This window comes from Lynx canadensis, chromosome C1 (genome assembly GCF_007474595.2).
Source record: "Lynx canadensis isolate LIC74 chromosome C1, mLynCan4.pri.v2, whole genome shotgun sequence".
NCBI lineage: Eukaryota > Metazoa > Chordata > Mammalia > Carnivora > Felidae > Lynx > Lynx canadensis.
The window spans coordinates 94213139-94279209 of record NC_044310.1 but is presented as its reverse complement, the minus strand read 5'-3'; the positions used below and the strand labels follow the sequence as shown (position 1 = coordinate 94279209).

The window sequence follows — 66071 nt, the reverse complement described above, 5'->3', positions numbered from 1 at the left end:
TCCTAGAGATAAAGCTGCCCCGGGGCAGGTATCAGCCCTTGGCCTGCCGAATACAGAAAAGCCTTTTAAAGTGACTTTCAGAAAAGGTGGTACAGCCACTTCTGTCTTTGCCCCCTGCCCCTCACTCCTGAATTTTCCTACATCTCCAGCTACATCCGGGGGTGTGGATGCCTCTCCACCCACAGGAGCATGGTGTTATGGAGGGCTGAGAGGTTGATTCATTCTGTGAAGTCATATCTCAGTACCTGCTCGGGTCGGAGAGATGTTTGTTTCAGAAGCCCAAGGAGGGGGCCGAGACTGTGTGCTGGGGTGACTCTTGATGGTGGAGTGGATTTATGCTTTGGTGCTCATTTGGGAGAGAACTTTGCTGTGTCTCAGCCTGGGAGAGGTGGCAGCTCTCAGCCCTGGGTGAAAAAGGAAGGCTGCAGAGGCCCAGGGATTGTCACCCCTCACTGCCAATGTCTGCAGAGCCAGAACTGGGCTCCTACTGGGGGAGAAGGAGAGTTGATAGACAGTTGTGTGGTAGCTTGGTGGGGGGCTTTCTGCTCTCAGATTCCAGGTGATAAGGTCGATGTACCACTGGGCATCCTTGAGGGTCCCTTGCCGGCAAGTTTTGGCTGGTCACAGACTGTTTCAGTGTGGAATCTCTCTGCGCATGAGAAGAAACTCTCATGCCTCTCCAACTCGCAGTTAGCACAATACCAGGGGCTCCTCTGCGAGAATCCACTGGTCACTCTTAAAACAGTGCACACGCTGAACCCTGCAGCTTTCCTACCTTCTGAGGAAGGGAAACCAGACCATGACTGTTATGAGGTGACCTATAAAGTATTCGCAAGCTGCCCAGATCTGCATGACCAGGCTGGACAGAACCCAGACCTCACCTTGTTCAGTGATGGTAGCAGTTTCATCACAGAGGACGTTCAAAAGGCAGGGCATGCAATGACGTGCCCTCACTGAGCCCTCACCATTCAAAAGGACAAGCGAGTCAACCGACTCCCAGTTTTCTTTTGCTACTGTACATATACATGGGGCAATCTACAAAGAGAGGGGCCTCACCATGGCGGGGAAGAAAGCTCCTCGAGGCCGTCTGGCTTCCAAAAGAAGTTACGGTTTCACACTGCAAAGGACACCAGAATGGAGACAACCCTACAGCACGAGGAAATCGTCTAGCAGACAAAGCAGCCAAGAAAGCAGCTAATAAGGAGGTGCTGGACATGATGATTGGGGCTGGAGTCGCGGTGCTGGTCACGGCCGTATTCCTCCTGCCGCTGGTATGCAGACTTCGAGTGAGTGCAGAAAACCCCAGCCCCGGATGGCCCTAGGTGTTGAAGATCCTGCGCATCCAGAAAAAGGCACCAACACCGCAACAGAAGGAGCCCCCACCTGCGATGTTTGAAGCTGACTTGATGAGGGTGACCTGGGTAACTCCCATCTGCCCCCCAAGGTGTTCTATATGCTCAAGAATGTCCGGGTGCTGGGCCACTTTGAGAAGCTGCTCTTCCCGGAGCTCTGCTGACTCATGTTCTCCCAGTGGCCCAGCCAGGGTGACCTCGTCTTCTGGCCAGGCCAGCCGGATGCCAGTATCTATGTGGTGCAGGATGGGCTGCTGGAGATCTGTCTGCCAGGGCCTGATGGGAAGGAGTGTGTGGTGAAGGAAGCGGTCCCTGGGGACAGTGTCAACAGCCTCCTGAGCATCTTGGATGTCATCACTGGCCACCAGCACCCCCAGGGCACCGTGTCTGCCCAGGTGGCCCAAGATTCCATGGTGCTGCAGCTGCCAATGGAGGCCTTTCCTGCCGTGTTCACCAAGTACCTCGAGAGCTTGGTGGGGGTGGGGAGGGGGCAGATCAAGATGGTGCGGCTGCAGTGGGACACCTTTCTGGCACTTCACAACTACCTGGGTCTGGCCAATGAGCTCTTCAGCCATGGGATCCAGCCCCTGCGCCTCTTCCCCAGCCCCAGCCTCCCGGACCGCAGCAGCCCCGTACGTGGCTCCAAGAGGGTGGTCAGCGCCTCAGCTACCGAGGAGCCAAGGGAGGCTCTTGGCCAGCCACCTGACCACACTGGGGCCCCACTACCTGGACTTGCAGGAGACCCAGTGACCACTCCCTCCTGAACAGCCGGATCTTGCCCCATCATGCCAAAGCTGGCCCCATCATCACCCACCCAGGTGACCAGGATGTAAGCCTGCACCTTGTGCCGTGGGGCTGCCTGCACATCTACACTCCTTCTCACCAGGGGACTTGGTCGAGGTCAAAAACTGGAAAAAGACCCTCTCAAACCACAGTGGACTGGGCCTCATAGAGGTCTCACTCCAGGGGTCCACCACTCCAGAGTCAAGAGGGCCAGGCCTGAGGAGCCCCAGACATGGAAGACTGACCCAGATCCTATCTTCAGCTCTGCTCCAGCCACACCCCAGAAGCTGGCTGGTCTACGCATGGCAGAAGCTTGAGGAATCACCCGTCCGATAAAGTAGACTGTCTTTACTCCTTGCTATCGGGTTGACAGAGGTTACCCCAGGAAGCTGAGGAAATAGGGAGAGGTTCCTGGTGGAACTCCTCTTCCTCTTATGGATAGGATATTTTGTTGGTATTGATTTCCTCTAATCTGGGCCCCATTTGTAAGTGTGGGGCACATTGAATGGAAGACTCTGGGGGGTTTAAAAGCTTAAATGTGTTGTAACCTCTTTCGGTCTGTTGGTTTGCCTGCCAGTAAGGAGGTTGCCAGTGCCATTTTGGGGAAGTGTTTACACTGATGTATGTGCCTCAAGCTTTAGGAAAAAGAGGTTAAATGATTCTCAGGATAAAAGTTGATGCTTAAAATTGTTACGGAACCAGGCTGGAACACTGGTGGAAAAACCAAGCAGCACTCGGAGATCTTGGTGGATCGGAGATTTATTTAACACCGACGGGCTCAGAGGAGACCATTTCTCCAAAGATCTGAGCGCCGAATGCAAGGGGGGAGGGTAGTTTATAGTCGTCAGCTTCCATATCTGTGGGGTTTTTGAGCGTGCAGCAAACAAAGGAAGAAGAACCCAGAGGAGGGGGCTCTGAGCCAGAGACCAAAGTCTGTTTTAGCCCCGTCTCCCATCTTTGTCATACTTTATTCACTTCTCCAACATTCCCCCCTTTGATGCCTTTTAAAAAAACTTTTATTAGACATCACCTTTCAGTTTTACAGGTTGGTACTTTCGAAAGGCTAAGATACGTGCAGTAGTTTGGTGAACAACAGTGTTTTCAATAAAATGTATCATGGCATTCAGTATACGGGTGCCGATGGATACAAGTAAAATTATGGAGAGGAGGGGCCCCACCAGAGCAAGATGCCCAATCTGTGAGATCCCATCCTTTTCACTGATTGATACTTTCCTGTTGTCTATGTTGAATTCTTTCCCTGAATTCCTTAACATTAGTTGTAACTATTCCTGACTGGTTTACGAAATAGCAACATTCGTCCCCCAGAAAGATTCAAGTCCCTCCTTTTTCTGAAGTGAGGACGTCAAGAGCTCGCTTATTTTGGAGGGTCACTGCTGCCAGGGAGTTTATTTGGTTTTGTAAGGTTACCAGAGAATCTGCCACCCATTCCATGTCTTCACTTATCTCTTGAGCTAGTCTGTGGTATAGTCCTACAGATGAACCTATGCCCCCTATTCCGGTTCCTACTCCTGTCACAATTCCTGCTCCTATCAGAACAGGTAGCAAGACTGCCTGTTTAGCCCAGGACTTAGGGCTAATGGCTGTTAGGAGCTGATCTTCAGTGTAAACATATATCTCTGGGGTTAGGAAAACGGAATAACATATCTGAGTCCAGTTGACCTCTAAGCATCAGTCGGCCAAATTAGAACACAGGTAGAATACCCCAGGGGTTGAACATAGGGTTGAATTCCTCTTTAAGGTTATATTTCTTCTGCTTGGAGAGGTACTGTTCATGCCTTCAGGGACTGTACAGATTAGATTGTCAGCATTTGTGAGATGGACCCCAGTGGCCAGGCATCCAATTAAGACAGAGGTGTTGTCCCGAAAAACAAATAACCCAGTGAAGAAATGGGCAGAAAACATGAATAGACACTTCTCTAAAGAAGACATCCGAATGGCCAACAGGCACATGAAAAGATGTTCAGCGTCACTCCTTATCAGGGAAATACAAATCAAAACCACACTCAGGTATCACCTCACGCCAGTCAGAGTGGCCAAAATGAACAAATCAGGAGACTATAGATGCTGGAGAGGATGTGGAGAAACGGGAACCCTCTTGCACTGTTGGTGGGAATGCAAATTGGTGCAGCCGCTCTGGAAAGCAGTGTGGAGGTTCCTCAGAAAATTAAAAATAGACCTACCCTATGACCCAGCAATAGCACTGCTAGGAATTTATCCAAGGGATACAGGAGTACTGATGCATAGGGGCACCTGTACCCCAATGTTCATAGCAGCACTCTCAACGATAGCCAAATTATGGAAAGAGCCTAAATGTCCATCAACTGATGAATGGATTAAGAAATTGTGGTTTATATACACAATGGAATACTACGTGGCAATGAGAAAAAATGAAATATGGCCTTTTGTAGCAACGTGGATGGAACTGGAGAGTGTGATGATAAGTGAAATAACCCATACAGAGAAAGACAGATACCATATGGTTTCACTTTTATGTGGATCCTGAGAAACTTAACAGGAACCCATGGGGGAGGGGAAGGAAAAAAAAAAAAAGAGGTTAGAGTGGGAGAGAGCCAAAGCATAAGAGACTATTAAAAACTGAGAACAAACTGAGGGTTGATGGGGGGTGGGAGGGAGGAGAGGGTGGGTGATGGGTATTGAAGAGGGCACCTTTTGGGATGAACACTGGGTGTTGTATGGAAACCATTTTGACAATAAATTTCATATATAAAATAAAAATACAAAAAAAAATAATAAAAAAATAAATTAAAAAAAAAAAAAGACAGAGGTGTTGGTTTTGAGATTTTCAGGAGCTTCCCAGGTCAAAGGGATGGGAGTGGCTAAGTAAGCCCTCTGGCCGAGGGGCAAGCACATCCAGCAGGTTTGGGTGTGATTATCTATTTTATGGAGGACTTGTAGAGTAGCGTTGGCCCAACGCTGGAGTGGGGAATTGGTAAGCATCTGGTTGAGGGCTGAAAGGTTCAGACCCTGGTAGGCTGCCAGGGGAGTGGTCGCCTTTATGGCTTGTATTACCCTATCGTGGGTATCCTTTATAACTTTTTGAAGGGCCCTGTCTTGCACCCCTCCCCCATCCGAGATCCCCCATTGAGGAAGGTAAGTGTAACAAGCTCACATCCCTCTCTGGAGGCCCTTGTTATGACATAGGTTTCTGACATTCTAGTTTATCTCTACAGTCTAATACTTAGTCCTTGGGGCACCGGATGACTGACAGAGAATGGGTGTTTTTCCCTTGTAGCAATCTTTGTGGAGGGAGGTGAAGGCACTGAACACCCTTGACCCCCTTATTGTCATATAACAATCCTGGGGGCAAAGTGGGTAAATGGCAGTTGTGAGAGTGAGAGAGGTTATCATAATATACAGGCAATACTTAATAATCATCCCATCCAGAGGAGGTATGTGAGACCCAGCATGCATCTTTTGTCCCATGTCCAGCTTCTCTATCAGCCCAATAGTAAGAAGTAAGATCAGGGCTATGACACCAGTAAGGGATAAGGACTGGCAGAGTTGCATCCATACCCCTGGGCTAGGTTCACTCGTTGGTTCCTCAAGCTTCTGCCATGCGCAGGCCAGCCAGCTTCCAAGGCGTGGCTGGAACAGGGCTGGAGGTCTCAGGGGCCAGTTTCCCTTTTGAGGGTCAGTTTAAGTGGGTTGACTAGATCTGGATCACTTTGCCCGTTTGTGGGTTCTCCTGAGTTGGCCTTCTTAACTCTGGAGTGATGGACCCATGGGGTTATACCTGAAACTTTAAGGGCTTGTTAGAGTTGTTAGAATAACAGTATGAGTCCCAAGTCCACCATGGTCTAAGAGGTTCCCTCTTCCAATCTTTGACCCACACAGAATCTCCTGGCTGAAAGGGGTGAATGGGGGTCCCTAAGGAAATTGGGGCCCTCTCTGTGGTGTATCTTTGTAACTTGTTTAGGACTGCCCCCAAGGTCTGGAGCTGTTCTCTTATTCCCTTGTCTCCAATCTGGTGTAGGTCTCCTGGGAGTTTTCCTAAACATGGGGGGGGTCTCCCATATAATAACTCAAAAGGGGAGAATCCTAGTGTTCCAGGCATGCATCAGGCACACAGGAGGGCCAGCAGGAGTAAATATGGCCATGGGAGATTAGTCTCTTGGTGGAACTTAGCCAGGGTTTCCTTGAGGGTGCGATTCATCCGCTCTACTTTCCCTGAGCTCTGGGGTCAGTAAGCAGTGTGCAGTTTCCAGGTAATGTCGAGGGACTTTGTTAGGGTTTGTATCATGTCTGCCACAAATGCAGGTCCGTTATCACCGTGTATGGTTAAGGGTAGACCAAACCGAGGCACAATCTCCCGTAGAAGAGCTTTGGCCACCTCGCGACTTCGTTCCGTTCTTGTTGGGAATGCTTCGACCCATCCCAAATATGTGCAGATTATCACAAGAAGGTACCTGAATCCTTTATTTGGTTGTATGTCAGTAAAGTCTGCCTCTAAGTCTTCGAAAGGGGCGGCCTCCGTCCTTTGTGTGCCGGGCAGGGGCCGTGGGGCAGACCAAGCATTGTTTTTGGCACACGTTATACACGGCTCATTGACAGCTTGGCATAATGCCGGCAGCTGGCAGATATAGTAGTTCTTTTTGAGGAGGGCTCCAGTGCAGTTTTCCCTAGGTGAGTGAGTTAGTGATATTCCTTCACTAGGAGTCACTAGGAGACAAAGATGTGTCCATTTGGCATGACCCACCATCCCTCTTTGCTTAGTGTGTCCCTTTCTGTCGAGGCCCATCTTCTTTCTTCATTTGTGTACAGAAGTGGAGAGGCTTGGGGCGCCTGGGTGGCGCAGTCGGTTAAGCGTCCGACTTCAGCCAGGTCATGATCTCGCAGTCCGTGAGTTCGAGCCCCGCGTCGGGCTCTGGGCTGATGGCTCAGAGCCTGGAGCCTGTTTCCGATTCTGTGTCTCCCTCTCTCTCTGCCCCTCGCCCGTTCATGCTCTGTCTCTCTCTGTCCCAAAAATAATAAAAAAACAAAAAACAAAAAACAAAAAAAAAACGTTGAAAAAAAGAAGTGGAGAGGCTTCCCTCTGGGGCACAACAGTCATAGCGTAGGTAGGAGCTTCGCCTGGGTCACCAGAGGTGACCGCTCTGGCTGTTTTGTCGGCCAGGCGATTTCCTTGAGTTACGGGGTCATCTCCTTTCTGATGTCCCTTACAGTGTAGAATAGCTACCTTGTCTGGCAGCCATATGGCCTCAAGAAGCTTTAGTATTTCTTCCTTATTTTTGATAGTTTTCCCTGCAGCAGTGAGGAGGTCTCTTTGCTTATAGATAGCCCCGTGTACATGCACAATAGTGAAGGCATACCGGGAATCAGTGTAGATGTTAACTCATTTACCTTTGCTCAGGATGAGGGCTCGGGTTAAGGCGTATAGCTCACCTCATTGTGCTGACCATCCTTCCAGCAAGGCCTTGGCTTCCAGAACTTCGGTGGTTGTGGTTACCGCATATCTTGCTCTTTGGCTGCCCTCTTGTAAATAGCTGCTCCCATCGCTGAACAGGGTGATCTCTGGGCTTGTTATAGCCTGGTCTTGGAGGTCTGGGTGGCTGGTGTGGACTGCATCCACTACTTTGGAACAGCCGTGGTTGGGTTCTCCCTCCTCCGTGGGAAGGAAGGTGGCTGGGTTTAGTGTTCTTACTGTCTTGAGAGTGACCCTTGGGTTTTCATAGAGAAGGCCTTGGTATTGTGTCAGCCAAGAATTGGAGAGGAAACGATGTCCTTGGCTGCCCACGAGGGACATGATCGTGTGTAGGACCTTAAGTGCTAGTCCCAGTGTGTTTGTCTGCCTCCTTGATGAGCAGGACTGTGGCTGCCAGTGCTCTGAGGCAGGGTGGCCATCCTGCAGCCACAGGATCAAGTTTTTTTGACAGGTAGGCTACTGGCCATTGCCAAGGCCCCATGCTCTGAGTGAGCACTCCAAGGGCTATTTTGTACTTTTCATGTACGAAGAGGTTAAAGGGCTTTTCTATGTCAGGCAAACCTAGGGCTGGGGCTTGTCCCAGAGCCAACTTTATTTCTGTGAAGGCGGCTCTTGCCTCCTCAGTCCATGCAAGGGGCTCCCGGGCTGGCCCTCCCAACAGGTCATAGAGAGGCCTTGCTGTGGCTGAGAATCCCGGAATCCAAATGCGACAGAACCCGGTGGCCCCTAAAAATTCACACAAGCCTCATTTTGTTTGGGGCTGTGGCAGTGTGGTGATAACTTTCTTCCTTTCCAGTCCTAGTTCTCTTTTTCCTTTTGTGAGGAGGAAGCCTAAGTATCAGACCTGCTGCTGACAAATCTGTGCCTTTTTCCAAGAGGCCCGGTACCCCGAGGAGGACAGGAGCTGCAGGAGGGCCTTGGTACCTTTCGTACAGTCTTCTTGGGTGTCGCTGGCAAGGAGGAGGTCGTCTACATATTGGAGGAGGACACACCCTGTGGTTTTCGTCAGAAAGTCGGGGAGGTCTGCAGGTAGGGCTTCCCCCCAAAAGAGTGGGCGAGTTCTTGAAACCTTGGGGAAGTTGTGTCCAGGTCAGCTGCATCTGGTGCCCTGTAGTGGGCTCAGTCCATTCAAAGGCAAACAGTGGTTGACTTTGAGGAGCCAGGTGGAGGCAGAAGAAAGCATCCTTTAGGTCGAGGCACATAAACCATCTGGCTGACCCAAGAATTTGGCTGAGGAGAGTCTATGGGTTCGGAACCACTGGGTGTAAAGAAACAGCCATTTTGTTAATGGCCCTCAAATTCTGTACTGATCTGTATCATCCTCCTGGCTTCTTGACTGGCAAGAGCGGGGCATTCCAAGCCGATTGGCACTCAGTTAGAATACCTGCTTCTCTGAGTTTGGTCAGGTGCTCTTGTGTACCCATTCTAACCTCGAGTGGCAGGGGGTACTGCCTTTGTCTCTGAGGTTGGGCTCCAGGGATCAGGTCAACAATGATGGGGGCCCAACTCAAGCTAGTCCAGGTGGGTTATCTTGGGGCTGAATTCTGAGGGGCTACAGGGTAGGGCCTGGGCACAGAATAGTCTCCATTCTTCTTCCCTTGACAGGGTAATCGCCAAGATCAGGGTTTCCTTCTGCCGTGGGTTTAATTGGAGGCTAGTGTGTCCAGTGGGTTCAAAAGTTATTTGGGCCCCAAGTTTGGAGAGCAGATCCCGCCCCAGGAGAGGAATCAGGCAGTCGGGTAAGTAAAGGAACTCATGCTGGACCTCGTGACCCCCAAGTTCACATTGTCAAGCTTGACAGAAGGGCTGCTGCATCGCCTGTGTCCCAGTAGCCCCAAGTATGGTTGCCATCTTTTGGTTGTAGTAACCGGGGAAGTTACAATGGAAATAAAATTAAAAATGTGGTGCCTGGGTGGCTGAGTCAGTTAAGTAAGTGTCCAACTCATGATTCTCCCTCTCTCTCCCTCTCTCTCTCCCTTTCTTCTCTCTGTCTCTCTCTCCCACTCCCCCCTCTACCCTTGTCCGGCTTATGCTGTCTCTTACTCTTTAAAATGAAAAACAGTCTCCCATATTCAAAATTTATTACATGCCATACTTTTGTCAGCTGCTTTGGCTATTAAGGTTCCTAGGCATTCCAGTCTCAGTTCCCTGGAGGCCAAAGTAGTCTATCCCACTGGTATTTCCACCAAAATTACTACCTTCAAGGAAACCAATAGCCAAACCTCTGTCATGGCCCAAAGGGATATTCTCTCGAATGATAAATTTCAGAAACATTGACAAGAGATACCCAACAGTTGGCCCCAGGGAGGGGGAAACAATATGGAAAATCTAGTAATTGTTAGCTTGATTAAAAGAGAACTCTGGTTTGGACCAAACAACAATCTGGCCCAACTAGAAATTCTAAAACTCCCGCTATTTACCACTGTATATACATTAAACCATTGGTCTCCTGAACATGATAGCATTCATGAACCAGTATTGGTGAGAAACAGTTGATAAGGCTGTTAATAAGGCTGTAAAAAGTGCCCAGCTGTCCAAAGTAAATTTCAGGGAAACCTGTTCACACAAATGGATTTCATACAACTCCCTCCCTTTGTGGATATTTTTTAGTCCTGGTTTGTATGTTTTCCCACTGGACCAAAGCTTTCTGTTATAGACATGCCAATGCTTCTTCTGGTAGAAAAGATGATCCTTATTTGAAGCACCTCTCTCAAACCTCAGTGATCAGGGAACCCATTTTACTCGTCAGGTGCTTTGACAATTCTGTTGTTGCTTGGTCGGTTTTACATTTTCCTTGTGCATATCATCCTCAATCCTCAGAGTTAGTCACACATGCACTAAATCAAGCACTAAGACTTAATTGGCAAAATTTATAGAGACCCTCCAAATACCTTGGCTGGAAGCTTTGCCACTGGACATTTTAAGTCTCAGATCCATCCCCTTGGGAACTCATAGACTCCTCCTTTGAGAGAGTCACAGAATGTCCAATGTACCTGCCCCCTGCCTTCTTTGACCCACAGTTGATAAAAGGAGATAGAGATACTTCAACCGTGTGACAGCCTAATTGCTTCTATTAAAAATAGCCATGCTTGGTGGAGTAATCTTTCCATAGTGCACTCCTAGGAGACAATGACCTTAAGTACCTTGCAACCTATAGATTTCATCTGTTGGAAAAGACACCTCCAGAAAGACTCTTGAACCTCACTGGAGAGGTCCTTATCAGAAACTGCTAGCCAACCCATGTGTGACCAAACTCCAGGGAATAGATTCTTGGATTCATATCTAAGAAAGCACCAAAGTCTGACTGGAACTGCGCGCTATCTGGTGATCTGAAAGTAAAGACTTCCAGTAATAGAAGAAGACATATAATGAGAGCTTTGCCAAGGTGTCCTGACCAGGCTTGTATATCTTTTTCTCACTGTTGTTTCTTCTCTCTCTTTTATGGGAAGACAATACTCTGTCTACATTTCCCAAGCCCTTGCAAAAGGGGGAAACCTCTTCTTTTGATTATGGCCTTTTGGAAACAGCTTCATGATCTTGGTACACATTAATTTTTCACTTGATTTTTCTGAAGGATTAGAAAGTTCAGAATTCACAAGAGCTTTCTTTCCTTTAAACTATTAATTGACCTAAGATTGTTTTCCAAATTCATGGTCTCTCAATTTTCACTCTTACTATTGTTGATAATACATTTGGTTCTAAACAGTTCTTTTGAGATAACAACATTCTTTTAAAATGTCTTTGAAGTTTTTCAAAAAGTTTACCAGCTACTGCTTTAAAATTTTTTTTAAATGTTTATTTTTGAGAGAGAGAGAGCATGAGTGGGGGTGGGTCAGAGAGAGAGGGAGACATAGAATCCAAAGCAGGCACCAGGATCTGAGCTGTCAGCACAGAGCCCAACGCGGGGTTCAAACCCACAAACTGTGAGATCAGGACCTGAGCCGAAGTCTGACGTTTAACTGAGCCACCCAGGCACCCCTCATCAGCTACTGCTTTAAGTTTGTACCTACACTGTATCTTCCCAAATGTAGTTGGTTAACTTTTTCAGTGATCTCTCGAAATATTTAGTATTCTACTTTTGTGATGGGTTTAAGTGGAGACTTCCAGGAGGCATGTATGACAATTATGGGTGTTTCCTTCATAGGTAGAACCTTTCTCCCATACGTCAGAACAAATGCCAATAAGTATTTCAGATGGCTCCTTTCAGACCTAGAGTCCTGGTTTAGAAGCATCACACAATTTGGATTTGTTATGTTACTTCCTCTATTTTTATAATTATTTTAAGTTTTATATTCTGTTGCCTATCAAACTTTTTAAAAAATGATATACCCAATAAGGTGATGCTAGCTCATTGCTCTGAGATGATAATCCAACACACATGACCTTGACATAATACGGGCTTTAAGTTGGAGTACTTGAGGGTTTTTCCCTCCTAACCTTCCTTATTACTCAAATGTGGCTGTAAACGGTTTCCAAATGCTATGCACTTTCCCTCCAATGTAGGCTGTGACAGCCAGGAAAGGTCCTTCCTGGTACTGAGGGGCAAAACCACTAAATATGGAAAACCCGACTCCTGATCAGCAACGCTTTCAAACAAAGATCTTAACCAAAAGGGGGAAACATGAAAATTAATAAAAGGAAATCTCATTTAGAATGGAGTTGAGAAACCAGCAGAGGGAGCTCTCGATGCCCTCTCACTCATCAATTACACACCCAACCAGGAGAGAGGAATCCTGCACATGGATACTACTTTACTACCCCAGCAGGAAAGGAAGAGACCCTTTATTCACAGTCCAGCCAATGAAAAGCCACTATACTTTGAACTCCCAGTTTACTGCAATGGACATTTTGTTTGTAACAGCCTTCCCAACTTTCCCTTCCTCTGTAAAGGAGCGTTCCTCTTCTTTGTTCTGCAGACTTGCCTATGATTCTGTCATAGCTTGCTTGATCTGGATTGCAATTCTCTACGATTCCCCAATAAATCCACTTTTGCTGGTATAACTGGCAGTTTTATTTTTAGGGCTAATACCCTACACTTTCAGTCTCCCCCCATTATCAACATTTCCCACCAGAGTGGCACATTTGTTACAATCAGTGAGCCTACACTGACACATCATTATCCCCCAAAGTCCATAATTTCATTCGAGTGCACTCTTGACATTGTACATTCTGTTGGTTCTGCCAAATGTATAATGGTGTGTCTCCACTTTGTAGTATCATACAGAATAGTTTCACTGCCCTAAAATCTTATGCTATTTATCTCTCCTGCAGCCCTAACCTCTGGCAACTACTGATCTTTTTACTATCTCCACCGTTTTGCCTTTTTTCAGAATGCCCTACAGCTGGGATCATATAGTATGTAGCCTTTTCAGATTGGCTTCTTTCACTTAATTATACCTACTTACGGTTTCCTCCAAGTCTTTCAGATCTTGATAGCCCATTATTTTTTAGCATTGAATACTATTTCATTGTCTGCATGCACCATGGTTTATTTTTCCATTTTCCATTGAAGGACATCTTGGTTACTTCAAAATTTGGGCAATTATGAATAAAGCTTCTATAAACATCCATGTAAAGTGTTTTGTGTAGACACAAGTTTTAAGCTCGTTTCGGTAAATACCAGGAGTGTGATTACTGGATTGTATGGCAAAAGTGTACTTAGTTTTGTAAGAAACTTCCAAACTGTCTTTTAAAGTGGCTGTACCATTTTGCACTCTCGCCAGCAGTGAATCAGAGTTCCGGTTGCTCCACATATTCACCAGCATTTGATGTTGTCAGTGTCCCAGATTTTGGCCATCTAATAAGTACATAGAAATCATCTTATTATTTTTAATTTTGAATCACAAGTGTAATTTTATATTTATATATGTAGCTTTATGTTAGTTATTTGATTAATGTTTGTCATCCCCTTATAGCCTGTGGGTTCAGTGGAAGCAGGGACTGCCTCTGCTTTTGTTCATTTTATCACCTATATGTAGTACAGTGCCTCGAGCATAGTAGACCTCAATGAATATTTGAATAAATGAGCAACCAGCCTTAGCAGCTCGTTTTGAGGCTGAGCTTTTACACAAAAGATGCAGGTCTACTGAAGATAATGGAGCAGAACCTGACCTATGTAGACCATTCATGGGACACCAGTTCACCTGAGGCTGTCAGAACTCAGCAGCATCCATAGCCATGCTCAGAGGTATCTGATCATCTGGCTTTAATAACTCCTGGGGTAGTTCTTGCCTTTTATGTAGAATCTAAATTACTCAATCCAATTAATCATCCCTTGGACAAATATAGAACTTTTCCTTTTTGCATCATCCAAGGAGAAAACTTGGCTTCTTACTCAAGCACATCTTCAGGGCTTCGTGGATGTCTCTGTTTCTCAGGCTGTAGATGATGGGGTTGAACATGGGTGTCAGGATGGTATAGAGCAGAGAGAATCCTTTGCGCAAGAGCTGTGAAGAATTGGCTGAAGGCACGAGGTACGTGGCAATCAGTGTCCCATAAAACACCGTGACCACAGTGAGGTGGGAGGAGCAGGTGGAGAAAGCCTTTCTCCGCCCTGTGCCAGATGGAATTCTTAGGATGGCAACAAGAATGCAGGAGTAGGAGGCTGTGATGAGGAGAAATGGAACCAGAGTCACTGCAGAAGAGGTGGCATAAGCAATGGTCTCGGTCAGTGAAGTGTCCATGCAGGAAAGATGGACCAGAGGCGTGAAGTCGCAGAAGAAGTGATCAATTTCATTGGGTCCACAGAAGGTTAGTCTAGACAGTAGGACCATAGTAATTGCTGTGAGGAGGAAGCAGCAGAGCCAAGAACTGGAAGCCAGCTTAATGCAAAGGGGGCCAGTCATGAGGATGGGATACTGGAGAGGTTGGCAGATGGCCAGATACCGGTCATAGGACATCACAGCAAGCAAGAGACACTCTGTTGCAGCCAGGGATCCAAAGAAGTAGAACTGTGCCAGGCACCCAGCCACAGAGATAGTCTTCTGCTCAGCTATGATGATCAGCAACATCTTGGGGACAATGTTGGAGGTATACCAGATCTCTAGAAAGGATAAGTTCACCAGGAAGAAGTACATGGGGGTGTGGAGGTGATGGCTGAAAAAAACTAGCAGAACAATGAGGATGTTTCCAGAAACGATTAAGATGTAGAAAACTAAAAACGTCATAAAGAGGAAAATATTTAGCTGTCGGATGGAGGAAAATCCTCGAAGCACAAATTCTGCTATGGTTGTTTGGTTTTCCCAGGGTGGGATCACCATGCCTTTGCTTCCCTAGAGCACCCAGCGATAAGACATGCAAAGCACAGAAAGTTCTAGCTTACACATAGACCATGGATTGACAGTGGATGATTTTCATTCCCCACTCAGGTTTTTGGAAGATTTTTTATTTGGGAGGAGGAGTATCTTCTTTTTTCCCCCAAAACCTGAAATGGGAAAGAAAAGAATTTGCAATAAGCACTTGTGACTGCTTCAATCCCCCTTCTTCTCCTACCTATCTAGATCTTTTTTTATTCATTTTTTTTAACTTTTATTCATTTTTGAGAGAGAAAGAGTGTGAGTGGGGGAGGGGCAGAAAGAGGGAGACACAGAATCTGAAGCAGGCTCCAGGCTCTGAGCTGTCAGCACAGAGCCCAGCGCGGGGCTTGAACTCACAAACTGTGAGATCATGACTTGAGCTGAAGTCGGACGCTCAACTGACTGAGCTACTCAGGCACTCCTCCTCCTTATACATATCTTCATTTCATCAGGAGCAATGTCAGGCTTCGGGGAAAGCAGGACATGGAATAAAGGGGAAGAAGAATACAACGGGGAGGAAGGACAAAGTAAAAAGAAAGGAAAGGAGAATTATATGCTCTGTCATCCTGAATGCACTATGGTGGCTTGGGGAGTTATGTAAAGAAAAGAAGATCTAAAAGGAAGGTAGAAGTAGTAGAGAGTTTGTGAACTCTCAAACATTCCAGAGTTTGTGAACTCTCAGATGGACCTAGAGAATCAAGGACTCAGGACAAAGAACCCTTTCCCCCCTCCTCAAGTACTGGTTATGTGCAGAGAAACAGCCCCTATCATACCTACTATGAATTTTTCTCCTTTTCAGCTTCTTAGTGATTTGAGAGATAAATTTCTTATTTCTGTTACCGTTTCCATAGCCCGAGCAAGAGAAAATCAGGTGAGTGTGAGGTTTGAGATTCTCTTGATTCTGAGGTCAGTGCTTGTGATGGTGTAATGCAGAGGCAGGAGTGTTTTTCACTCACAATTTGAAAAAGATAAAATCAGGTCATTAAAAAGATTTTATGTCGGGCAGCAGTAAATGGGAAAAGAAGATTCAGAACCAGGGGGGCCTAACGCATGGTGTGCGACCAGCCAATTGAGTGTAAGGTAGTCTCAGGTTCTTCTTTTGAATGAGATACAAAGGCCCAGGTCTCCTCCTCAATTCCATCTTGGTCTAAGCCATAGGCCCTCCCCCAAAGTTCAAGATAGATAGAGAACCTGCTCAAGAAAGTCTGTTATCCTCAGAGCCTGAGGCTGAAACCATGTGACTGTTCCCAACACCCTTGTACTGGATGTGTTACATTCTTAACATAGTTGTGGAAGGACCCTCCTGCTGCAGGTGGAGATGGGAAACCCCACATGCAGGGACAGAAAGTACTATGTGAGGGTAATAATGAAGTTATCAGAGTAGCTGGAGAGTCCTATACAAAGTCCAGGGTGCTGCTCTGTAAGGGTCACATTTGAACAAGTTGTTTAACTTCTCTGAGACACAGTTTCTCATCTGTGAAATGGGATACCAGGAAGGAGAAAACCTTAACATGTGCCTAGCATGGGAAAAAAACATAAATACAGAGATTGTGAAATCACTAGCTCTTCCAGGCTGCCAACATTACTTAAGTTTACCAAGAAATTGCCTCTGCTTTGAAGAAAGCATTGGCAACAAATCCCAGTTTGTTTTACCACATACTGCAGTGTTTGTGCATGTAATTTTGTGAGTAATTAAGCTCTTCCAGTGATCTCATATCATACTAACAGCTTTTGGCAGTACACGAGTCCCATTTTAAAATCGACCCAGTGTCCTACCATTCTGTGGGGCCTTAGTTTTCTAGCTTTCCACGTGGCTCACAGAAGTAACCTGGAACTTGCGGTGAGTGGTTGCCAGGACTGGTGATGTGCACTCTGAGCCCATTGAGTGTAGCATGGGGAAGGCACAGAGACACAAGTTCTCTCCATCCCCTGCAAAGCACAAATAAGGATCTGAGATGTCAGAAGGAGGGCTTCGGTTCTGAGAGCACAGCCAGACTCCTGGATGTTGCTGCTATTGCTGCCTATGAGGACGTTATTACTCGATCCCAGGCACTGTCCTAAGTGCTGAAAAATGTAACTGTCATCACAACAACCCTCTGTGGTGGGTTATTATCCTTACTTATTATTCACAGAGAAGTTAAATAACTTACCCATGGTCATCAGCTAGAAAGCGGCAGAGATGAGATTCAGATTTGCTCTCAATCCCTCACTCCTAACCATGAGCACTGCTGCTCAGGGGGCCGGAGTACATCGGCTAGTTTGCATAGTCTCACGGAGGCGGGAAGGGGAATGTTTCCATGAGGCAGCCTATCATACAGGTTTTGACTTCAGGGAGAGTGAGTTTGCCTTTGTTGTTGATGAGGGAGCCGTTCCAGAAAGGGTCACAAACTGACAACCTTTTCTACCTGTCTCCTGGACTTGCTTTCACACTGCTACTTTTATGCTCTTTCTCTATAATCTTAAAAAATCCGGTCAGTTTATTACCTTAAAAAAATCCAAGAACACTTTTGAGAGTGTGCCCAGAGAATTATCACTTCCCTTCCACCAGTCAGTTGCATTTATGCTGCAGGACTGCTGCACCAGCTGGATGCAATGCAGAGGCATGACAAAGGAAGGAAAGCCAGTGAAAGATAGGACAGAACTAACTAGCGAAGCCTTGTTGAGAGCACAGGATCTAACGCTAAATAAATAGGCCTAGATTCCAATCCCTGCTCAACCACGAAGATATGTAGGCAAAGGCATTTTATAACCTTTAAGGGGAGAGGAACTCTGCTACCTCCAGGGGATGAAAATGAGGATTTATAGGGCAGCAAGAGAGGTCGATGACACTGGCCTCCCTCCCCTAACATGCAGCCACTATCTCTTGCTCTGTCTCCTTAGCAGGGTGAGGAAATCGTGCCCCTATGTTAACTCTGCTTCTCTATGCTGCTGGACTCCATAGCCACAAGCCCAAACAACACAGTATGTCTGTAATTCGTATTGGTACAGGGCTGGGTCCAGAGTAAGTGCTCAGTAAGTGGTAGAGCTTTCTTCCTTTCCCCTCCTCTCCTTTTCACCTCTTCCTCTTCCATTCCCTCTTTTTTTCCCAGTTATGTCAGCACAGTTAGTGCTATCTGAACATAGAAGATATCTGCTTCCCTTCACTAGAAGTGTTCGACAAGAATAAATTATGAGGACAATTAAAGAAGATGTAAGCATTGGAGAATTATTTGGGTTTGATGAGTTTTCATGCCCCTTCCAAATGTGTTTCTGATTGGGAAACATTTCATTCCCCCAAGACACACACATACAGAAAATTTGTAGGAAAGAGAAGAGGCTTATCACAAAGCAAAGTAAAAACAATACTCAGTGAATAATCACAGATTTTTCTGCCTTCACTAACAACAACAACAAAAAAAAACCCAAAAACATGGGAGGGCAGGAAGTGACTCGGGTGCTCTCTGAATGGGATCCTTTCTCTTAGCTGAATTCAGGCGTCAATCAACTAACCAATTAATTCAGCCAACATTTGGCTTATTGATAAGGGCTCTTGACTCTTGCTAGCTGCTCATTAATTCAGGTGAACAGTTGGTCAACCAGATACACAAATAGTTTGATTCTGTTACTAACCTGATGATTGATTTAGTGTGCTAGGGAATTGTACCCCTGGCCTTATGTAGCAAAGAATAGACCCAAAACAGGAATCACTGAAGCGTATGCCAGCAGAATAGATGAGTTTTACCTGTCAGTGCCTCAGAGTGGTCCCCTCCTACTTTGAGGAGCCAGGCCATAGAGACAATGACATGTCTCTCCCTTGGATTCAAAGAATTGGGCTAAATATCTGGAATCCTGCTTTTATCCAGAAAGCTACCCGCCTGTGCACCTGCCAGAAACCTAAATTGGGGTTGTCTTTCCACATGAACCAAGGAGGCCAGTTGAATTTTGTCCCCATCTTTCAACCTTCCTCTGTGTAAACTTGAATTCCCTTTGTGGGCAAAGACATCACCTCCCCTGATCCTGGTGCTCATGGGCATTTCCCAAATGACTCTGCTGGGGAATTGCTGTTTATTTTGCAAATTATGTGAAACCAAGTTACCTTCACCTTAGAGGAAATCTCCTTTTTTCCTTTGCTTTATATTAATCTTCTACTTTTTAAAAAAATTTTATTTAAATTTTAGTTGGTTAACATACAGTGCAATATTCATTTCAAGTTAATCTTCTACTTTAATGATGACTATTCATATTTATGTTACCTGTATAAAGAGCTTTAATTTAGTGATGAAAAATGCATGATTATGTTAGGGGGATAATGGATTAAAATAGTATTTTGAAAGGAATATTCAATTTTTTTCTACCTTCTGGAAAAAAAAAACATTACTGTGCATTTCCTCATTGTATAGGCTTGGTAGAGAACTTAAACCAATATCTATGATAGTAAACATTTATTGTCAAAGCCATTAATTAGGATTCTAAAGAACTTGTGTCCTCCTTGATTCCTGTCATTTATTAAAAATTGTAACTGAGGCTAGCCCTGTTCTAAGAAATGTAAGTTTGTGATTGGCAACCTTCTGGAATTAAAGTGATCATCTACTGACAGCATTAACAGACTAAAGAGAGATTTGCTCAAGCTAACAAATTAATGCAGCTTGTTCAATAAGCATAACAAATAAAACAGTAAAATAATCAATGAATTGAAATGACGTCATTTGTTCTTCAGAACTGAAGTATTTTCTCTATGATATAGTACCCAAACTTCCTGAAACCTTGGTATCCACCACAGTTTGAACTCATGAATGAATACCTATCTGAATGTATGAGGCTTCTGGGTAGGATGTCCTCATTGAAATCTACTAAGTAACCACTGTATGCCGGGCTTTGTGCTAAGCCTATAGTATCTGTAACCTTCACAATCCTTGTGCATATTGCCCATCATACAAATAAGGAAATCCAGGTTTTGAGAGATGAAGTGACTTGTTCAAAATTACCCAAGCAGAAGAATGTGAGGAGACTGGGATTGGACCAAAAGCTCCGTGAGGACAAAGCATGTCTATTTTCATCACTATTCTATCTGCCTGAGACACTGGCACATAGTAAAATTTATAATAAATATATTAATACTTATAAATATTATAAATTTTTTATTAATACTTGTGAAATTTTGGGGGCGCCGGGTGGCTTGGTTCATTAAGTGACCTACTTTGACTCAGGTCATGATCTGATGGTTCGAGAGTTTGAGCTGACAGCTCAGAGTCTGGCTCCTGCTTCAGATTCTGTGCCTCCCTCTTTCTCTACCCCTCCTTCTCTCTCTGTCTCTCTGTCTCTCTCTCTATCAAAAATAAATAAACATTAAAAAATTACAAAATATATTTATAAAATTTTAATATAAAATATAAATAATATTTATAAATCAAATGAATAAATAGGTGAGCAAATGTCTGCCTTCAGATGCAGTGTTGTTTTTATTTTAGCAAGCCCCTTCCTCCAAATTTCACAGGAGGTGAAATTTCATGGTACCATTACCCTGTCAAGTTAAAAAGGGGGTCTAGAGCAGGCAGTCTTTCCCTTGCTGTGCTGCCTGCTGCTCCCTTGCAGTGTATTCGATAAACTTCTATCTCTTTTAAAAAAGGCAGGCGTAAGGGGCTCTAGTACCTGCTGAATTGAGACTGAATAGGTAATGGAAGCAGTTCTTGGTGCCAACATTTTTTAAATGTTTATTTATTTTCAGAGAGAGAGAGCATGTGAAGCAGGGGCAGAGAGCAAGAGAGAGATAGAATCCCAAGCAGCCTCCACGCTGTCAGCACAGAGCCCCACGCAGGGCTCCATCCCACCAACTGGGAGTTCACGACCTGAGCCAAAATCAAGTGCTGAACACTTAACCAACTGAGCCACCCAGGCACCCCTAAAATTTTTCTTAAATGGAAAATTATACCTTAAAAAGTAAAAGACCATTGATAAAAACAGCAAAGATTACTTTATTTAGAAGAAGACCATTTAGAATCCCATTTGAGTATTTAAGTCAATTAGTTATTTTGCAGAAAGCCCACTTTACAATTTCTAAAAGGGTTTTAACCCATTTTCTACTTTTTAAAAGAAAAGATATTTATTTTTTGGCCATCAAGACACTGATCCAAAATTATTCAACAATACAAGCTTCGTAATAAATGAATTCAGTAAATTTACAGGACAAAAAGTTAACACACAGCAATTGGTTATGTTTCTATACACTAATAATGAAGTAGAAGTAAGAGAAATTAAGAAAACAGTTCCATTTACAATTGCACCAAAAAGCATAAAATACTTAGGAATAGGAATAAACTCAGCTAAGGGAGTGAAAGACCTGTAATCTGAAAACTGCAAGCATTGATGAAAGAAACTGGAGATGACACAAACAAATGGGAAGATATTTCATGCTCCTGGATTGGAATAATTAGTATTGTTAAAATGTCCATACTACCCAAAGCAATTTATAGATTCAATGCTAGCCCTGTCAAAATACCAACAACATTTTTCACAGAACTAGAGCAAATAATACTAAAAGTTTTATGGAAACACAAAAGGCCCTGAGAAAGAAGAACAAAGCTGGAGCTATCACAATCCCAGATTTTAAGACATACTCTAAAACTATAGTAATCAAAACAATATGGAACTTGCACAAAAATAGAAACAGATCAATGGAACAGAATAGAGAGCCCAGGAATAAACTGACACTTACATTGTCAACTAATCAACGACAAAAGAGGCAAGAATATAAAATGGGGAAAAGATAGTCTCTTCAATAAAGGGTGTTGGGAAAACTGAACAGTTACATGCAAAAGAATGAAACTGGGCCACTTTCTCACACCATACATAAAAATAGACTTAAAATGGATTGAAGAGCTAAAGGTGAGACCTGAAACCATAAAACCCTTGAAGAAAACAGGCGCTAATCTCTTGGATGTTAGCCTTGGCAACATTTTTCTAGATCTGTCTTCTCAGATAAGGAAAACAAAAGCAAAAATAAAACTATTGGGACTACTCTAAAATAAGAGCTTTTGCACAGCAAAGCAAATCATCAACAAAATGAAAAGGTAACATACTGGATGGGAGAAGATATTCACAAATGATATATCCAATAATGGGTTAATATCCAAAATATGTAAAGAACCTACACAACTCAACACCAAAAAAGCAAATAATGCAATTAAAAATGAGAAGAGGACCTGAATAGGTATTTTTCCAAAGAAGATATATAGATGACCAACAGACATGAAAGATGCTCAATGTCAGTAATTATTAGGGAAATACAAATCAAAATCATGAGATATCACATTACATCTGTCAGAATGGCTAGAGTCAGAAACAAAACAAAACAAAGAAAAAATAGGAAATGACAAGTGTTGGCAAGAGTGTGAAGAAAAGGGATTCTTGTGCACTGTGGTGGAAATGTAAATTGGTGCATCCATTGTGGAAAACAGTATGGAGGTCTCTCAAAACATTAAAAATAATACCAGGACACCTGGGTGGCTCAGTCGGTTAAGCATCTAACTCTTGATTTTAGCTCTGGTCATGAGCCAAATGAGTCACACAGTTTGTGAGTTTGAGCCCCACATCCAGCTCTACATTGACAGTGTAAAGCAATAAAGACTACAAAGCATCAGAGAACATCATCAGAAACACCAACTCTACAGGTAACACAGTGGCACTAACTTCATATCTTTCAATAATCACTCTGAATGTAAATGGACTAAATGCTCCAATCAAAAGACATAGGGGATAAGAATGGATGAAGAAAAAATACATCTATATGCTGCCTCCAAGAGACTCATTATAGACTTGTAGATAGAAAGTGAAGGGATGTAGAACCATCTATCATACTGATGGACATGAAAAGAAAGCCAGAGCAGCCATACTTATATCAGACAAACTAGATTTTAAAACAAAGACTGTAACAAGAGACGAAGAAGGGCATTATATCTTAATTAAGGGGCCTATCCATCAAGAAGATATAACAAATGTAAATATTTATTCCCCCAACTTGTGACACCCAAATATATAAATCAATAACAAACATGAGGAAACTCATTGATAATAATACTACAATAGTAGGGGACTTTAATTCCCCACTTACAGTAACGGACAGATCATCTAGGCAGAAAATCAACATGGAAGCAATGGTTTTGAATGACACACTGGACCAGATTGACTTAACAGATATATTCAGAAAATTTCACCCTAAAACAGCAGAATACACATTCTTCTCGAGTGCACATGGAACATTCTCCAGAATAGATCACATACTTGGTCACAAATCAACCCTCAACAGGTGAAAAAGATCGAGATTATACCATGCATATTTTCAGATCACAACGCTATGAAACTTGAGACCACAAGAAAAAAATTGGAAAGCCCTCAAATACATGAAGGTTAAAGAACATCCTACTAAAGAATGAATGGGTTAACCAGGAAATTAAAGACATAATAAAAAATACATGGAAGTCAGTGAAAAGTAAAACACGATAGTCCAAACACGTTGGATGAAGCAAGGGCAGTCCTAAGAGAAAAGTATATAAGCAATTCAGGCCTGTCTCAAGAAGCAAGAAGGGTCCCAAATACACAATCTAACCTTTCACCTAAGGGAGCTGGAAAAGAAACAGCAAATAAAGGCCAAAGCCAACAGAAGAAGGGAAATAATAAAGATTAGAGCAGGAATAAATGATACAGAAACAACAACAAAACCCAGTAAAACAGATCATTAAACTAATTTGAAAGAATTAACAAAATTGATAAGCCCCTAGCTAGACTTATCAAAAAGAAAAGACAAAGGACATAAATGGATAAAATCATGAACAAAAGAAGAGATATAGCACCCAATACCACAGAAATACTAACAATTTTAAGAGAGTACTATGAAAAGTTATATGCCAACAAACTGGACAATCTGGAGGAAATGGACAAATTCCTAGAAACACACAAATTACCAAAGCTGAAACAAGAAATAGAAAATTTGAGGAGACTCATAACCAGCAAAGAAATTGAATCAGTAATAAAAAATCACCCAACTAATAAGAGTCCTGAGCCAGATGATTTCCAGGGGAATTCTACCAGATGTTTAAAGAAGAGTTAATACCTCTTCTTCTTAAACTGTTCCAAAAACTAGAATGGAAGGACAGCTTCCAAACTCATTCTATGAAGCCGGCATTACCTTGATTCCAAAACCAGACAAAGAACCCACTAAAGAGTAAAATTACAGGCCAATATCCCTGATGAACATGGTTGCAAAAATTCTTAACAAGATACTAGCAAATCAAATTCAACAGTACATTAAAAGATTTATTCACCACAATCAAGTGGATTTGTTCCTGGACTGCAAGGCTGGTCCAATATTTGCGAATCAGTCAACGTGCTACACCATATTAATAAAAGAAAAGCCAAGACCTCTATGAACCACTCAATAGATGCAGAAAAAGCATTTGACAACATATAGCAAACTTTCGTGATAAAAACTCTCAAGAAAGTAGGGATAGAAGGAACATACCTCAACATTATAAAGGCCATGTACAAAAGACCCACAGCTAATATCATCCTCAATGGGGAAAAACTGAGAGCTTTCCCCCTAAGATCAGGAACATGACAGGGATGTCCACTCTCACCACTATTGTTCCAATAGTACTGGAAATCCTAGCCTTAGCAATCAGACAACAAAAAGATACAAAAGGCATACAAATTGGCAAAGAAGAAGTCAAACTTTCACTCTTGGCAGATGACATCATACTCTGCAAAATCCAAAAGACTCCCCCAAAATCCCGCTAGAACTGACAACATGAATTCAGCAAAGTCGCAGGATATAAAATCATCGTAAAGAAATCAGTTGCATTTCTGTACACCAATAATGAAGCAGTAGAAAGAGAAATCAAAGAATCTATCCCATTTACAATTGCATCAAAAACCATAAGACACCTAGGAATAAACCTAACTAAAGAAGTAAAAGAGATCTGTATGCTGAAAACTATAGAAAGCTTATGAAAGAAATTGAATAAAGCAAAAAGAAATGGAAAGACATTCCATGCTCATAGATTAGAAGAATATATAATAAAACATCTATACTACCCAAAGCAATCTACACATTCAGTGCAATCCCTATCAAAATAACACTAGTATTCTTCACAGAGCTAGAACAAACAATTTGAAAATTTGTATGTGACCAGAAAAGACCCCGAATAGACAATGTTCAAAAAGGAAACCAAAGCTGGAGGCATCACAATTCCAGACTTCAAGCTGTATTACAAAGCTATAATCCTCAAGACACTATGGTACTGGCACAAAAACAGACACATAGGTCTTAGAACAGAACAGAGAACCCAAAAGTGGAACCACAAATGTATAGCCAACAACAAAGCAGAAAAGACAGAAAAGATGGTCTCTTCAGGAAATGGTGCTGGGAAAACTGGACCATTTTCTTATTCCATACACAAAAATAAACTCAAAATGGATGAAAGACCTAAATGTAAGTCAGGAAACCATCAAAATCCTGGAAGAGAATACAGGCAGCAACCTCTTTGACCTTTCCTGCAACAACTTCTTACTAGACATGTCTCCTGGGGGCAAGACAAACAAAAGCAAAATTGAACTATTGGGACCTCATCAAGATAAAAATTTGCACAGTGAGGAAACAATCAAGAAAACTAACATGCAGTCTATGGAATGGGAGAAGATATTTGCAAACAACATACCTGATAAAGGGTTAGTGTACAAAATCTATAAAGAACTTACATACTCCACACCCATAAGACAAATAATCCAGTGAAGAAATGGGCAGAAATTCGGCATGAATAGACACTTCTCCAAAGAAGACATCCAGATGAAGGACACATGGAAAGATGCTCAACATCACTCATCAGCAGGGAAATACAAATCAAAACCACAATGAGATACCACCTCACACCTGTCAGAATGGCTAACATTAACAACTCAGGCAATGACAGATGTTGGCGAGGATGCGGAGAAAGAGGATCTCTTTTCCATTGTTGGTGGGAATGCAAGCTGGTGCAGCCACTCTGAAAAACACTATGGAGGTTCCTCAAAAAATTAAAAATAGATCTTTCCTACAACCCAGCATTTGCACTACTAGTTATTCATCCAAAGGATACAAAAATGCTTGTTCAAAGGGGCACATGCACCCCAATGATACAGCAGCATTATCAACAATAGCCAAATCATGGAAAGAGCCTAAATGTATATCAACTGATGAATGGATAAAGAAGATGTGGTATATATATATACACACAATGGAAAATTACTTGGCAACCAAAAAAAAATGAAATCTTGCCATTTGCAACAACGTGGATGGAACTAGCATGTATTATGCTAAACAAAATAAGTCAGAGAAAGACAAATATCACACGATTTCACTCATATGTGGAATTTAAGAAACAAAACATGAATATAGGGGGAAGGAAGGAAAAATAAGATAAAAACATAGAGGGAGTCAAACCAGAAAAGACTCTTAAATACAGAGAAAAACTGAGGGTCAATGGAGGTATGTGGGTGGGGGGATGGAGTAAATGGGTGATGGGCATTAAGGAAGCCACTTGTTGGGATGAGCACTGGGTGTTAAAAGTAAGTGATGAATCACTGAGTTCTACTCCTGAAGCCAATACTAAACAGTATGTTATGTAACTTGAATTTTAAAAAGTAAAAAAAAAAAAAGAAAAGAAAAGAAAAAGAATACCATCTTGCCATTTGCAGCAACATGGATGGACCTAGAGGGTATTATGATAAGTGAAATATGTCAGACAGAGAAAGATAAATGCCATATGATGTCACTTATATGTGGAATCTGAAAAACAAAAAGCAGAAACAGACCCATAAATACAAAGGACAAACGTGTGGTTACCAGGGGGGTGAGGGTATAGGCAAAATTGTGAAGGAGTGTGGGAGATAACAGGCTTCCAATTATGGAATGAATAAGTCATGGGGAGAAAAGGTACAACATAGGGTATATAGTCAATTGTCTTGCAATAGTGTTGCATGGTGACAGATCACAGCTACACTTGTGGTTAGCATAGCATATACTCATAGACTTGTGGAATCACTATGTTGTATATATGAAACTGATGTGACATTGTCAACTTTAGTTCAATAAATAAAAAGGAATACAAGCTTTAACTATGTTCTGCAGCTGGTACAGATTCAGCTAAATACTTCAGACTTTCAACTTGTATAGCATGGCCTAAGAATTATAACTCTAATCCTTTGACTTCAAAAGGACTTAAATTATAATTTCTATATATTGTAAGTCTTAAAAGGTGAAATATTCTAAAAAGAACATTAAAAGTGTTTAAAAAAACATTTTTGAGCCTCATGTGTTCACTTCAGTTATTCAACATGATTAGGAATGTAACTTTGTGGCTATAAGAGAAAATTAATTATACGTTTGGCTGCCTTTTACTTTTTCTTTTTTGTTTCCGTTGTCCCCATTCTTAAGAACCCCAAGCCCCATTCTATCTCAGAGACTTTGTAATTGTTGACTCTGCCTAGACTATGCTGTTTCTGTGTCGATGTGTTGGGTATTTTTATTTCAGTTCAATTTATTTGTTTACTTGGTTATTGGCAGTCTCCCCTACAAGACTAATTCTACAAGAGCAGTGAACTTTCTGTCTTGTCTGCTACTGTATCCCAGTGCAGACAACTGTGTATCTGCATTTAGTAGATAATAGCTAGCACAAAGTACATAATAACTATGTGCAGTACTAAAAAGAAAGAGTGGCTCCAAATGGAGTCACTTGTGCTAAGCCCCACCAAGACTTAATACCTAACCTAACTGCAGTTTTAGCCTCTCTCAGGAGTGGAGTTTTAAACCAATCAGCCTAGAATTTCCTGATCAGTACTAGTGAGGTCATCTGATAAGATCCCCTGCTTTTCCCCTACAGAAAGATAACCTTGCCTGAAACAATTCTTTCTTTTCTTTTGCTAATAACCTCTTTGCCCTGCCCCATTTCTGACTATAAAATCCTTCCATTTTATAGGGCTCCTCAGAGCTCCTTTTTATTTGCTAGATGGGATGCTGCCTGACTTGGGAATTGTTGAATAAAGCCAATAAGATATTTAAATTTACTCAGTTGAAATTTTTTTTTGTTTCACAGATTGTGACAACAATGGGATCCAAAGCAAACTTCTGATGGTATTTGGAGACAATGAGAAACACAGGTGCGGCACCCTGTCAACCTTGTGAACTCACTGTCTTTCTCACTATTTATAAGGGTCATGGGTAAGTTTTCTTGGTTCTGAGCTCTGCTCTCTTTCCATCAAGCTCCTGATCTAATCGGCTTTCTGGTCAGTGTCCCATTTGATTGGAAACCCCAGACCTTGGTTATGTCCCCAGAATCCCAGATTTCATGTTGGAACTGCTAGTGGCAGCCATAGTTTTCCACTTGTTTGGAATTGGTTCACAGTCCCATTTGTTGTACTCTGCTGATTCAATCCTTTTTCTCGGTCCAAAGTTCTACAGGACTTGGTGGTTATGTTGCATCCACACGACTCCTGAAACAGAATGTTACAGGCACCAGTGACAGTCACAACAAAATTTATTGCAATGAGAGGCAAGGCCAACCGATCAGGACTGACACTCTTGATCAGAGTGCGGTCTTGAGAGCCAGGGTGCAGAGTTTTTATAGCCAACCACATCGTCTGATCATCACCTGGGGACAGGACAAAGGAATAGTTCCCAGGTGGGGGTGGAAACAGTTCAGACACGTCCTTGCCCCAATCCAATCAAACACTAAACCAGTTGATTTCCCTTAAACTTTTGTTCCCTTGATTGATAGGACAAAGCTGTTATCTCTTAATCTACAGTATTAGAACAAAGCTGTTATTTCTTAAGGCTACAGGTTAGCCCTACACTACAATTTAAACCCTTACAGTTATAGTCTAGAGTCAGACTGGGTCTGATTTAAAAAACCAAACTAGGTCCAGGATTGGACTGGGTTTGATTTGAGCTGAACTGGGTCCAGTAAATGCTCTTGCTAACAGGGATCTCAGAAGCCAGAAAGCTGCACAAATTGATGGGGAAGGGTCAAGCATTTAAAGACTGTTCGAGCACTTGCCACCTCAGGAGCACTCCCATGACCGGGTAAGTTGGTCATGTAACCTCAAGAAAATTTCCATACAATGAATGTAAAACACCCCACAATTCCAACTCCCACAGCACATCCCTCTTAGGTGTTAGTTTGTCTCTGAAAAACTCAAAAGCCTAGCTTAAAAAAATGGGTTCCTTTATATCCAAAGAGTTAAGTGTGCCACCTTTTGGCACACCTGTCTATTTTATGTATAAAGAATATGGTCATGGAGGCTATAGATATTTTTAGAAATGGCAAAATCTTACTAAATCCACCTAGAATTACAGTGGCCATTATGAGGAATGTTTCAGTTAGGTGTGATCATTTAAGAACTGCACTTGAAAGTAAGGGTTCCCAAATTAAACAGAATGGGATATCTCTTTTAATTGTCATGCAGAAGTCTCCAAAAGGTTTCAAAATTCCAAAATGGTTTCATTGAAAGATTCATTGCAAAAGGTTAATGAAAAAGAGATAAAAGTTACCTAAAATGAAAGACTATAAGACTATGAGAAGTAACTCCTACTGGTCCCCCTCTACCTTCCTTTATTTGAATACTCATTCTAGGAATATTCTAAGTTGCTTTTCCACTCTTAAAAGACTATTAAAAATTACCTTTTAAAATAAGACCCCCCCCAAGGCTATAGGCAAACCTCTTTAAGTGTCTTTTACTCGTTGGTCAAAGACAAAAGTAAGGGCTTTAGTTAAAGAATTGTTTTCAACCCATGGAGGATCCCCAGAAGTTTTTATAAATAGATTACTTCCTGGGGTGCCTGGGTGGCTCACTCAGTTAACCGTCCAACTTCGGCGCAGGTCATGATCTCACGGTTCCTGAGTTCGAGCCCTGCATCAGGCTCTAGGCTGACAGCTCGCAGCCTGGAGCAGGCTTCAGATTCTGTGTCTCTCTCTCGCTCTCTGCCCCTTCCTCATTCGTGTGCGCTCTTGCTCTCTCTCTCTCTCTCTCTCTCAAAAATAAACATTAAAAAAATTTAAAAGTGAATAGATTACCTCCTGAGTCTTGTCAAGAGAAGACAATATAATTTCACATTGGCCCTTCCTTTCCAAACCAGACCAATTGGTTAGTGATCCTTGTCTCTAGGGATTAGATATTGTCTTCTTGCTTGTCTGGTTTTATGTTCTAAGAACTTGTCTTGTATTTCTGTGTGCCTGGGACATATCGGTTGTCGGTTCTGTCTTTGGCTATCTTTGGGAGTGACTCTAAATCTTGTGAAGATAGTATATTCGCACCTTCTTTGAGGATGCATCTTGGTTCTATGAGGTTGTTTAATACTGCCAGAAATATTTACTGTTTTATCCGACTGAAACCTGACAAGATATTTGAAAGGATTAATACTTTATGATAGGGTATTTGGCCAAATTTGAAGGTTGCATTCACAATCTGATAGGAATATTTTTAAGGTCTTCCTAAGAAAATATCTTCTTAAGTTGTTTCCTAAGAAAACTGTATACTGAAGGAAAAAGAAATAGTCCAACATAGGGTGTGTCAGTATTTGATATCACTTAGACAGCAGCCCAATTCTTTGAGGAATTAAAAAGTTATTCTTTTGCAAACCTAGTCTTTACAGGACCAACATTGTGGCTCCAAAAACATTCAAAGTCCACACTAATCATTTTTTAGCAATCTCCAAACCTCCCCTATTTATCTCAAAAGTCTTGTAAGTATTGTAAAAATTCTGGCCTTAAGGAAACAAAACTTTGGGGAGCAGCTTGCATTCTTTTTCTATGCCTTTCATATGTAAATGTTCTACCTTGTCTTCTCCAGAATTCTTATGAAGACTGTCTTTGTTATGCATACTTCAGGGAGGTAATTCTTATCAAGAAAAACAGAGTTGGGGAGGTCATTTGGAACTTGATTTGTCAAGGACAAACACAAATCTTGTGTCTATAGACCTTTGTCTATATTAGATTCTAATCCTGTTCATTGTCTTAGAGATCTTGTTATATGCCTATAAACTGGATCAGATCCTGAATCCAAGTTTCCTCAAATATCTGGCTGTGACTCTCCAAACTAGCATTTCCAATTTTCTCCCAATATGTGATCTTTGTGTCTGGTTTCTGTCATTTAACATTGTATTCTAAAGTTTCATCCATGTTGTAGCACATACTGGTATTTTATTCTTTTTTGGCTGAATAATATTGCATGGCATGGCTAAACCACAATTTGTTTATCTATTTACTAGTGGATGGAAATTTGGGTGACTTTAATTTTTATTTTACTTCCTTGGATGTTACAAATAGTGCTATAAACATTTGTGTACATATTTCTGTTTTGTTTTTAATTCTCTGGAATTGCTGTGTATTATGGTAATTCTGTTTTCACATTTTGAGAAACTGCTAACTTGTTTTCAACAATGACTGTACCACTTTATATTTTCACTAGCAGTGTATGAGAATTCTAATTTTTTTAAAGTTTTTTTTAATATTTATACATTTTTGAGAGAGAGAGAGAGAGAGAGAGAGAGAGAGCATGAGCAGGGGAGAGGCAGAGAGAGAGGAAGACACAGAATCCGAAGCAGGCTCCAGGCTCCAAGCTGTCAGCACAGAGCCTGATGGGCTCGAACTCACAAACCGTGAGATCATGACCTGAGCCAAAGTTGGACGCTTAACCGACTGAGCCACCCAGGCAGCCCTAATTTCTTTTTTTTAATATAATGTTTATTTTTGTGAGATAGAGAGTGAGCAGGGGAGGGGCAGGGAAAGAGGAGGACAGAGGATCCAAAGCAGGCTCTGCACTGACAGCAGCAATCCTGATGTGGGGCTCGAACTCACAAACTGTGAGATCATGACCTGAGCTGGAGTCAGATGCTCAACTGACTGAACCACCCAGGTGCTGAGAGTTCCAATTTCTTCAAATCCTCGTCAACACTTACTACTTTCTTTTTCTTATCATTAGAGCCATAACAGTGGGTGTGCTATAGTATAACATTGTGGTTTTCATCTGCAATTCTCTAATGACTAATGATAATCTTTTCATGTGTTTAGTGGCTATTTGTATATCTTCTTTGGAGAAATGTCTATTCAAGTCCTTTGTTAACTTTTACGATTGGACTATCTTTTCGTTGTTGAGTTGTAAGAGTTTCTTCTTTTTAAAAAAATTTTTTTAATGTTTTATTTATTTTTGAGAGAGAGAGAGAGACAGAGTACAAGAAGGGGAGGGGCAGAGAGAGAGGGAGACACAGAATCTGAAGAAGGTTCCAGGCTCTGAGCTGTCAGCACAAACCCCAGTGTGGGGCTTGAACTCACAAACTGCGAGATCATGACCTGAGCCGAAGTTGGACACTTAACCAACTGAGTCACCCAGGAGCCCCAAGTTGTAAGAGTTTCTTACATATTCTCTATACTAGATTCTTATCAGGTATGTAATTTGCAAGTATTTTTAATATGCTTTGCAAATGTTATCTCTAATTCCGTGGGTTGTATCACTTTCTTGGTGATGTGCTTTGTGCAGAAAAATTTTATTTTTGTTAAACCCACTTTGTCTTTTTTTAAAAATTATTTGTTTTTGGAATCTAAGAATCCATTGCAAATCCAAGGTCATGGAGATTTATCCCTATGTTTTCTTCAAAGAGTTTTTATATTTTAGCTCTTAAATTTAAATATTTGAGCCATTTTGAGTTAATTTTTATCTATGGTGTGAGGTAAGGATCCAACCTCATTCTTTTGTATGTAAATATCTAGTAATTACATCATCAATTGTGGAAAAGACTATTTCTTTTGCCATTGAATGGCCTTTGCACTGTTCTCAAAAACCAATTTACTATAGAGGTAAGGGTTTATATCTGCACGCTAAATTTCATTTTATTGGTCTATACATTTATCCTTATACTAGTACCACAATATTTTGATTACTGTTGCTTTGTAATAATTTTTGAAGTTGGGAGCTGTGTGTCCTTCAATGTTATTATTCTTTAAAAAATTTTTTTGAGTATTCTGGGTCTCTTGTAATTTTATATTAATTTTAGAATCAGCTTTCCATTTCTGCAAAAACACTATTGGAATTTTGGTAGGGACTATTATGAATCTGTACATTTCTTTTTCTTTTAATATGAAATTTATTGTCAAATTGGTTTCCATACAACAGCCAGTGCTCATCCCAACAGGTGCCCTCCTCAATGCCCATCACCCACTTTCCCCTCCCTCCCACCCCATCAACACTCAGTTTATTCTCAGTTTTTAAGAGTCTCTTAAGGTTTGCCTCCTTCCCTCTCTGTAACTTTTTTTTCCTTTCTCCTCCCCCATGGTCTTCTGTTAAGTTTCTCAGGATCCCCATAAGAGTGAAAACATATGGTATCTGTCTTCCCCTGTATGACTTATTTCACTTAGCATAACACTGTCCAGTTCCATCCACATTGCTGAATCTATACATTTCTTTGGGGAATATTGTCTTAACAATATTAAGTCTTCTAATCCATGAATGTAGATAAATTTTCATTTATTTAGGTCTTTAATTTCTTTAGCAATGTTTTGTAATTTCCAGTGTACAAATTTTGTACTTCTGTGGTTAACTTTGTTCCTAAGTATTTTTTTCTTTTTCATGATATTGAAAATGGATTTTTTCTTAATTTTATATTCAGATTTCATTGCTTATGTTTAGAAATTTATTTTTGTATGTTATATCCTGCAACTTTGATAAATTTGCTCATTAACTCTAACAGCTTTTCTTTTTTAATATTTAAAGACTATGTTTTATCTTGCCATGTAAATAAGTTTGGAAATGACAGTACATTCAGTATAAGCAATTTTAATACTGCAACTTTATATATGAGAGAGGAATAGAGAAAAGAATATTAGGGGCGCCTGGGTGGCGCAGTCCGTTAAGCGTCCGACTTCAGCCAGGTCATGATCTCGCGGTCCGGGAGTTCGAGCCCCGCGTCGGGCTCTGGGCTGATGGCTCAGAGCCTGGAGCCTGTTTCCGATTCTGTGTCTCCCTCTCTCTGCCCCTCCCCCGTTCATGCTCTGTCTCTCTCTGTCCCAAAAATAAATAAATGTTGAAAAAAAAATTAAAAAAAAAAAAAAAAGAATATTACAGGGATTTCTTCTACAGAGAAATAGTTATCATGGCCCAGGGTGACATGAGGCATCACCATGAGGAAGGAAGTTGGAAAAAAGTCTTATTCCTGCAGGCACCCCTGAGAATCCTTAGGTGGCACCTGGAAAGACAGGAGGTGGCTGTGGAGACTGGAGAACAGGCTGCTGAGGAGCACCATGCTCTTTGGCTGCCATCTTTTTTTTTTTTTTTTGGTCTTATATCCACATTGCCACTATTGTTCTTTCATGCCATAATATTTGAGAACATTCAAGATAAGAAGTGATAGCCATTTAATATGTTTTAAAATGCTTTCACTTTTGGCTTCTTTAAGAGTTTCTGTTTGTTGCTTCTATTGCCTCTAGAGTTGTCTGTCACTCCAAACTCACTGTCACATCCTCATCTACATACTAGGGCCTCTCATGGGTCATGTGCTATCAGTACCCAATAAGCCTGAAAAGGAACATGGTGGTGGTGGGCCTCAAATAGTTATTTTGTGTGTTGATATGTTATGATATTCTTTATATAATGTCATTTACAAATAGAAATACTTTTAGTTCCTCCTTTCTGATTTTGATGCCTTCTATTTCTTTTTCTTGCCTAATTGTCCAGGCTAGAACTTTGAGTACAATATTGAATAGAAGGGGCGAGGGTGGACATCCTTGTCTTAGTCCTGATCTTAGGGGGAAAAATTTCAGGCTTCATCATTGAAAATAATCTTAGTGATGATTTTTTTCATATATGGCCTCTATCATGTTGAGGAAGTTCCCTTCAATTTCTAGTTTGTTGAGCACTTTATCATGAGAGGCTGTTGGATTTTGTGAAGTGCTTTTTTTCTACACGAATTAAGACACCTATATGGTGTTTTTCCTTATTCCACTAATATATTGCATTCATTTTTCTTTATTAGTTTTTATTTAAATTCTAATTAGTTAACATACAGTGTAATATTAGTTTCAGGTGTACAATGTAGTGAATCAGAACTTCCATACAACACCTAGTGCTCATCACAACAAGTACATTCCTCAATCCCCATCACCTATTTAATTTATCCCCCCAACACCACAAACTCCACTCGGGTAATCATCGATTTGTTCTTTATAGTTTAAAAATCTGTTTCTTGGTTTTCCTCTCCCTCATTTTCCCCTTGTTCATTTGTTTTCCCTAAATTCTACATACAAGTGAAATCATATAGTATTTGTATTTCTCCGACTGATTTAGTTTGCTTGGCTTAATACTCTCTAGCTCTATCCATGTCATTGCAAATGGCAAGATTTCATTCTTTTTGATGGCTGAGTGATATTCCATTATATTTATATAATATCATGTGTATATACCACATCTTCTTTATCCATTCCTCAGTTGATGGACATTTGGACTTTTTCCATAATTTGGTTATTGTATATAATGCTACTATAAACATCAGGGTACATGTATCCCTTTGAATTAGCATTTTTGTATTCTTTGGGTAAATTCATAATAGTGCAATTACCGGATCAAAGGGTAGTTCTGTTTTTAACTTTTTGAGGAATCTGCATCTTGTATTCCACAGTGGCTACATTCCCACCAACATCATAAGAGTGTTTCCCTTTCTCCACATCCTTGCCAATATCTGCTGTGCCATTCTGACAGGTGTGAAGTGGTATCTCATTGTAGTTTTGATTCCTGTTTTCCTGATGCTAAGTGATGTTGAGCACCTTTCTTTGTGACTGTTGGCCATCTGTATGTCTTCTTTGGAGACATGTGAGTTCATGTCTTTCTTCCAGTTTTTAAATTGGATTATTTTTTGAGTGTTGAGTTTTAGAAATTCTTTTATAATTTGCTAATTAATCCTTTATTGGATATGTTATTTGCAAATATCTTTTCCCATTACACAACCTGCCTTTTAGTTTTGTTGGTTGTTTCTTCACCGTGCAGAAGCTTTTATTTTTATGTAGTTCCAGTAGTTTATTTTTGCTTTTTTTCCCCTTGCCTTAGGCACACATCTAGTAAGAAGTTGCTATGGCTGATGTCTAAAAAGTTACTGTGTTCTCTTCTAGGATTTTTATGTTTCCTGTCTCACATTCCAGTCTTTAATCCACTTTGAATTTGTGTTTGTGTGTGATGTAAGGAAGTGGTCCAGTTTCATTATTTCATTCAGTTTTCCCAACACCATTTGTTGAAGAGACAGTCTTTTTCCCTTTGATATTCTTCTCTGAATTGACAAAAATTAGTTGTCCATATACTTGTGGGTTCATTTCTGGGTTTTCTATTCTGTTCCATTGATCTATGTATCTGATTTTGTGCCCGTACCATACTGTTTTGATTAGTACAACTTTGTAGTATAACTTGAAGTCTGGAATTGTGATGCCTCCAGCTTTGCTTTTCTTTTTCAATGCTGCTTTGGCTATTCGGGTCTTCTGTGGTTCCATACAAATGTTAGGATTGTTTGTTCTAACTCTATGAAAAATGCTGGTGGTATTTTGACAGGGATTGCATTAAACATGTAGTTTGCTTTGGATACTGTAGACATTTTAACAATAGTTGTTCCTCCAATCCATGAGCGTGGAATGCCTTTCTACTTTTGGGTATCATCTTCAATTTATTTCATCAGTGTTTTATAGTTTTCACACTACAGGACTTTCATTCCTTTGGTTAGGTTATTTCCCTGGTATCTTATTGTTTTTGGTGCAGTTGAAAATGGGATTGCTTCCTTAATTTCTCATCCTGCCACTTCATTATTGGTGTATGGAAACACAACAAATTTCTGTACATTGATTTTGACTCTTGTGACTTTACTGAATTCATGTGTTAGTAATTTTTTGGTGAAGTCTTTGGGTTTTGTATATAGAGTATCATGTCATCTGCAAAAAGTGAAAGTTTGTCTTCTTCCTTGCCAATTTTGATGCCTTTTATTTATTTTTGTTGTCTGCTTTTTGTGGCTAGGACACCCAGTACTATGTTGGGTAACATTGGTGAGGGTGGACATCCTTGTCTTGTTCCTGACCATAGAGAAGTTCTCGGTTTTTCCCCATTTATAATTATGTTAGCTGTGGGTTTTTCATAATTGACCTTTATTATGCTGAAGTATGTTCCTTCTAAACCTGCTTTGTTGAGGGTTTTTATCATGAATGGATGTTGTACTTTGTCAGATTCTTTTTCTACATGTATAAAAACGATCATGCCGTTCTTATCCTTTCTTTTATTGATGTGATATATCATGATTGATTTGTGAATATTGAACCACACTTGCAAACCAGGAATAAATCCCACTTGATAGTGGTGAATGATTTTTTTTTAATGTAATGTTGGATTCAGTCTGCTAGTATTTTGTTGAGAATTTTTGCATCTATGCTCATCAGAGATATTGATTTTGTATATCTACTTTGTCGTGTATCTGATTTTGGTATCAGGGTAATGCTGGACTCGTAGAATGTGGAACTTTTCTTCCTTTTCTATATTTTGGGATAGTTTGAGAATAGGTATTAACTATTCTTTTTTAAATGTTTGATAGAATTCACCTGTGAATCCACGTGGTCCTGGACTTTTGTTTGGGGGGAGTTTTTTGATTATTGACTTAATCTCTTTGCTGGTTATCAGGCAGTTCAAGTTCTCTGTTTCTTCCTCTTTCAGTTTTGGTAGGTTATATGTGTCTAGGTGTTATTTCTCCTCTCTCATTTGTGATTTTGTGTGTGTCCCTTCTCCTTTCTTTTTGATTAAGTCTGGCTAGACAATGATCAGTTTTATTATTTTTTCCAAAGAACCAACTCCTGGATTCATTGATGTGTTCTGTTGTTTTTTAGTTTCTATATGATTTATTTCTGCTCTATTTATTATTTCCTTCTTTCTGCAGGCTTTAGACTTCTTTTGCTGTTCTTTTCATAGCTTCTTTAGGTGTGAAGTTAGGTTGTTTATTTGAGATTTTTCTTGCTTCTTGATGTAGGCCTGTATTGCTGTAATCTTCCCTCATATGACCACTTTTGCTGCATCCCAAAGGTCTTGGACCATTGTGTTTTCCTTTTCATTTGTTTCCATGTATTTTTAAATTTCTTCTTTTATTTCCTGGTTAGTTCATTCACTGTTTAGTAGTATGTTGTTTAACCTGCATGTATTTGTGATCTTTCCAGATTTTGTGTAATTGTTGACTTCTAGTTTCATAGCATTGTGGTCAGAAAAGGTGCATGGTATGACTTTAATCTTTCTGTATTTGTTGAGGCTTGTTTGGTGACCTAATATGTGATATATTCTCGAGAATGTTCCATGTGAACTTGAAGAGAATGTGTATATTCCATTGTTTTATGGTGGATTGTTCTGAATGTTTTTGTTAAGTCCAACTGGTCCTGTGCCATAAAGTCATTGTTCTCTTGTTGATTTTCTGTTTAGATGATCTCCCGTCAATGTAAGTGGGGTGTTAAAAAATTCCCAATTATTATTATTATCATTAGTTCCTTTATGTTTTTTATTAATGGTTTTATATATTTTGCTTCTTCTATGTTGGGTGCATAAATATCTACAATTGTTAGATCTTCTTGGTGTATTGTCCCCTTTAATACTATATAGTGCCCTTCTTCATCTCTTCTTATAGTCTTTGTTTTATAGTTATCTTTGTTTTATAGCTATGTTTTATAGTTATACTAGTTTATCTAGTATCAATATTGCTAGTCTGGTTTTCTTTGACATCCATTTGCATGATGTTTCTTCATCCCCTCATACTCAATCTGCAGGTATCTTTAAGTCTGAAATGAGTCTCTGGAAAGTAGCATATGGATGGGTCTTGCTTTTTTTTAAATCTACTTTGTCATCCTGTGTGTTTTGATTGGAATGTTTAGTCCATTTACATTCAAAGTAATTATTGGTAGGTATGTATTTATTGCCATTATTTGTTTTATTTGTTTTCTTTTTGTTTTGTTTTCTTTTCTTCTTTCCTCCCTGTGGTTTAGGTATATATTATTATATTTTAAACCCCACTTTTGTGAGTTTCTTGACTGATTTTTTACAGAAGTATTCATTTTTACTGCTTTTGTGTTTTCCTGCATTTGTTCTGTCACTTTTGGTCTCTCCTTTCCACTAAAAGAGTTCCTTTTAATATTTCTTACAGGCATGGTTTAGTGGTCACAAACTCCTTTAGTTTTTATTTGTCTGGGAAACGCTTTATCTTCTTTTATTCTGAATGATAGCCTAGCCAGATAGAGTATTCTTGGCTGCAGATTTTCCCATTCAGCACTTTTATATATCATGTCACTACTTTGTGGCTTGTCAAGCTACTGTTGAAAAATATCCTGCTAACTTTATGAGTTTTCTCTTGTAAGTTAAGGACTTCTTTTGTGTTGCTGCTTTTAAGATTTTTTCCTTATCACTATATTTTGAAATTTTATTACGATATGTCTTGGAGTGGGCCCGTTTTGTTTATTTAATTTTTTAAAAAGTTTATTTATTTTTGAGAGTGAAAGACAGAGTGTGAATGGGGGAGAGGCAGAGAGAGAGAGGGAGACACACAATCCAAAACAGGCTCTAGGCTCTGAGCCGTCAGCACAGAGCTGGACACGGGACTCGAACTCAGGAACAACAAGATTATGACCTCAGTCAAAGCTGGACACTCATCCAAATGAGCCACGCAGGCACCCTTGCTTTTATTGATTTTGATGGGAGTTCTTTGTGCCTCCTGGATGGATGTCTGTTTCCTTATCCAGATTAGGGAAGCCTTTGGCATTACTTCTTCAAATAAATTTTCTGCCCTCTTTTCTCTCTCTTCCTCTTCTGGGACTCGTATATGATGGGTATTATTACATTTGATGGAGTCACTAAGTTCCCTAAGTCTCTTCTCATGTTGCATTACTCTTCTTTCTCTCTTTTGTTCAGCTTCATTGTTTTGTATCACTTTGGCTTCTAGGTCATTAATTCATTTCTCTTCTTCCAGCCTGCTGTTCATTGTATCAAACTTATTTCTCATCTCATTTATTGCATTCTTCATCTCTGATTGATACTTTTTTAACTCTTTTATCTCTAAGGTAAGAGTCTCACTGATGCCTTCCACTTTTTTCTGAAGTCCAGTGAGTATCCTTATGATCATTGCTTTAAATTCTCTATCAGGCGTGTTACTTGTATCTGTTTTGCGCAGATCTCTGTTGATGGCCTTATCTTTTTCTTTAATTTGGGATAGAGTCCTCTCTGTTCTCATTTTGTGTAAGTCTCTGCCTGCTTCTGTGCATAAGAAAAGCCAGTTATGTCTCCTGTTCCTGAGAAGTAATGGCCTTGTGACGAAGAAATCATATAGTGCCCAAGGCCTGGCACTTCAGGAAATGTCTCCAGCGCATGCTGTGTGCGGTCTGCTCTTGTGTTCTGGCTGCTGTGTCCTTCGGGCCAGTCATCGGCAGAGTCTCTCCTTGCCTGCTGCGAGCAGTGTTTTGTTAAAAGTGGCCTGAGTGGCAAGTTTTAACTAGGTGGGTTCTGATCTGCTTTTGAAATGAGACCTGTCACCACTCCACTGGAATCGAGGCATTGCAAAACTGTTTGTGATTTGTGATATGGGCAGGGGTTTCTGGGGAAGGGGACCACAATGCTGGGACTGAGGCAAGCTTGACTGAGCAGGGCAGTTCCACCAGAGTGCAGGGGAGTGGCCTTAGTGTAAGCAAGTTAGGCAGTCCGTATCTGTGTTGAGGTGCATCCTGCAGGTGGCTCTGCTTTTATGCTGAGGGGCAGGGGTGGGAAATGGCACCTGCCATCTCCTTTGTTCCCAGAGAGTTATCTCCATGAACACTGCCTCTCAGGGAAATCCTCCAAGAAGAGCAAATTAGTCTCCCTACTGTGTGCCCCAGGTACCCTTCAGATCACTGTTTTCACACTGTCTGTCCCCAGGTTGTTTGCCTACCTTCTCTCCAGAAACAGCACAGTGCCCTCTGGGCTCTATCCCAGCCAAGACTGTTGCCCTGTAAAACTCCAGGCTTTAAGCCTAGCTGGCTGCTAGAATTCACAAAATTCAGCCCCTTTTGCTTTCCAAGTCAACAGCTATGGGGAAGTGTTCTCCTTAGGCATTCCCCTCTGTGCTCCTCTCTCTCTTGCCCTTCTCTGTGACCATAGCTCCACCCCCTGTCGGAGCTAGGACCCATTTCTCTCCTAAACCACATCTACACACTTCTTACCTTCTTTGATGTGACCTCTTCTCTCCCTTTATTTGTGGAATTTCTTCGGTCATTCTTCAGGTTGATTTCTGGGGTATTTAGGATGATTTGATAGTTATCTAGTTGTATTCATGGGAAGAGGTGAGCTAGGGTCTCTCTGCTTTCCATCATCTTCTTCCTGAATCCTCTACATTGATTTTCATATGTAGAGCCACACTGGCATTACTGGGATAAATTCTACTTGGTCATGGTATTGTAATCCTTTTTTAAGGTTTTATTTTATTTTATTTTATTTTATTTTATTTTATTTCAACTTTTTATTAAAGTCTAGTGAGTTAACATATAGGGTAATATTGGAATTATGTATAGAATTTAGTGATTCATCACTTGCATATAACATCCAGTGCTCGTCACAACATGTGCCCTCCTTAATACCCATCACTCATTTAGCCCATTCCCCACCCACTTCCCTCCATCAACCCTCATTTTGCTCTTTACAGTTAACAGTTTCTCTTTTTTTGAAGCTTATTTATTTATTTTTAATGAAAGAGAGAGAGAGAGAGAAGGGGAGGGGCAGAGGAAGTGGGGGAGAGAGAGAGAGAGAGAGAGAGAGAGAGAATCCCAAGCAGACTCTGTACTGTCAGCACAGAGCCTATATGGGGCTTGATCTCACTAACCGTGAGATCATGACCTGAGCCAAAATAAAGAGTTGGGTGCTTAACCAACTGAGCCACCGAGGTGCACCATAGTTAACGGTCTCTTATGGTTTGCTTTCCTGTCTTTTTTTCCCCCTTGCCCTAGTTCATATGTTTGGTTTCTTGAATTCCACATATGAGTGAAATCATATGGTATTTGTCTTTCTCTGACTGACTTATCTCATTTAGCATAATATACTCTAGCTCCATAATTGCAAATGGCAAGGTTTCTTTTTGATGGCTGAGTAATATTCCATTGTATATATATACTGTATCGTCTTTATCCATTCATTAGTTGATGGACATTTGAACTCTTTCCATAATTTGGCTATGGTTGATCATGCTGCTATAAACATTGGGGTGCATGTGCCTTTTTGAATCAGTATTTTTGTATCCTTTGGATAAATACCTGGTAGTGCAATTGCTAGGTAGTTCTATTTTTAACTTTTTGAGGAACTTGCATCCTGTTTTCCACAGTTGCTGCATCCATTTGCATTCTCATCGATAATGCAAAAGAGTTCCCCTTTCTCTGCATCCTCACCAACACTTGTTGTTTTCTAAGTTGTTAATTTTAAGCCATTCTGACAAATGTGAGGTGGTATCTCATTGTGGTTTTGATTTGCATTTCCCTGATGGTGAGCAATGTTAAGCATCTTTTCATGTGTCTGTGGGCCATCTATATGTCTTCTTTAGAAAAGTGTCTATTCATGTCTTCTGCCCATTTCTTCACTGGATTCTTTGTTTTTTTGGATGTTGAGTTTGATAAGTTCTTTATAGATTTTGGATACTAACCCCTTATAAGATATGGCATTTACAGATATTTTCTACCACTCCATAGGCTACATTTAGTTTTGTTGATGGTTTTCTTTGCTTTTTGGAAGGGTTTTATTTTGATGAATTCCCAATAGTCTATTTTTGTTTTCATTTCCCTGTCTCAGGAGACATATCTAGTAAGAAGTTGCTTTGACTGATGTCAAAAAGGTCACTTCCTGTGTTCTTCTCTAGGATTTTAATGGTTCTCTGTCTCACGTTTAGATCTTTCATCCATTTTGACTTTATTTTTGTATACGGTGTAAGAAAGTGGTTCAGTTTCATTCATTTGCAGGTCACTGTCCAGTTTTCCTAACACCATTTCTTGACGAGACTGTCTTTTTCCCATTGGATATTCTTTCCTGATTTGTCAAAGATTAGTTGACCATATAGTTGTGGGTTATTTCTGGCTTTTCTGTTCTGTTACATTGATCTATGTATGGTTTTCCCAAGTTTTCCACGTGGTTGGCTTCAAGTTTCATAGCGCTGTGGTCAGAAAATATGCATGGTATGATCTCAGTCTTTCTGTACTTGTTAGGGCCTGATTTGTGACCCAACATGTGATCTAATCTGTAGAATGTTCCATGTACTTTTGAAAAGAATGTGTATTCTGCTGCTTTATCTTGAAATGTTCTTAATATGTATGTTAAGTCCATCTGGGTCAGTATGTCATTCAAAGCCATTGTTTCCTTGTTGATTTTCTGTTTAGATGATCTGTCCATTGTTGTAAGTGGGTCTTAAAGTCCCCTACTATTATTGTATTATCAATGAGTTTCTTTATGTTTGGCATTAATTGACTTATATGTTTGGGTGTTTCAAGTTGGAGGCATAAATATTTACAATTGTTAGATCTTCTTAATGGATAGTCCCCTTAATTATGACCTAGTGCCCTTCTTCATCTCTTGTTACAGTCTTTGGTGTACAGTCTAGTTTGTCCAATATAAGTGTGACTACTCCCACTTTCTTTTGACATCCATTTGCTTTATAAATCATTCTCCATCTCCTCACTTTCAATCTGCAAGTGTCTTTAGGTCTAAAATGAGCCTCTTGTATGCAGCATATAGATAAGTCTTATTTTTCTATCCAAGGTATTTTGATTGGAGCATTGAGTCCATTTACATTAGAGTGATTATTGATAGATATGGATTTAGTGCCATTATATTACCTGTATAATTAGTGTTTCTGGAGATTTTCTCTGTCCGTTTCTAGTCTTTGTTGCTTTTGGTCTTTCTTTCCCACTCAAAGAGTCCCCTTTAATATTTATTGCATGACTGGTTTAGTGGTTATGAACTCTTTTAAGTTTTGTTTGTCTGGGAAACTTTTTATTTCTCCTTCTATTGTGAGTGTTAGCCTTGCTGGATAAAGTATTCTTGGATACATATTTTTCCCATACAGCACATTGAATATATCATGCTACTCCCTCTTTCCCTGCTAAGTTTTTGTGAAGAGATCTACTGCAAACTTCATTTGTCTTCCTTTATTGGGTTAAGAATTTTTTTTCCCTTGCTTCTTTCAAGATTCTTTCCTTATCTCTATATTTTGCAAATTTTACTATGATATGTCTTGGTGTTGGCCGCTTTTGTTGATTCTGATGGGAGTTCTCTGTGCCTCCTGGATTTTGATATCTGTTTCCTTTTCCAGATTAGGGAAGTTTTCAGGTATGAATTGCTCAAATAAACCTTCTGCCCCTTTTTCTTCTCTTGGGACTCCTATTATGCAAATGTTATTACACTTTATGGAGTTGCTGAATTCCTTGAGTCTAAACTAGTGATTCAATAATTCTCTTTCCCTCTTGTTTTCAGCTTTATTTTTCCCCATAATTTTATCTTCTATATCACTGATTCATTCCTCTGCTTCTTCCATCCTTGTCATTACATTTAGTAGGTTTTGCGCCTTGGTTATAGCATTTTTGATTTTAGCTTGACCAATTTTTATATCTTTTAAACTCTGCAGTAAGGGACTCCCTCGTGTTTTCTGTTTTTCTCAAGCCCAGCTAGCATTCTAATGATTGTTGTTTTAAATTCTGTTTCAGGCATATAACTTATGTCTGTTTTGATTAGATACTTGGCCATGACCTCTTCTTGTTCTTTTTTGGGGGATGAATTCCTCCATCTTGGCATTTTGTCTGGATCTCTGTCCTCTGTGTGTTCAGAAACCCTATTACATTTCCTGCTCCTGACAGTAATGGCTATATTAAGAAGAGGTCATATACTGTCCAGGGCCTGGCACTCCAGGAGGTGTTTTTGATGTATGCTATGTGCACTTTGCTGTTGTAGTTTGGCTGCTCTTTCCCTCAGGTCAGTCCTCTGCAGAGTTTCTCTTTGCCTGCAGTGTGGAATGTTTAGACATTGTCCATTTGTGGACTTATGGACCTGTATATGGTGAGTTTTAACTAGGTGTGTTTTGGACTGCTTGTTAAAGATTGCTGGATCCTAGTTCCCCTAGAACTTAAGCTTTGCAGCGCTCTATGATCAATAGACTTGCTACATGCAGGGAGTTTGTGCCTGTCTTCTGGAGTGGGAGCCTGCTGCCGCATGAGCTCTCAGCCACTCTTGCCCTTAGTAAAAAACCAACCAAAACAAAACAAAAAACAAACAAACAAACAAAAACAAAACACCTGCAGAGTGCAGAAGGGCAGGGTCTGGTGTAAGCGGCTCAAGCCTTCACTCTGGGTATTGTGTTTCTCTCTGAAGTCCATCTGTGCTGATGGGAGTGGTAAAAAAAAAAAAATAGCACCTGCCCACCCTAGGCCCTGGAGAGGGGAGTTCACATTTGCTGGTGTTCAGGAAACCCTCATGGAAGAGTGAACAAAATCCCCTCTTGTTCCCCAGGGTTCTGTCAGATCCCTGCCTCCACCCTTTTTCTGAGCCATCTATCCCTCCAGCAGCACAGTACTCCTGTGCTTTATCTCAGGCATGTGGCTGGGTTTCAAAACTTCAAATTTTAGGGACACAATATGGCACGGACCCATACTGATCCTCTGAAGGAGGTTCTTGCCATGTTGTGGCCGGTGCTGGTTTGCTCCAGAAAAGCAGCCACAGGACTGTTCAGGGGCTCAGAATATATGGGAAAGCACAGCAGACATCCCACACAGGTTAGCCGCCCTCAGCAGCTCAATGGTGCCTGCTGGGTCTTTTGTCTGCTGAGAGACAGTGACACCTCTCCCAAATGAACTCCCAAGAAGGGGAACTGTCTCTCCTGGTGCAATCCAGGGGATCCTCAGACCATGCTGTCTGCTCCTGGGCCTCTGCCCTCCTCTGCAGGAGCACCACTAAGTGCACCATGTTTGACCCCAGTGACGGCATGGACTTCTAAAACTTTAGACTTTGAGCTCTGCTGCTGGTCAAAACTTGTGATAATTAGCCTTTCTCGTTTTCTCAGTCAGTGGTTTTAGGGAAGTGCTCTTCTTGTACAATTTCCTGCGCGGTGCATGCTCTCTCTCTGTCTCTCTCTCTCTCTCTCTTTTGTCTGTGATCAGTGCCCCCCCCCGCACAGCATCCACAATGCTGTTGTCCCCCAAATCACCTCTTAGCACCTCCTACCTTCCATGATCTTGCTGCTTTTTGTCCCTCTGGCTTTGCAGTTTGTCTTCTTAGTCCTCAGATTGATTTCTTGGGTGTTCAGAATGATTTAGTATTTATCTAGCTGTGTTCACGGGAGAAAGCAAGCATAGGGTCCCCCTAATACTCTGCCATCTTCACTTTATAATCCTTTTACTATGTGGCTGGATTTGGGTTGATAGAAGTTTGTTGAGGACCTTGCATCTCTAGTCCTTAGGGATTTTGCGTTTTTATTTTCTTGTCTGTCTGGCATTGATATGGGTAGTACTGGCCTCATAGAATGAGTTCTAAAGTGTTCCCTTTTCCTCTGCTTTTGGAGGGGCTTGAGAATTGGTGTTAATTCTATAAACATTTAATAAAATTCACCAATGAAACCATCTGGCCCTGGGCTTTTCTTTGTGGGAAGTATTTTGATTGCTGACTCAATCTTTTTCCTTGTTACAGTTCTATGCAGATTGCCTTTCTCTTCTTGAGTAAATGTTGGAGGTTTCTGTGATTCTAGGAATTTGTCCTTTTCATCTGAGCTATTGAATTTGTTGGCAGACAATTGTTTATAGAATTTTTTTTAATCTTTGTAAGATTGTTAGTGATATCCCCTGTTACTTTTCTTTTTTATTTTAGGAATTTGGATCTTTGTTCTTTCTTCCTTTCCAGGTCAGGCTAGCTAAAATTTGTCAATTTTTTATTGATCTTTTCAAAGAGCCATTGTTTCTCCCTTCTCTATTTTGTTTATTCATAATCTTTATTCTTGCCTTCCTTCTGCTAGCTTTGGGGTTGTTCACTTTTTTTTTTCTGTTTCCTTAAGGTAGAAAATTAGATTATTGATTTCCAGGATTTCTCTCTCTTTTTTCTAGTGTAGATTATTATAGCTATAAATTTCCCTCTGAGTCCTTCTTTTGCTGCATTCTATACATTTGGGTATGTTGTGTTTTTGTTTTTATTTATCTTAAAGTTTTTCCTAATTTCCATTGTGATTTCTTCTTTGGCTTATTGGTTGTTTAGGATTATGTTGTTTTATCATATATTTATATGAGTGTTCCCATTTTTTTTTAGTTTTAAAATTTTTTTTAAATCATTTATTTATTTTAAGAGAGGGGGTGGGGGGTAGGGACAGAGAGAGAGGGAGACAAAGAATCCCAATCAGGCTCCATGTTTTAACATGGAGCCTGATAAGGAGCTTGACCTCATGAACCAAGAGATCATGACCTGAAAAGAAATAGAGTCAGATGCTTTACCGACTGAGCCCCCAGGTGCCCCACCTGCTATTGAGTTTTAATTTTATTCTCTTGAGTTGGAGAAAATACTTTGTGTGATTTAAATCTTTTTAAATTTATCGAGACGTTTTTGTTGCCTGATATGGCCTATCCTGGAGAATGTTCCTTGTATACTTGAGAAGAATGTGTATGCCTGCTATTGTTGAGTTGAATGTTTTATAATGTCTGTTGGGTCAAGTCGGTTTGTGGTGTTTTGCGTAGGTTCTATTTCTTTGTTTATCTTTCGTCTGGTTCTTTCAGTCATTATTTAAAGTGTGGTGTTGATATCAGAAGCTATTATTCTTAAGTGTGTAATTCTCCCTTCAATCTGTCAGTTTTTATTTCAGATATTTTGGGGCTCCATTTTAGGTGCATACATGTTATATCTTTATGGATTACCTCTTTTATCAATATATAATGTTTTTCTGTATCTCTCAAAACAATTTTTGTCTCAATAGCTACTTTGTCTGATTTTTAAAAAACACTTGTATTTATTTTTGAGAGAAAGAGAGGGGGAGGGGCAGAGAGAGAGAGAAAGAGAGAGAGAGAAAGGGACAGACGATTTGGAGCGGGCTTTGTGCTGACGTTAGAGAGTCCCATGCGGGGCTTGAACTCAGGAGCCATGAGATCATGACCTGAGCCAAAGTCAGGTGCTTAACAAACTGAGCCACCCAGCCACCCTGCTTGATATGAATATAACTACTTTAACTGTTCTTTTGGTTACTGTTTGCATGGTTATATTTTTAACCTGTTTGTATCTTTAGACCTAATGTAAATCTCTTATGTACAGCATATAGTTGGATCATTTTTAAAACTCATTCTTCTAATCCCTGCCTTTTATTTGGATAGTTGAATACATTTATATTTCTGGTGGTTAGTAATAATGTGAGGCTTTCTTCTATCATTTTACAATTTGTTTTTCATATACCTTAAATATTTTTTATTCTTCAGTTCCTTCACTGCTATCTTCTCTTGTTTTCAATATTTTCTAGTGTATCATTTTGGATTCCCCTCTTGTTTCTTTTAGTACTAAATTTCAAGTTATTTTCTTGGTGATTGTCAGTGGATTACAATGTACATCTTATATATAACATTGTAGTTCAAATAATACCAACTTAATTTCAGTATAATACATATGCTTTGCTCATATATGCCTACCTTCCCCCTCACTTTTCATTTTTATAATCACAGTTATGTCTTTATACATTGCGTGCCCACTCACTTAAGTTCATAAATTGTTTTATGGAGTTTTTTTGTAAATCTCATGGGGAAAAAAATGAAATTACAAACTAAAAATTCACTGATACTGAGTTTTATATTTACCTATGTAATTACCTTTGCTAGCATTCTTTGTTGTCTAATTGTCTATTGTCTCTTCAGCCTGAAGGATTCCCTTTAGCATTTCTTGTACGGCAGGCTACCAATCACATGTTTCTTAGTTTTTGCCTATTAGGGAATGTTTCATTGATCTGTTCTATTGTATTTTTAGTTTCTATATCATTTATTTCTGTTCTAATCTGTATTATTCCCTTCCTTCTACTGGTTTCAGGTTTTGTTTGTTGTTCTTTTTCTAGGTCCTTCAGGTATAAGGCTGGGTTGTTTATTTGAGATTTTTATTGTTTCTTGAGATAGGCCTGTGTTGCTCTATACTTCTGTCTTTGAACCTCTTTTTATGTATCCCAAAGGTTTTGGACCATTGTGTTTTCATTTTTATTTGATTTTGTGTATTTTTTACGTGTTCTTTGATTTCCTAGTTGACCCATTCATTGTTTAGCAGCATGTTGTTTAACCTGCATGTATTTGTGGTCTTTCCAAATTTTTTTCGTGTGGTTGACTTCTAGCTTTAAAGTGTTGTAGCCAGAAAAGATGTATGGTAGGATTCTGATCTTTGATAATTTATTTGGTCTTGTTTTGTGGTCTAATATGTTATCTATTCTGGAGATTATTCCATGTGAGCTTGAAAATAATGTGTATTCTGCTGTTTCAGGAGGGAATGTTCTGAATATATCTATTATGTCCATCTGGTCCAGTAGGTCATTTCAAGCTACTGTTTCCTTGTTGATTTTCTGTTGATTTTTCAGATTTGATGATCTGTCCATTGATGTTAGTGGGTATCAAAGTCCCCTACTATTATTGTATTATTATCAATTCATTCCTTTTTGTTTGTTAATAATTGTTTTATATATTTAGGTGTTCCATATTGGGTGCATAAATATTTACAATTGTTATATCTTCTTGTTGGATCATCATCTTTATTATGATATAGTGCCTTTCTTCATTTCTTCTTCTAGTCTTTATTTTAAGGTCTAGTTTGTCTAATGTAAGTATTGCTACTCCAGCTTTCTTTTGATGTCCATTTACATGATAAATGCTTTTCTTTGCTCTTCTTTTCTTTTCTTTTCTTTTATTCATTTTTTGTTTATTTTTTTTCATGCCCTTACTTTCAATATGCAACTGTCTTCTTTAGGTCTGAAATGATGAGTCTTTTATAGGAAGCAGACGTATGGTCTTGTTTTGTTATACACTCTATCATCCTGTGTCTTTTGATTGAGACATTTAGTCCATTTAACTTCAATGTAATTTTTGGTAGATATGCATTTATTGCTATTGTGTTATATGTTTTGTGGTTGTTTTTATGGATTTTTAATGATCTTTTCCTCCCTTTCTCTCTTATGGCTTGTTGGCTTTCTTTAGTGATCAACTTAGATTCCTTACTCTTTTATTTTTTACACATAAATTATTGGGTCTTTTTGGTTTGTGGTTTCCATTCATTTTATTTATTTTTTATTTTTTAAGCTTATTTATTTATTTTTAGAGAGACAGAGGGAGGGAGAGAAGGAGAGACAGAGAGGGAGAATCCCAAGCAGGCTCTGCACCACCAGCACCGAGCTTGACGTGGGGCCCAAACCCATGAACTGTGAGATCATGGCCTGCGCTGAAACCAAACATCTGACACTCAACTGCCTGAAACACCCCAGTGCCCCTTGTTTTATATATGAGATCTGCACTTAGTGGTCTATATTAAGCTGATGGTCACTTAATTTTGACTTTGTTATTTACTCCTCTCCCCTCCATGTTTCTGATATTTGGCATCATATTTTTACACCCTTTTACTTATGAATCTTTTGAGTGATTTTTTTACAGAAATACTTATTTTCACTGCTTGTGTGTTTTTTTACTTTTTATACTCTTACTCATGGTTTTTCCACTCAAAGGCTCCCCTTTAATATGTCTTGTAGGGCTGGTTAGTGGTCATGAACTCCTTTAGTTTTTGTTTGTCTGAAAAACTCTTAATTTCTCCTTCTATTGTGAATGATAGCTTTACTAGATAGAGCACTCTCGGCTGCAGATGTTTTCCTTTTAGCACTTGGAATGTATCATGCCACTCCCTTCTGGCTTCTGACTTTTCTGCTGAAAAATCAGCTAATAGTTTTATGGAATTTCCTTTGTAAGTTACTATCTTCTTTTCTCTTGAGACCTTTAAAATTCTTTATCATTGTTTTTGGCCATTTTAATTACTATGTGTCTTTGTGTGGACCTTCTTGGGCTGTATTTGTTGGGGGATCTCTGTGCCTGCTAAATCTGGATCTCTGTTTCTCTCCCCAGATTCTGGAAGTTTTGAGCTATTATTTCTTCAAATACATTATGCCCCCCTCTTTCTCTCTCTTCTCCTTCTGGGATCCCTATAATGCTAATGTTATTGCACTTGATGGAGTCACTGAGTTCTTTAAGTGTATTGTCGTTAGGCACTATTTGTTTCTTACCTCGTCAGCCTGATTGCTTTCCATTACTCTGTCTTCCAGGACACTAAGGCATTCCTCTGTGTCCTGTGTCCTGTAGCCTACTGTTTATTTCATGCAGTATATTTTTAATTTCATTTATTGAGTTCTTCATCTCTGATATGTTATTTTTTATCTCTTTGTCAAAGGTCTAACTGATGTCCTCCACCCCTTTCTGAAGTCTAGTGAATATCTTTATGATCACCACTTTAAATTCTCCATCAGGCATACTACTTATTTCTGTTTCACGTAGATTTCCTGCTGTGATTTTGTTCTATTCTTTCACTTGGGACAAATTCTTCTGTTTCTCATTTTGTTACCTCTCTCTGTCTTTTTCTGTGCACCAGGAAAGTCATTTTTGTGGCCAAGTGACACATGAAAAAATGCTCAACATCACTCATTATCAGGGAAATACAAATCAAAACCACAATGAGATATCACCTCACACCTGTCAGAATGGCTAACATTAACAAGTCAGGCAACAACAGATGTTGGCAAGGATGCGGAGAAAGAGGATCTCGTTTGCACTGCTGGTGGGAATGCAAACTGGTGAAGCCACTCTAAAAAGCAGTATGGAGGTTCCTCAAAAAATTAAAAATAGAACTACCCAACGACCCAGCAATTGCACTACTAGGCATTTATCCAAGGGATACAGGTGTGCTGTTTCAAAGGGGCACATTTGTTTATAGCAGCACTATCAACAATAGCCAAAGTATGGAAAGAGCCCAAGTGTCCATAGATGGATGAATGGATAAAGAAGAAGTGGTATACATATACAATGGAGTATTACTAGGCAATCAAAAAGAATGAAATCTTGCCATTTGCAACTACGTGGATGGAACTGGAGGGTATTATGCTAAGTGAAATTAGTCAGAGAAAGAGAAAAATCATATGACTTCACTCATATGAGGACTTTAAGAGACAAAACAGATGAACATAAGGGAAGGGAAGAAAAAATAATGTAAAAACAGGGAAGGGGACAAAACATGAGACTCTTAAATATGGAGAACAGAGGGTTCCTGGAAGGGGTGTGGAAGAAGGGATGGGATAAATGGGTAAGGGGCTTAAGGAATCTACTCCTGAAGTCATTGTTGCACTATAAGCTAATTAACCTGGATGTAAATTAAAAACAAAACAAAACAACAACAACAATGAAAAAAGAAAGTCATCTATGTCTTCTGCTCTTAAAAGTAGTGGCTTTATGAAGAAGAGGTCCTATAGTACCATGTGGTGCAGTGTCCCCTGTTCACCAGAACTCTGCACTTCAGAGGAGTCTCCTACGTATGTTGCTTGCTTCTTGCTATTGTGTCTAAGTAACTTTTCCTTTAAGTCCAGAATTCTTCACTGACTGCCTATGGCAGGCTGTGCTTGCTGTCTGTGGTGTTACTGAGATGCAGGCCAGCCAGCTCTGATGGGGTGGGACTGCAGGAAAGCTTGGGGGTAGGGCAACGGTTTTATCAACATTCTCACCGAGCTGCTAGTGCTGTCAGCTCCCCCCAAGCTCAGCTGCAGCCACAGGCCCTGCACGCTTTGGTGGCAGCAGGTGGTGGTCAGTACATGGCAGTGGTGATGGCGAGGGATGCCACAGCAGCTGGACATGGTATCTGTGCATGGGGCTGAAGATCTGCTGAGTGGGGCATGCGCCACATTAAAAAATTCACCCTGAGCCCAGGGCTGAGGCCAGTGGCTTGAAGTGGGCCAGTCCTAAGGAGAACGCATTCTTTTTTTTTTTATATGAAATACAATTTATTGACAAATTGGTTTCCATACAACACCCAGTGCTCATCCCAAAAGGTGCCCTCCTCAGTGCCAATCACCCACTTTCCCCTCTCCCCCACCCCCCATCAACCTTCAGTTTGTTCTCAGTATTTAAGAGTCTCTTATGGTTTGCCTCCCTCCCTCTCTGTAACTTTTATTTCCCCCTTCCCCTCCCCCATGGACTTCTGTTAAGTTTCTCAGGATCCACATATGAGTGAAAACATATGGTATCTGTCTTTCTCTATCTGACTTATTTCATTTAGCATAATACCCTCCAGTTCCATCCACATTGCTACAAATGGCCGGATTTCATTATTTCTCATTGCCGAATAGTATTCCATTGTTTATATAAGCCACATCTTCTTTATCCATTTGTCAGTTGATGGACATTTAGGCTCTTTCCATAATTTGGCTATTGTTGAGAGTGCTGCTATAAACATTGGGGTACAAGTGCCCCTATGCATCAGCACTCCTGTATCCCTTGGGTAAATTCCTAGCAGTGCTACTGCTGGGTCATAGGGTAGATCTATTTTTCATTTTTTGAGGAACCTCCACACTGTTTTCCAGAGTGGCTGCACTAGTTTGCATTCCCACCAACAAGAGGGTTCCCATTTCTCCACATCTCTCCAGCGTCTGTAGTCTCCTGATTTGTTCATTTTAGCCACTCTGACTGGCGTGAGGTGATATCTGAGTGTGGTTTTGATTTGTATTTCCCTGATGAAGAGTGGCGTTGAGCATCTTTTCATGTGTCTGTTGGCCATCTGGATGTCTTCTTTTGAAAAGTGTCTATTCATGTCTTCTGCCCATTTCTTCACTTTTAAGGTGTGGAGTTTGGTGAGTTCTTTAGAGATTTTGGATACTAGCCCTTTATCCGATATGTCATTTGCAAATATCTTTTCCCATTCCATCGGTTGTCTTTTAGTTTTGTTGGTTGTTTCTTTGCAGTGAAGAGGCTTTTTATCTTGATAAGGTCCCAATAGTTCATTTTTGCCTTTAATTCCCTTGCCTTTGGAGATGTGTCGAGTAAGAAATTGCTGCAGCTGAGGTCAAAGAGGATTTTTCCTGCTTTCCTCTCTAGGGTTTTGAGTATTTCCTGTCTCACATTCAGATCCTTCATCTATTTTGAGTTTATTTTTGTGTATGGTGTAAGAAAGTGGTCTAGTTTCATTCTTCTTCATGTTGCTGTCCAGTTCTCCCAGCACCATTTGTTAAAGAGACTGTCTTTTTTCCATTGGATATTCTTTCCTGCTTTGTCAAAGATTAGTTGGCCATACAATTGTGGGTCCAATTCTGGGGTCTCTATTCTATTCCATTGGTCTGTTTCTGTTTTTGTGCCAATACCATACTGTTTTGATGATTACAGCTTTGTAGTTGGGGCTAAAGTCTGGGATTGTGATGCCTCCTGCTTTGGTTTTCTTCTTCAATATTACTTTGGCTATTTGGGGTCTTTTGTGGTTCCATACAAATTTTAGGATTGCTTGTTCTAGCTTCAAGAAGAATGTTGGTGCAATTTTGATTGGGATTACACTGAATGTGTAGATTGCTTTGGGTAATATTGACATTTTAACAATATTTATTCTTCCAATCCATGAACATGGAATGTTTTTCCATTTCTTTGCATCTTATTCAATTTCATTCATAAGCTTTCTATATTTTTCAGCATACAGATATTTACATCTTTGGTTAGGTTTATTCCTATGTATTTTATGATTCTTGGCACAATTGTGAATGGGATAAGTTTCTTTATTTCTCTTTCTGTTTCTTCATTATTGGCGTATAAAAATGCAACTGATTTCTGTACATTGATTTTGTACCCTGCAACTTTATTGAATTCATGTAACAGTTCTAGCAGACTTTTGGTGGAGTCTGTCAGGTTTTCTACGTATAATATCATGTCATCTGTAGAAAGTGAAAGTTTGACTTCATCTTTGCCAATTTTGATGCCTTTGATTTCCTTTTGTTGTCTGATTTCTGACGCTAGGACTTCCAACACTGTTAAACAACAGCAGTGAGAGTGGACATCCCTGTCGTGTTCCTGATCTCAGGGGGAGAGCTATAAGTTTTTCCCCATTGAGGATGATATTAGCTGTAGGCTTTTCATAAATGGCTTTTATGGTGTTTAAGTATGTTCCTTTTATCCTGACTTTGTTGAGGGCTTTTATTAAGAAAGGATGCTGTATTTTGTCAAATGCTTTTTCTTCATTTATTGGGAGGATCATTTGGTTCTTATCTTTTCTTTTATTAATGTGATGTATCACATTGATTGATTTGCAAATATTGAACCAACCCTGCAACCCAGAAATGAATCCCACTTGATCATGGTGAATAATTCTTTCTGTTCCAATTGAATTCGATTTGTTAGTGTCTTATTGAGAATATTTGCATCATATTCATCAGGGATATTGGCCTGTAGTTCTCTTTTTTTGCTGGGTCTCTGTCTGGTTTAGGAATCAAAGTAATGCTGGCTTCGTAGAATGAGTCTGGAAGTTTTCCTTCCCTTTCTATTTTGGTCCAGGAGTCTTATTTGTTGGGAGATTTTTTATGAATGTTTCAATTTCTTCACAAGTTAAGGTTCTGTTCAAATTTTCTATTTCTTCCCATTTGAGTTTTGGTTAGTGTGTGTGTGTTTAGGAATTTTTCCATTTCTTCCAGGTTGTCCAGTTTGTTGGCATATAATTTTTCATAGTATTCCTTGATAATTTCTTTTATTTCTGAGGAATTGGTTGTAATAAATCCATTTTGATTTGTGATTTTATCTATTTGGGTCCTCTCCTTTTCTTTTTGAGAAGGCTGGCTACAGGTTTACCAGTTTTATTTTTTTCAAAAAACCAACTCTTGGTTTCATTGACCTGTTCTACTGGTTTGTTTGTTTGTTTGTTTGTTTTTTGGATTCTATATTGTTTATTTCTGCTCTGATCTTTATTATTTCTCCTCTTCTGCTGAGTTTGGGGTGTCTTTGCTGTTGTGCTTTTAGTTCCTTTAGGTGTGCTGTTAGATTCAGTATTTGGGATTTTTCTTGTTTCTTGAGATAGGCCTGGATTGCAATGTATTTTCCTCTCAGGACTGCCTTTGCTGCATCCCAGAGCATTTGGATTGTTGTATTTTCATTTCCATTTGTTTCTGTATATTTTTTAAATTTCTTCTCTAATTGCCTGGTTGACCCATTTATTCTTTAGTAGGATGTTCTTTAACCTCCATGCTTTTGGAGGTTTTCCAGACTTTTTCCTGTGGTTGATTTCAAGCTTCATAGCATTGTGGTCTGAAAGTGTGCATGGTATGATCTCAATTCTTTTATACTTATGAAGGGCTGTTTTGTGACCCAGTATGTGATCTATCTTGGAGAATGTTCCCTGTGCACTCGAGAAGAAAGTATATTCTGTTGCTTTGGGACGCAGAGTTGTAAATACATCTGTCAAGACCACCTGTTCCAATGTATCACTCAGGGCCCTTGTTTCTTTATTGATCCTGTGTCTAGATGATCTATCCATTGTTGTAAGTGGAGTATTAAATTCCCCTGCAATTACCACATTCTTATCAATAAGGTTGCTTATGTTTATGATTAATTGTTTTATATTATTTGGGTGCTGCCGAATTCGGCACATAATTTGTAACTGTTAGCTCTTCCTGATGGATAGACCCTGTAATTATTATATAATGCCCTTCTTCATCTCTTGTTACAACCTTTAATTTAAAGCCTAGTTTGTCTGATATGAGTATGGCTACTCCAGATTTCTTTTGACTTCCAGTAGCATGATAGATAGTTCTCCATCCCCTCACTTTCAATCTGTAGGTGTCCTCAGGTCTAAAATGAGTCTCTTGTAGGCAGCAAATAGATGGGTCTTGGTTTTTTTTATCCATTCTGATACCCTATGTCTTTTGATTGGAGCATTTAGTCCATTTAAATTCATTGTTATTATTGAAAGATAGGGGTTTAAAGTCATTGTGTTATCTGCAGGTTTCATGCTTGTAGTGGTGTCTCTGGTACTTTGTGGTCCTTGCAACATTTCACTCACAGAGTCCCCCTTAGGATCTCTTGTAGGGCTGGTTTGGTGGTGATGAATTCCTTCAGTTTTTGTTTGTTTGGGAAGACCTTTATCTCTCCTTCTATTCTGAATGACAGACTTGCTGGATAAAGGATTCTCAGCTGCATATTTTTTCTTTTCATCACATTGAAGATTTCCTGCCATTACTTTCTGGCCTGCCAAGTTTCAGTAGATAGGTCTACTACTACCCTTATGTGTCTGCCTTTGCATGTTAAGGCCCGTTTATCCCTAGCTGCTTTCAGAACTGTCTATTTTTGTATTCGCCAGTTTCACTATGATAATATCATGCAGAAGATCGATTCAAGTTACATGTGAAGGGAGTTCTCTGTGCCTCTTGAATTTCAATGTCTGTTTCCTTCCCCAGATGGGAGAAGTTCTCAGCTATGATTTGTTCAAGTACACCTTCAGCCCCTTTCTCTCTCTTCTTCTTCTGGAATTCCTATGATAGGGATATTGTTCCATTTGATTGCATCATTTAGTTCTCTAATTCTTCCCTTGTAATCCTGGATTGTTTTAATCTCTTTTTTTCTCAGCTTCCTCTTTTTCCATAATTTTATCTTCTAATTCACCTATTCTGTCTCCCCTCTGCCTCTTCAATCCGAGCTGTAGTCACCTCCATTTTATTTTGCACCTCATTTATAGCATTTTATTTCATCAGGACTATTTTTTAGTCTCTTGATCTCGTAGCAATAGATTCTCTGCTGTCTTTTATGCTTTTCAACCCAGCGATTAATTTTATGACTATTCTAAATTCTTGTTCAGTTATATTGCTTAAATCAGTTTTGATCAATTCATTAGCTGTCACTACTTCTTGGAATTTCTTCTGGGGAGAATTCTTCTGTTTCATCATTTTGGCTAGTTTTCTGTCCCTTAGGTATTTTAAAAGCTTGTTGGGTGCTATGCACCTGCAAGCCCTGCTATATTAAAGGAGGGTCATACACAGTCCAGGGCCTGGCCCTTCAGGAGGTGGTTTTTTTTGAGAGTGTTACTTTATCTCTCTTGTGACTTTGGTTATTTTATTTCCCTCCTCGCAGTGATATTTTGGACCCTCCACCAAGTGTGCTTTGATTTGTTCCTTGGTGTTTCCCTGTAAAGAAAAACAAACAGACAGACTAATCTGGGGGAGGAAACAGGCATCCAAGTCCAAGGGCCAAGGGAACACCCTCACATAGTTTCTGCAGATCAGGAATCTGAGAGCAGCTCAGCTGTTGGTTTTGGGTCTGTGACCTGGGCTGCAGTCATCTGAAGGCTAGACTGGAGGCTGGAGGATGCACTTCTAAACTCATTCAAATGGCTGTTGGCAGGGGTTTCATTTCCTCACCACCTGGGCTACTCCTCACAATGTGACAGCTGGCCTCCCTCAGAGTGAGTGATCTATTTCTGTCTCCAAACTCCTGCTCACTGGCCGCTGTTAGGTCACCACTGCCACTGTATGGGTAGTGGCCTCTGGAACCCACGTGGACTCGAGGATGCTTGCAGGAGGGCACTGAACTCATTCTGAGTTAGGCACACTGCTAGCAGATTAGGTAGCAATTGTCTGTGCAGCACCACCTATGGCAGGTGGCTCTACCTTTATGCTGGGTGCAGGGGAGGGAAATGGCACCTGCCAGCTGCATTGTTCCTGGAGAAGACCCCTAGCATGCTCTAAAATCCTTATAAATGGATCTTCCTTATCTTTGCCCCAGGCACTGTGCAAACTGTTGATTCTGTTGCTTCTCCTGTGGCTATTGTGTCTTTAAGAGTGGGAACCCAGCCATCACTAAGCCTCCCGGTTTGCCCAGTGCTGAGTCAGCAGCCTTTTAAAGTGGCAGGCTCCAAGACCCACAGGTTATACAAACACAGAGCTCAGCCCTTTCTAGTTTTCAAAGCCAGACGTTATGGCGATTCATTTTCCCTGTGTGGGTTCCTTGATGTTTTCCATCTTTGTGCCTGCAGCTTCCTCACTCCTGGGGACAACTTCTGACCGCTGTTTCTGCTCTTCCTAAACTCTCCAATACGGTTTCTTTTCTACATGTAATTGTGGAATTTTTTCTGAGAGTCTTCAGATTGCTCTTTTGTTTATTCACTCAGATATCTAGTTGTAAATGTGGGATGGAATGAACATCAGGTCCTACTACTTCAGCAACTTCCCAGCATCTGTCCTGCCCTTACATTGTTCTTTCTAAAGACATTTATTGAGGTATAATTGACAGATGATATTATATTAATTTCAGGTGTACAACATGTCATTTTATAGTCATATACATTTATAGTCATATACATTTTATAGTCATATACATATAGGCAAAATGGTCACTACAACAGGTGTAGTTACCTTGTCATTCACAAAGTTAATACAATATTATTGATCATATTTCTCATGCTGTATACTACATCCCCATTATTTATTTTACAGCTGGAAGTTTGTACTTATTAAATTCTCTACCCATTTTGCCCTCCCCACCACCAAGCAACTCCCCTCTAGCAAACACCAATCTGCTTTCTGTATCTATAATTAGAAGTTTTGTTTTGTTTTATTTTTTTATATTTCACATATAAATGAAGTCATATGGTATTTGTCTTTGTCTGCCTATGTCGTTGATATGACTATAGCTAAACCAGTTTTTGTTTTGTTTCCATTTGTATGGAATATCTATTTCCATCCCTTCACTTTCAGTCTGTGTGTGTCCTGACTTCTGAAGTAAGCCTCCTGCAGGCAGTATATAGATGTGTCTTGTTCTTTATCCACCCAGGAACGCTATGTCTTTTAATTGGAGAATTTAGTCTATTTACATTTAAAGGAACTATTGATATGTGTGAGCCAGAGCCACCTCTGCCAACAACATGTTCAAGGTAATTCAGAGTTCTGTGGGGCCAGCCAGCCTTAAGTGTGCACACCGTCAAAATCTATGCATCACCTAACAAGGACTCACTTCACAAAACTGCCATGAAGGTTAAGGAGCTTTCACTCTACTCCATTTCCGAGGGTCAATCTAAATATGTAGAGGAGCCAAAGGACCCATCTTGAAGAAAGCATCTCACATCTCTGACATTATGGTGAGCCATATTCAAGGTGGTGTCAGGAAATGTACTCACAAACTAAGCCCAAGATGCAGAGCTTGGTTCAGTAGGGGTTAGACACGCCAGACAGGTATAAATATCTCCCAAATGCACCTCCTGGATTTTTTCCAAGACTTGGTGTTATTGGTTTTGCTGGCATTGTTTAACTTCTTTTGGCTAGAGGTTCAAAAATGAAGAAGCCAGTGTATCCACCTGGGTTCATGGGATTAGCTGCCTCTTTTTATTATCCACAACAAGCCATTGTATTTGTCCAGGGCAGTGGGAAGAAATTATATGACTGGGATTTACAAGGATACATAGTCACAGAAAATTTGTGGAGGTGAACTTTCAAAAGACAGGAAATGTGAAGAATTCACCTGGAAATAAGTAGAATGCTCAATGCTCTGCCCATTTTAATCTGTGTAGTAAACCAGTATTTTAACAGAAAAATGGCAGAGAAGTCAGTACTAAATGTAGTAAATTGGCTTTCTTCTTCAGGAAAAACGGTAGATCTCTTATCTTGGGTCATCACCCAAGACATAAGACAGACATAATATTGCTTATATTGGATTTTTAATAATAATATATGAGAGCTCTTTTATCATATCTCAGACAATTTTATCATTTTTAAAAATTCTCATTTAAGTAGAAGATATATAACATTTTAACCATAGTTTGTTATAGTTCTGCGCTTATAGCTATTTAATCCACACTTGAAAATTAATAAAAAAGGGGGTGTCTGGGTGGCTCAGTTGGTTAAGCATCTGACTTAGGCTCAGGTCATGATCTCATGCTTCATGAGTTTGAGCCCTACATCCGGCTCTGTGCTGTCAGCACAGAGCCCGCTTCAGACCCTTTGTGTCCCTCCGTCTCTGCCCTTCCCCCATGCTCTCTCTCTCAAAAATAAACATTTAAAAAAAATTAATAGTAAAGTAGAATATTTTCCAGAAGTGTGTAGATAATTTACAAATTTTTATGTGAAAACTCTACCTTTTTACTCCTTTTGCTATGCCTTTTATGTTATTTTTTATATTCATATGAAGTTTTTGTTTAAATTCCACTTAGTTACCATACATGTAATATTAGTGTCAGGTGTTAAAAACAGTGATTCAACACTTACATATGACACTTGGTGCTCATCACAAGTGCACTCCTTAATCACCATCACCGATTTTCCCCATCCCCCCACCTACCTCCTCTCTAGTAACCATCAGTTTCTTCCCATAGATAAGAGTCTGTTTCATGGTTTTCCTCTCTTTTCTTCCCTTATAATTGTTTGTTTTGTTTCTTCAATTCCACATGTAAATAAAATCATATGGTGTTTGTCTTTCCCCACTGACTTATTTCACTTAGCTCGATACACTCTAGCTTCATTCACATCATTGCAAATGGCGAGATTTCATTCTTTTTTGAAGGCTGAGTAATAATCCATTGTATATATACACTACTTCTTCATCCATTCGTCAGTCATTGGACATTTGAGCATTTTCCATAATTTTGCTTTATCGATACTACTACTATAAACATGGGGGGGGTGTGTATCCCTTTGAACTAGAATTTTTGTATTCTTTGGGTAAATACATAACAGTACAAGTGCTGGATCATAGGGTAGTTCTGTTTTTAGCTTTGTGAGGAACCTGCATCCTGTTTTCCACAGTGGCTGCACCAGTTTGCATTTGTACCAACAGAGGAATCCCCTTTTTCTACATCTTTGCTAACATCTGCTTCTTGTGTTGTTGATTTTAGCCATTCTGACAGGTGTGAGGTGATATCTCATGACAGTTCTGAGTTATATTTCCCTGATGATGAGTGATGTTGAGCATCTTTTCATGTGTCTGTTGGCCATCTAGATGTGCACTTTGGAAAAATGTCTATTCATGTCTTCCGCCCATTTTTACCAAATAATTTGTTTTTGGGTGTTGAGTTTTATAAGTTCTTTATATATTTTAGATACTAACAGTTTATCCGATATGTCATTTGCAAATATCTTCTCCCATTCTGTAGGTTGCCTTTCAGTTTTGTCGATTGTTTCCTTTGCTTTTTAGGAGCTTTTTATTTTGATGAAGTCCCAATAGTTTATTTTTGCTTTCATTTCCCTTGCCTCAGGAGGCATATCTAGTAAGAAGTTGCCACAGCTGAGGTCAGAGAGGTTACTGCCTGTGTTCCCCTCTAGGATTTTAATGGTTTCCTGCTTCACATTTAGGCCTTTCATCTATTTTGAATTTATTTTTGTGTATGGTGTATAAAAGGGGTCCAGATTTATTTGTTTGCATGTTGCTGTCCAGTTTTCCCAACACCTTTTGTTGAAGAGACTGTGTTTTTCTCATTGGATATTCTTCCCTGTTTGTCAAAGATTAATTGACCATACAGTTGTGGGTTCATTTCCAACTTTTCTATTCCATTCCATTATCTGTCTGGTTTTTGTTGTGTTTTCCATTTCTTTGTTGAACTTCTAATTTTGTTCTTGTATTGCTTCCCTGATGTTATTAAATTATCTCTGTTCTTTTGTGGATCTCTGCCCATATGTGGAACAAATAACTTGAATATTTTTGTAGGGTAATTTCTGGATCTTCATTTCTTTGGAGCCCAGTACTGGAGATTTACTGGAGACTCCTTTGGTGGAGTCATGTTTCCCTGATTCTTCATGATCCCTATCGTCTTGCATGTGTGCTTGTACATTTGAAAAAGCAGTCACCTCTTTCAGACTTTATGGACTTCCAGACTTTAAAGGAAACCTTCACTCATGTGTGAGGGCATGCTGGATCATGGATCTAGGGTACAGGGTGCCAAGTGTGTGGATATGTGGTGGCACTGGGTTCTGGGGGACATGATAATCTGCGGTTCAGGCCAGTGGACTTCACAGCATTGACAATTGTATGGTCCTTGGCTAACACTACAGGAGGGCTGCAGTGGCTGTAAGGGCAGTTGGGGGTCCTCAGCAGCACCTCCAAATCCAGTAGCTAGGGACCAGGGTAAGCAGCAGTGGTGGCTAGAGCCAATGGTGTGCACACACTTGGCTGCAGGGGCCAGCTTCTGGTTCCTATGTAGTGGCAGGAGCCATTTGCAGAGACACACGTGGCGATGGAGGCCAAAGCAAGTGGCAAGAGCCAAGGTCAACTATGGACTTACTGGTAGCTGTAGAGGCCCTGGATGCTCGCATGTGCTCCTGTGGCTGTGTACGCTTTCCATCTGGGTATGCATATTGCAGTGGAGGTTGATGATGGGGGGTGCTGGACTGGGGGCATGCAGATGCATAACTGGAGGGACTTGCAACAGGTGGGCACAGTAATGCTGGCTGGAGACAGAAGTCAGAACTGATCTATGCTCACAAGCAGCTGTGAAGTCCTTGGTTGTTGGTGTGCTCACCTGTGGCTGTACACTTTTCCCTGGGGCATGTGTGCTGTAGTGGAGGTGGGTGATAAGCAAGTGTGTGGAGGTGCACAGCTGGAGGGGCTGTGAGCATGAGCATAAGCATGAACATGAGCATGGCAGTGAGGGTCAGTGGGGAGAATCTAGAGTGTCATCTTCCACTCACACAGCCATAGAGGGCTTGGATGACTGTTGGCGTGCTTCCGGGGATCCAACAAGGAAGTGGAAGGGAGCAAGGAGAGACTCATATGGCTGGCTTTAGCAAACATGAATATTTATGGGGCAGAAAACTGGAAAAACCTGGGTCTGTGGTGGTTGTGCTGGCCATTGGCTTTGTTGGTGGCAAAATGTGCTGAGTTTGTCTGCAGAGCAGGTCTCTCTGAACTGCAATTATTCTCACTGTGCATCTGTTAATAATAGCTTCTGCTTTTCTTTCTTCTTCCTAACCAACTCTCTGTGTCTCAGCTTTGCCAGTCTGGCTGGGGTGAAAACAGTGGGACCTTTGCACAGTGCCCTGGGAGACTGAGGAAGCTGGTCGCTCGCTTAGTATTGCTTTCCTGGGGAGAACTCTTTCTAGCTGGGAAGTTAGTTGTTGGTGCTGAACAGTGCTGGCTTGTGGGATGGGATTATGAAGACAAAATGAAGATGTCTGCTTTCTCTTTCAATTTTTTTGTTTGTTTGTTTCACTGTGTTGCTTAAACTTCTTAGGTGGACTCTGGAGGTCTTCCAGAAATGATTAGTTTTGTTTTTTTTTTTTAATGGATAGCTGTCCAATTGTGGTTCTTTGAGGGGGATCATGGAAGCTGGGTTCTTCTACATTGTCATTTTTCTACTTCCACATTCTTTGTCTTTTTTTTTTTTTAAGAGAGAGAGAGGGCGTGCAAGTGGGGGAGATGGGCAGAGGGAGAGAAAGAGAATCTAAAGCAGGCTCCATGCCCAGGGCAGAACCTGATGTGGGGCTCAATCCCACAACTCTGGGATCATGACCTGGGCTGAAATCAAGAGTTGGATGCTCAACCTACTGAGCCACCCAGGTGCCCCCACATTCTTTGTCTTAATGCAAATGTGTGTGTGTGTGTGTGTATTTTTGTGTTTTCTCTCTTGTTCTATGAGTCTATGTCTTTATGTGTTAGCCAATATCAGCACCTTATCAGTAGCTTTTATACTTTATTGGCATATATTCAATAGAGCAAGTCCTCCTGCCTGTCTCTTTAAATACAGTCCTAGCTATTCTTGACCATTTTTGTACAAATTTTATAATCAGGTTGTTATGGTCCACATATATGTGTGCACATGCACACACACACACAACACAAGGAATTGGGACTTTGAGTTTTATGAATCATGAATATGATCTCTTGCCATTTATTTAGGTCTTTACTAATTTCACTCACTAATTTATTATAGTTTTTTTTTCCATAGGGATCTTGTACATTTTTAAAGATTTGTTCCTAGGTACTGTATGTTTTTTGCAGTTTCAACTATAATATATTAGTATTTTGTTTGCTGCACATATATAAGCACAAAGTTGATTTTGTCTATTTATTGTATATAGAAATTTTGCTGAGCTCATTTTTTAGTTGTAATAATTAACTATTGATTCTTTTGGAATTCCTACATAGAAAATGATATGATCTATGAATAATGACGGACTTCTGAATATACATCCAATATAAATTTAATCTCTTTTTAAAAAAAAATTTGGAGGGCCTGGCTGGCTCAGTTGGTTAAATGTTCAACTCTTGATTTTGGCTCAGGTCATGATCTCATGGTTGGTGAGATGGAGCCCCTCATGGGGCTCCGCAGTGACAGTGCAGAGCCTGCTTGGGATTCTCTCTCTCCCTGTCTTTCTGCCCCTCACCCCCAATAAATAAGTAAACTTAACAAACTGAGTGTTGCTGGAGGGGTTGTGGGGGGGGGGATGGGCTAAATGGGTAAGGGGCATTAAGGAATCTACTCCTGAAATCATTGTTTCACTATATGCTAACTAATTTTAAAAAATAAAAAATTAAATTAAAAAAAGGACTTAAAGCTTTTTTGTAACAGCTAGAGTTTCATTTTATGAGTTTTATCTTTTTTTAAGGAGAATTTATTTTTTATTTATTTTTGTTTATTTTTTAATTAAAAAAGATTTTTTAGTTTTTATTTTTTTTTTGAAGTTTATTGTCAAATTGGTTTCCATACAACACCCAGTGCTCATCCCAAAAGGTGCCCTCCTCAATACCCATCACCCACCCTCCCCTCCCTCCCACCCCCCATCAACCCTCAGTTTGTTCTCAGTTTTTAAGAGTCTCTTATGCTTTGGTTCTCTTCCACCCTAACCTCTTTTTTTTTTTCTTCCCCTCCCCCATGGGTTTTGGCTAGTTTCTCAGGATCTACATAAGAGTGAAACCATATGGTATCTGTCTTTCTCTGTATAGCTTATTTCACTTAGCATAACACTCTCCAGTTCCATCCATGTTCCTACAAAGGGCCATATTTCATTCTTTCTCATTGCCACGTAGTACTCCATTGTGTATATAAACCAGTTTCTTTACTCTACTACAAAGCTGTAATCATCAAGACAGCATGGTATTGGCACAAAAACAGACACATAGACCAATGGAATAGAATAGAAACCCCAGGACTAGACCCACAAACGTATGGCCAGCTAATCTT

General features: G+C 40.3%; 1 protein-coding gene and 1 pseudogene across 1 annotated transcript; one reads left to right on the top strand and one right to left on the bottom strand.

The window, feature by feature from the left end:
* Positions 1 to 13904: 13904 nt before the first annotated feature.
* Positions 13905 to 14858, bottom strand: LOC115519776 (olfactory receptor 11A1-like). Its single transcript, XM_030323662.1, has one exon. The coding sequence runs from the start codon at positions 14856 to 14858 to the stop codon at positions 13905 to 13907; it is 954 nt and encodes a 317-aa protein (XP_030179522.1).
* Positions 14859 to 59828: 44970 nt separating this feature from the next.
* On the top strand, positions 59829 to 60435 carry LOC115522298 (annotated as a pseudogene).
* The last annotated feature ends 5636 nt before the right edge of the window (positions 60436 to 66071 follow it).

Excerpts from the sequence above, each read along its gene's own strand:
- LOC115519776 (XM_030323662.1), bottom strand. The coding sequence starts at position 14,858 with ATGGTGATCCCACCCTGGGAAAACCAAACAACCATAGCAGAATTTGTG.